Source organism: Somniosus microcephalus, unplaced genomic scaffold (assembly GCF_052327205.1).
Source record: "Somniosus microcephalus isolate GS21.2 unplaced genomic scaffold, FLI_Smic_1.0 unresolved_chr1, whole genome shotgun sequence".
Lineage (NCBI taxonomy): Eukaryota > Metazoa > Chordata > Chondrichthyes > Squaliformes > Somniosidae > Somniosus > Somniosus microcephalus.
The window spans coordinates 25,490,867-25,562,955 of NW_028225179.1; the positions used below are offsets into that span (position 1 = coordinate 25,490,867).

Genomic DNA, 72,089 nt, shown 5'->3' on the forward strand with positions numbered 1-72,089 from the left:
ATCGCGCTCACTGCCCCATCTTCATTCAAGATGCTGAAGAATTGCAGTGGCCTCTTTTAATTTTAAAAAGATAGGTGTAATGCATGGGGCAAAGGCCAGGAGCACCAGGGCGATTCTGACGAAATTGCATTTGAAAGCTTATTTTCGGCAAGATTCAGTTAAATGCTCAGAAAGTATACCAGTTTCAAACATAATAACGACGAGGATGGGATCCGAACCCTCGCGTAAAGATCGGCAAAGAATTAACAGTCCATCGCCTTAGCCTGTCGGCCACCTCGTCTCCACCATACACTGCTCTCAGCCATTCCATTTCCTGCTTTTTGCATCTAAGCAGAAATACACTGAAAGAAAGTCCACAGTGATGGCGGGAAACTCGAATGTCAGAGCGGGGCTATAAAAGGGCCCAGAGCCCAGGTAAGTCCTCACAGCATCGGCGGGAAACTCGAGCGGCAGAGCGGGGCTGTAAAAGGGCCCAGAACCCAGGTAAGGCCTCACAGCATCGGCGGGAAACTCGAGCGGCAGAGCGGGGCTGTAAAAGGGCCCAGAACCCAGGTAAGGCCTCCGTGTCGGCGGGAAACCCGAGCGGCAGAGCGTCGCTATAAAAGGCCCCAGAGCCCAGGTAAGGCCTCAGAGCATCGGCGGGAAACTCGAGCGGCAGAGCGGGGCTATAAAAGGCCCCAGAGCCCAGGTAAGGCCTCACAGCATTGGCGGTAATCTCGAGCGGCAGAGCGGGGCTATAAAAGGCCCCAGAGCCCAGGTAAGGCCTCACAGCGTCGGCAGGAAACTCGAGCGGCAGAGCGGGGCTATAAAAAATAGGCCCCAGAGCCCAGGTAAGGCCTCAGTGCGAGAATCGGCGAGAATCGCGGGCTGAGCGGCTGTATAAAGGCCCCAGAGCCCAGGTAAGGCCTCAGTGCGAGAATCGGCGAGAATCGCGGGCTGAGCGGCTGTATAAAGGCCCCAGAGCCCAGGTAAGGCCTCAGTGTGAGAATCGGCGGGAATCACGGGCTGAGCGGCTGTATAAAGGTCCCAGAGCCCAGGTAAGGCCTCAGTGTGAGAATCGGCGGGAATCGCGGGCTGAGCGGCTGTATAAAAGTCCCAGAGCCCAGGTAAGGCCTCAGTGCGAGAATCGGCGGGAATCGCGGGCTGAGCGGCTGTATAAAGGTCCCAGAGCCCAGGTAAGGCCTCAGTGCGAGAATCGGCGGGAATCGCGGGCTGAGCGGCTGTATAAAGGTCCCAGAGCCCAGGTAAGGCCTCAGTGCGAGAATCGGCGAGAATCGCGGGCTGAGCGGCTGTATAAAGGTCCCAGAGCCCAGGTAAGGCCTCAGTGTGAGAATTGGCGGGAATCACGGGCTGAGCGGCTGTATAAAGGTCCCAGAGCCCAGGTAAGGCTCTCCAATCTCCAGTCTTGGAACTCGGAGGGAAGGAGAGAGGTAAAAAGTAATCCAAGTGTGACGTCACCAGAAAGCGGGTAAGTGATTGGTTGGTAAGTATTTCTCTCTTTTTAAGCTTAAATCTCTTTGGTTTATAATTTCTAAGGTGTGGTATTCACCATCTAGAATCGGGGCAAAGGGTATTTAAGAATAATATTAATAAATTTAATTAATTACTTAGAATGGGAGATCAGGTGATGTGTTGCTGCTGCAATATGTGGGAGCTGGTGGACACCATTGATGCTCACGGTGATCACATTTGCAGTAAGTGTTGACTGCTCGAGGAATTCCGGCTCCGTGTTGAAGAGCTGGAGTCCGAGCTTCAAACACTGAGACACATCAGGGAGGGGGAGAGTTACCTGGAACATGTGTATCACGAGGTATTCACACCAAATAGATTAAATAATTCAGATGTAGTCCGTGGCCAGGGTCAGGATGGTGTGACTAGAAGTGAGGCAGGTCCGGGGATCCAGGAGGTAGTGTTGGAGGAGCCGCAGCCCTTGCTCTTGTCCAACAGGTTCGAGGCACTTACTCCCTGTGAGGATGGGAACAGGGACTGCGGGGAAGATGAGCAACCTGGCCACAGCACCGTGGAGCGGGGGGCCATTCAAGTGGGGGGAGTTAAAAGAAATGTTGTAGTGGTAGGGGATAGTATCGTTAGGGGGATAGATAGAGTTCTTTGCAGCCGAGAGCGCGAATCCCGAAGGCTGTGTTGCCTGCCCGGTGCCAGGGTTAAGGACATCTCCTCTGGACTAGAGAGAAACTTGGACTGGGAGGGGGAGGATCCAATTGTCGTGGTCCATGTTGGTACCAACGACATAGATAGGACAAGGAAGGAGGTTCTGCTGAGGGAGTTTGAGCAGCTAGGGGCCAAATTAAAAAGCAGAACCACAAGGGTAATAATCTCGGGATTATTACCTGAGCCACGAAATAATTTGGCTCAAAGGCTGGTGTGGGAGAAATGGGTTTTGCTTCCTGGGGCACTGGTACCAGTACTGGGGCAGGAGGGAGCTGTTCCGTGGGGACGGGCTTCATTTGGCCAGTGCTGGGACTAGAGTCCTGGCGGATCATATAACTAGGGCTGTAGAGAGGGCTTTAAACTAACTAGTTTGGGGGGAGGTTCCGAGAGAGCAAATAATAAAAATGACAACAGAGAAGGTCATAGACTTAGGTAGCAGTGGGGAAATTAATAACCAGAGCGTGTCAGGAAGGGGCAAAAGGTATGGAGTAAAAGGTAAAGTAATAAAAAGGGCAAAAGCAGGAACTAAGTGTCACAAAACATCTTTGAAAGTTCTCTATCTGAATGCACGTAGCATTCGTAACAAAATAGACGAGTTAATGGCACAAATAACTACATATGGGTATGATCTTGTGGCCATTACAGAAACATGGCTGCAGGGTGACAATGCCTGGGAATTAAACATACCAGGTTATTTAACGATCAGGAAGGACAGGCAGGAAGGAAGGGGAGGTGGGGTGGCTATGTTAATAAAGGAAGGAATCACTGTAATACAGAGAAATGATATTGGGTCAAAAGATCAGGATAATGAAACAGTTTGGGTGGAGGTAAGGGATAATAAGGGGAAACAAACACTCGTGGGCGTAGTCTATAGGACTCCGAACAGTGGCAACTCTGTTGGACGGAGTATCAATCAGGAAATAGTTGAGGCTTGTAATAAGGGAACATCTATAATTATGGGGGTTTCTAAATATCATATTAATTGGACAAATCAAATTGGGCAGGACTGCCTTGAGGATGAGTTAATTGAGTGTATTAGGGATGCGTTTCTTGAGCAGTATGTAACTGAACCGACCAGGGGGCAAGCAACCTTAGATCTGGTCCTGTGTAACGAGACAGGATTAATTAAAAATGTCCTAGTAAAGGATCCCCTTGGAATGAGTGACCATAACATGGTTGAATTCCATATTCAATTAGAGGGTGAGAAGGTTGGATCTCAAACAAGTGTGCTAAGCTTGAATAAAGGAGACTATGAAGGTATGAGAGCGGAATTGAGTAGAGTGGATTCGGAAAATAGATTAAAGGGTAAGACGATACATGATCAGTGGTGTACATTTAAGGAGTTATTTTACAACTTCCAAAAAATATATATTCCACTGAGAAGAAAAGGGTGTAAAAGAAAAGACAGCCATCCGTGGCTAAGTAAAGAAATTAAGGATAGTATTCGACAAAAAACAAGGGCATATAAGGTAGCCAAATCTAGTGGGAGGATAGAGGATTGGGAAAACTTTAAAAGACAGCAAAAAATAACAAAAAGATAGATTAAGAAAGGGAAGATAGATTATGAAAGTAAATTAGCACAAAATATAAAAATAGATAGTAAGAGTTTTTATAGTTGTATGAAAAGAAAAAGGGTGGCTAAAGTAAATGTTGGTCCCTTAGAGGATGAGACGGGGAAATTAATGGAGGGTAATATGGAGATGGCAAAAACACTGATTGAATATTTTATATCAGTCTTTACAGTAGAAGACACTATGAATATCCCAACACTGGACAAACAGGGTGATAAAGGGGGGGAGGAGCTAAACACTATCAAAATCACTAAGGAAGTGGTACTCGGTAAAATAATGGGACTCAAGGCGGATAAATCACCTGGACCTGATGGCTTACATCCTAGGGTCTTGAGGGAAGTGGCGGTAGTGATTGTGAATGCATTGGTAATAATTTTCCAAAACTCACTGGACTCGGCAATGGTCCCGGCAGACTGGAAAACTGCTAATGAAACACCCTTATTTAAAAAGGGCATGTAGACAGAAGGCTGGAAACTATAGACCGGTTAGCCTAACATCTGTGGTAGGTAAAATTTTGGAGTCAATTATTAAGGAGACAGTCACAGGACATTTGGATAATCATAATTTAATAGGACAAAGTCAGCATGGTTTAATGAAGGGGAGTCGTGTTTGACAAATTTGCTGGAGTTCTTTGAGGAAGTAACATATAGGGTGGATAAAGGGGAACCAGTGGACGTAGTGTGTTTAGACTTCCAAAAGGCAATTGACAAGGTGCCACACAAAAGATTATTGCTTAAGATAAAAAACCACGGGATTGGGGGTAATATTCTGGCATGGATAGAGGATGGGCTATCTAACAGAAGGCTGAGATTTGGGATAAATGGTTCATTCGCAGGCTGGCAATCAGTAACTAGTGGTGTTCCGCAGGGGTCAGTGCTGGGTCCCCAACTCTTTACAATCTATATTAACGATTTGGAGGAGGGGACCAAGTGTAACATATCAAAGTTTGCAGATGATACTAAGATGGGAGGGAAAGTAGTGAGTGAGGAGGGCATAAAAAACCTGCAAGGGGACATAGACAGGCTAAGCAAGTGGGCAGAGATTTGGCAGATGGAATACAATACTGGAAAGTGTGAGGTTATGCACTTTGGCAGGAAAAATCGTAGAGCGAGTTATTATCTTAATGTCAAGAAACTGGAAAGTACTGAAGCACAAAGGGATCTGGGGGTCCTGGTGCATGAAACTCAAAAGGTTAGTATGCAGGTGCAGCAAGTGATTAAGAAGGCCAATGGCTTTCATTGCTTGGGGGATAGAATATAAAAATAGAAAGGTATTGCTTCAGTTGTACAAGGTGTTGGTGAGACCGCACCTGGAATACTGCGTACAGTTCTGGTGTCCATACTTAAGAAAGGACATACTTGCTCTCGAGTCAGTACAAAGAAGGTTCACTCGGTTAATCCCGGGGATGAGGGGATGGACATATGAGGAGAGGTTGAGTAGATTGGGACTCTGCTCATTGGAGTTCAGAAGAATGAGAGGCGATCTTATTGAAACATATAAGATTGTGAAGGGTTGGACCGGGTGGATGCGGGGAGGATGTTCCCGATGATGGGTGAAACTAGAACTAGGGGACATAGTCTTAGAATAAGGGGCTGCTCTTTCAAAACTGAGATGAGGAGGAACTACTTCACTCAGAGGGTGGTAGGTCCATGGAATATGCTGCCCCAAAAAGCTGTAGAAGCTACATCATTACATAAATTTAAAACAGAAATAGACAGTTTCCTAGAAGTAAAGGGAATTAAGGATTACGGGGGGCGGGCAGGAATTTGGACATGAGTCTAGGTCCGGATCGGTCATGGCCCTGTGGGTAGCGGAACGGGTCCAGGGGCCGTGTAGCCTGATCCTGCTCCTATTTCGTGTGTCTAATTCTTTTAGATTCAGGAGATGGTTCTGTGATAGTGGATTGGCGGTTAGGATCAGATCAGCCATGATCTTATTGAATGGCGGAGCAGGCTCGAGGGGCTGATTGGCCTGCTCCTGCTCCCATTTCTTATGTCCTTATGTTCACCGCTTATCCTGCCCGTGCACACAGATCTACAGTTTTGAAAATGTACAATCAGCTTAATGTAAGCAAAAGGCCTTCCGCTGCATCAGTTGAGGGACTGTCAAAAATGGTCGGTTTTAAGCCAGATTCAGAACAGAAAAAGCGTCGCACAATTAATTATACGACCGCGGCAGAACTCGAACCTGCAATCTTCTGATAACTGAAAAACTCGCAACCAAAGTCAGACGCCTTATCCATTAGGCCACGCGGCCGCTGATGTTGATAAGCCTCTTTTTATGGGGAGAATTGTGAGCAGATTCAAGGAAACTGCTCGCAAAAAGAAGCGGATTGCGGAAAAGATAAACATTTTAACTGAATGAACAGGACTTCTTCGAGCTGGGTTTGCACCAGCGCAGGGAATCGCAATGCAACTTGAAGCAGAGCATCGGCGGCTCGTTTGTCTAGGGGCATGATTCTCGCTTTGGGAATTTCTGTGGTTTAAAATGGGAGAGGTCCCGGGTTCAAATCCTGGGACGAGCCCGGCTGCATTTATTTAAACTCAACATCTTGGTCATGAAAGCTGAATTCGCTCGACTTTAAAAAAAAACGGAATGATCCGGGACTGTGAGTTCTGCCATTTTAAACAGACACAGAGTGATCCGGTACTGTGAGCAACCCCGGTTTAAACAGACCCAGAGTGATTAACAACTGACCACGACCCATTCCATTAAAGACAGGCCTGATTTTAAATGCTTATGAAATCGATGGCAACATAAATCGGACTGCTCTATAACAGGCGGCCGATTACGATGTCCGCTTTTCTGTTGGACGACAAATTGAAGGTTTACTCCATTATAATTTTTCCCTTTATCTCCGTCATTTCTCTCCAGCCAAATGAACTGAGTGTAGGTGTCAGCCGTGGCTCAGCGGCAGCAAAGTCAAGCACCTCCGTCATTTCTCTCCAGCCAAATGAACTGAGTGTAGGTGTCAGCCGTGGCTCAGCGGCAGCAAAGTCAAGCACCACTCGAGAGACCTGAGCACATAATCCAGGCTGACACTCCAGTGCAGTACTGAGGTAGTGCTGCACTGTTGGTGCCTCCCTCTTTCTAGTAAGACGTTAAACCGGGCCATCCGATCTCATGAGAGTATGCCGAAAAGAACGAGGATTTCTCGCCCTTTATTTACCTCTCAACCAAAGACACTAAAACAGAAAATCTCGTCATTAAGGTTGATAAATATTTTTGTAATTACATTGGCCCAGTAATTCCTCTCTGAATGCGTGAGTACGGATGGGATACTCATGCGTGTGGCCGGAAGAATTGCCGGTTTTCAGCATGCACAGCGCATGCGGGGAAAAGTCACATTTCCTGTCCTCTGACCGAAGGGGTTCAGAGGCACAACGCGTGCGACTGCACAGGCAGCGCGTGCGCAGTGAACTTTGTCGATTTCATTCATGGATTCAGTGAGGGTCAGTCCTGACAACTTGGAAATAACAAAAGCAGAAGTAAAGCTATCGAGAAACTGCGGAGGAAGAAGTCTGTCATCGTGGAGCTTCTGAAAGTCATTTTATTTCTGTTTGGGAAAGGGAGGAAAGTTATTTTAAGAAAGGCTGAGGTAAGTTTAAATTTTTTTTTTTGTTTAAAACGGTTTTTCAGTATTGTAGGTAGAAGGAGCAATTGTGGCTGTGGGCAAGGCCTCATTGAATTTATTTTTATAAAATGTGAAATTTACTATTTTAAAAATAATAAAATGCTTACAAAATGAAATTGTCATCAGTAATATTTAGTAATATGTATGTACGATTGTATGTATGTCTGTATATATTCCATTAAGGATGTGCATTTATGTATGTATTCTTTTCAGTACGTGGATGAATGTATTTATGTAATGATGAATTTCTGCAATTGTAATTTATTAGAAAAGGATCTAGGCCTGTGATATTCATCAGGCGGGAAGGATGTGTTTGCAAGCTGTTAAAGCATGCTTCCTGGTATAGGCCGAGTTGATGTTATAGGCACTAAGTTTATTAAAATAACTAACAACTATTTCCATTTACTCCAAACAGGTACGTCTGTGTAGTGAGGAGTCCTGTGAGCGAGAAACATGCCCTCTTATAGAAATGTTGCCGCGATGTTCTATGTGTATTTGCTTCAAAGAAATCGCAAGGCCAGGGAGCAACATAGAAGATTGAGGAACCATAACCGTCTCCTGATCAGAAGAAACAACTACCCACCCCACAGAGTTTACAGGGAGAGGCGATCATTTGATATGCTGTCCGAGGAGTTGTGTATCAGGAGGCTGCACTTCAGTAAAGAGGCAATTGGCCGACTATGTGACATGTTGAAGGCGGACTTGTAGCCAAGCTCGAAAACACGCACTGCCTTGTCAGTGAACATGAAGGTAACCACAGCATTGAACTTCTTTGCAAGTGGATCATTTCAAGCAGGCACCGGTGACATATGCAACATCTCCAAGAATGCTGCGAAGGTCTGCATTCACCAGGTCACAGAAGCCATTTGCCGTAGGCTTTCAGATTTCATTCATTATGACTTGTCCACTCGACATCAGAAGGAGATGGCCTTAGCTTTTTATCGCATTGCTGGATTCCCCAAAGTGTTTGGGGCTGTCGATGGAACCCACATTGCTTTGAAGGCACCCAAGGATGCACCTGTGACATTCATTAACAGGAAGGGGTATCATTCATTGAATGTTATGATATTATGTGATGCACACCTCCAGATCCTAAACGTCACTCCTTCGTCCTCCGTAACTCTAAATTGTATGATTCTCTCAGCAAATTGCCTACAGGTTCCGCATGGATATTGGGCGACAAGGACTACCTGCTAAAATCATGGCTGATGACGCCCTACCGCAATACCATTAATCAGTCTCAGGAGAGATACAACCATGCACACGTGACTACACGTCAAGTGGTGGAGAGGACAATAGGAGTTCTGAAATCACGCTTCCGGTACCTGGATAGGTTAGGGGGGACCTTGCAGTACTCTCACCAGAAAGTGGCACGGGTTGTGCTGGCCTGTCCTTGCCCTGCAGGAAGGACTGACCCTTAACAATGACGCCTGTTGAAGTGGAGGATGAAGGCGATGGCAATGTGCATGTTGCCAGGCCTCATGGGGAGGAGCCAAGTGCCGCCGAATCTAAGGCTGTTCGTGAACTGCTGGCAGCTAAAAGTTTCATGCGGTAGTTACGCCCTGTACCTACCCCTCCCCCCGCAAGGCAAAGACAGAAGCAGAAACATATTAAAGTGAAAGAGTGACCTTTTATTGCATCATCAAAAACTTTTCATCTTCAATTTCGATGTATACAGTGAATAACTTGTAAATTTTAAGTAAAGCTTCTGTAGTTTTAAAAAAATTCTAAAAATGAACAATGCGGAAGAAATATTGTAAACAGTTCGTTTTTACTTGTCTTTCTTTTGTTGTGCAAGTAAAACATTCAGGATGTTAAGGACCTCTTTTATGCACTTTAATAATATTAAAGTTAACAGTTTTGAAATCACTTTATAAGCAGGTTTAAGTAATTTTTGTCTGATTTACAGTGAAATGGCAAAATTTAAGATGGGTACTACCTCATGTAACGTTTTCAAACATGTGCATAATGCTAACTGTTGGCAAAGAAAGTGTAAACATTTTACAGTAATTTTTACTTTCTTACTGCAATACAAACATTCAAGGTAAGAACTAGCTAGTTTCTACTTGTGTAACTGTTGTAAAAAAATTTGAAATAAAAGAAATGTTTAAATTGTTTTAAGATTGACTATTGGGTGTACTGCTTAAACGAAAAGGTAACATATCCTTTCATGCTGAAATAAACATTTAAATTTAAATATGAAAGAAAACATTAAACATTTCAATAAAATGAGAAATATAACAATTTAACGAATTGGCCACTGGCCTCTGTGGCTGAGGGTTGAAGGAGGCGGAGTGGGCAGAAGGTGACACGCTAACGTTTCCTGCGCCTTTTCAATGCCCTCTGCGGCCGCTGACTCCACGCACTGCTCATCCCGTGTTTGAGAGGTACTCTGTCCAGCTGTGGGAATGAAGCAGAAAACATTTGCAAAGGTAAAGCAAGATGTGCCACATCACCGATATTCAACACACACCTATCCTTCTTCAACATATAGCTGGGCAGGGCAACTCACTATGAGGGTCAGCAATGTTTGTTTCAGATCCTTCAGCAGGGCGATTGCTAGCAAATCCACACATCTGTTCGACCCGTTCCTCATGCTCGGTCAAAACCCTCAGCAACACCACTGCCTGTGCGTGTGCGTTCTCTGGCATTGTGAGAACTCTTACTCTGATATTAAAGAAGAGGAAATAGAATCAGACAGCTGCATTTCTGATATGGTCAGCAGAGGCTTTGAAGACTGGGTTGGGTGTTTCTTAAAATCTCTGATTGAAGTTTTACAGCTCAAAGCACTGGAATCAAAATAAGAGAACAGAAGGTAACCCTGAGCTGCCCCCAAAGCCACAAAGTTTTATTGTCAGCTCAGGTGACTTTACCATGAATTAGCTTTAGAAAATTTAATGCAGAAGCCTTTTGCAATCCATTAAAATAAACTCTTAGCAATTTAACGGTACACTTTCATTAAAACTGTACAAACCCTGACACATCGCAACAAGTCACTGAATTTCTTGCGACATTGTTCCGCTGTACGTGGAATGGTGGAGCTCGCGCTGACAGCTTGTGCAACTTCCGACCACGCTGCCATCTGACCTTTTCGCGGTGCCCTCGACTCCTCATTCCCCATGATGCGCAGGCGCCTCGCCTCCACCTCGCTGAGGAGACTTCTGAGGTCATCCTCAGTGAAGTTCTGAGTTCTTTTAATCACGTTAAATGTGGTCATTCCAGCCATCTCAATTTGCTAATTAACTGAACAGAATTAAAAGATTGATTTCAAGGCTTTAAAAACTGCTCAAACAGCTTCAATTCACTTTAAAACATTCTGAGAGTCATCAAAATCATTCAAAACTTTTTAAAAGTTTATAAAAGTTACCAAAACATTGATAAAAATACACAGAACCTACCTGCACTTCTCTTCTGTGAGAAAGAGTGCTCTCCAGCTGCTTTCACAGATTATGGGCGTGTCCTATTAAAATGAGACCTCAAGGGGCGTGTCTCACTTGCACAGCGCACCGCAGGCTTCGCGCTGGCTGCGCTCCTGGGCGGCGTGACGTCATACGCTGCCCGGGATTCTTCTCTTTCAAAAAGGAATTCCAGGCGTCCCTGGAGGTGAACGGCAGGCACGTCGGGTAAGTGCAGATCGGGGGCTTGCACGCGCGACAAGCCCCCGATCGTAATTTCTGCCGCATTACCTCCTAAAGGAGAAATTTATGTTTCTGCTCCCTAATCATTTGCCTCTGTTCCTGCTACTCTTTCATTCGGTGACAATCTCAGCAGCAGAAAGGAGGAGTTCGACAATCTCCGAATCGCGATCACTGCTCCACCTTCATTCAAGAAGTTGAAGAATTGCAGTGGTCTCTTTTAATTTTAACAAGATATCAGTAATGCATGGGGCACAGACCAGGACGATGCTGACGAAATTGCATTTGAAAGCTTATTTTAGGCAAGATTCAGTTAAATGCTCGGAAAGTGTACCAGCATCAAACGTAATAACGTCGAGGATGGGATCCAAACCCTCGCGTACAGATCAGCAATGGATTAACAGTCCATCGCCTTAACCTCTCGGCCACCTCGTCTCCACCATACACTGCTCTCAGCCATTGCATTTCCTGCTTTTTGCATCTAAGCAGAAATACCCTGAAAGAAAGTCCACTTCACCGCTTATCCTGCCCGTGCACACAGATCTACAATGTTGAAAATGTACAATCAGCTTAATGTAAGCAAAAGGCCTTCCGCTGCTTCAGTTGAGGGACTGTCAAAAATGGTCGGTTTGAAGCTAGATTCAAAACATAAAAAGTGTCGCCCAGGATTCGAACCTGCAATCTTCTGATAACTGAAAAACTCACAAGGGAAATCAGGTGCTTTATCTATTCGGCTATGCAGCCGCTGATATTGGTGAGCCTCTTTATATGGGGAGAATTGTGAGCAGATTCAAGGAAACTGTTTGCAAAAAGAAGCGGATTGAGCAGAAGATAAACATTTTAACTGAAAGAACAGGACTTCTGCGAGCTGGGTTTGCACCAGCGCAGGGAATCACAATGCAACTTGAAGCAGAATATCGGCGGCTCGTTGGTCTACGGGTATGATTCTCGCTTAGGGTAATTCTGCGGCTTAAAATGCGAGATGTCCCGGGTTGAAATCCCGGACGAGCCCCGCCGCATTTAGTTAAACTCAACACCTCGGTCATGAAAGCTGAAATCGCTCTACTTCAAAAAAAACGGAATGATCCGGGACTGTGAGCTCTGCCATTTTAAACAGACACAGAATGATCCGGGACTGTTAGCACTCCCGGTTTAAACAGAACCAAAGTGATTAACAACTGACCACGACCCATTCCATAATAGGCAGGCCTGATTTTCAATGCTTATGAAACCGATGGCAACATAAATCGGACTGTTTCTATAACAGCCGGCCGATTACAATGCCCGCTTTTCTGTTGGACGACAAATTGAAGGTTTACTCCATTGTAATTTTTCCCTTTATATCCGTCATTTCTCTCCAGCCAAATGAACTGAGTGTAGGTGTCAGCCGTGGCTCAGCGGCAGCAAAATCAAGCACCACTCCAGAGACTTGAGCACATAATCCAGGCTGACACTCCAGTGCGGTACTGAGGTAGTGCTGCACTGTTGGTGCCTCCGTCTTCCTAGTAAGACGTTAAACTGGGTCCTCCGATCCCTTGAGAGTTTGCCGGAAGTAACGAGGATTTCTCGCCCATTATTTATCTCTCAACCAAAGACACTAAAACAGAAAATCTCTTCATTAGGGTTGATAAATAGTTTTGAAATTACATTGCCTCCTAAAGGAGAAATTTATGTTTCTGCTCCCTAATCATTTGCCTCTGGTCCCGCTAGTCTTTCATTCGGTGACAATCTCAGCAGAAGAAAGGAGGAGTTCTCCAATCTCTGAATCGCGATCACTGCTCCAACTGCATTCAAGAATTTGAAGAATTGCAGTGGTCTCTTTTAATTTTAACAAGATATGAGTAATGCATTGGGCACAGACCAGGAGCACCAGGGCGATTCTGACGAAATTGCATTTGAAAGCTTATTTTAGTCAAGATTCAGTTAAATGCTCGGAAAGTACACCAGTTTCAAACGTAATAACGACGAGCATGGGATCCGAATACTCACGTACAGATCGAGCAATGGGTAAACAGTCCATCTCCTAAGCCTATCGGCCACCTCGTCTCCACCATATCCTGCTCTCAGCCATTCCATTTCCTGCTTTTTGCATTTAAGCAGAAAAATCCTGAAAGAAAGCCCACTTCACCGCTTATCCTGCCCGTGCACACAGATCTACAATGTTGAAAATGTACAATCAGCTTAATGTAAGGAAAAGGCCTTCCACTGCTTCAGTTGAGGGACTGTCAAAAATGGTCGGTTTGAAGCCAAATTCGGAACAGAAAAAGTGTCGCCCAGTTAATTAAACGACCGCAGCAGGATTCGAACCTGCAATCTTCTGATAACTGAAAAAACTCGCAACCGAAGTTAAACGCCTTATCCGTTAGGCCACGCAGCCGCTGATGCTGCTAAGCCTCTTCTTATGGGGAGAATTGTGAGCAGATTCAAGGAAACTGCTCGCAAAAAGAAGCGGATTGAGGAACAGTTAAACATTTTAACTGAATGAAGAGGACTTCTGCGAGCTGGGTTTGCACCAGCGCAGGGAATCGCAATGCAACTTAAAGCAGAACATGGGTGGATCGTTGGTCGAGGGGTATGATTCTCGCTTAGGGAATTTCCGTGGCTTAAAATGCGAGAGATCCCGGGTTCAAATCCCGGACTAAGCCCCGCCGCATTTAGTTAAACTCAACACCTCGGTCATGAAAGCTGAAACCGTTCTACTTTAAAAAATACGGAATTAATCGGGACTGTGAGCTCTGCCATTTTAAGCAGAAACAGAATGATCCGGGAATGTGAGCACTCCCGGTTTAAATAGACCCAGAGTGATTAACAACTGACCACGACCCATTCCATTATAGAGAGGCCTGATTTTCAATGCTTATGAAATCGATGGCAACATAAATCGGACTGTTTCTATAACAGGCGGCCGATTACGATGCCCGCTTTTCTGTTGGGTGACAAATTGAAAGTTTACTCCATTGTAATTTTTCCCTTTATCTCCGTCATTTCTCTCCAGCCAAATGAACTGAGTCTAGGTGTCAGCCGTGGCTCAGCGGCAGCAAAGTCAAGCACCACTCCAGAGACTTGAGCAGATAATCCAGGCAGACACTCCAGTGCAGTAATGAGGTAGTGCTGCACTGTTGGTGCCTCCGTCTTTCTAGTAAGACGTTAAACCGGGTCCTCCGATCCCATGAGAGTATGCCGAAAAGAACGAGGATGTCTCGCCCCTTATTTATATCTCAACCAAAGACACTAAAACAGAAAATCTCGTCATTAAGGTTGATAAATATTTTTGAAATTACATTGCCTCCTAAAGGAGAAATTTATGTTTCTGCTCCCTAATCATTTGCCTCTGGTCCCGCTACTCTTTCATTCGGTGACAATCTCAGCAGAAGAAAGGAGGAGTTCGACAATCTCCGAATCGCGATCACTGCTCCAACTTCATTCAAGAAGTTGAAGAATTGCAGTGGTCTCTTTTAATTTTAACAAGATATGAGTAATGCATGGGGCACAGACCAGGAGCACCAGAGCGACTCTGACGAAATTGCATTTGAAAGCTTATTTTAGGCAAGATTCAGTTAAATGCTCGGAAATTGTACCAGTATCAAACGTAATAATGACGAGAATGGGAGCTGAACCCTCGCGTACAGATCGGCAATAGATTAACAGTCTATCGCCTTAACCTTTCGGCCACCTCGAGTCAACCATATACCGCTCTCAGCCATTCCATTTCCTGCTTTTTGCATCTAAGCAGAAATACCCTGAAAGAAAGTCCACTTCACCGCTTATCCTGCCCGTGCACCCAGATCTACAATGTTGAAAACGTACAATCAGCTTAATGTAAGCAAAAGGCCTTCCACTGCTTCAGCTGAGGGACTGTCAAAAATTGTCGGTTTGAAGCCAGATTCGGAACAGAAGAAGTGTCGCCCAGTTAATTAAACGACCGCAGCAGGACTCAAACCTGCAATCTTCTGATAACTGAAAAACTCGCTAACCGAATTCAGACGCCTTACCCATTAGGCCACGCAGCCGCAGATGCTGCTGAGCTTCTTTTTATGGGGAGAATTGTGAGCAGATTCAAGGAAACTGCTCGCAAAAAGAAGCGGATTGAGGAAAAGTTAAACATTTTAACTGAATGAACAGGACTTCTGCGAGCTGGGTTTGCACCAGCGCAGGGAATCGCAATGCAACTTAAACCATAACATCGGCGGCTCGTTGGTCTAGGGGTATGATTCTCGCTTAGGGAATTTTCATGGCTTAAATTGCGAGAAGACCCGGGTTCAAATCCCGGAGGAGCCCCGCCACATTTAGTTGAATTCAACACCTCGGTCATGAAAACTGAAATCGTTCTCCTTTAAAAAAAACGGAATGATCCGGGACTGTGAGCTCTGCCATTTCAAACAGAAACAGAATGATCCGGGACTGTGAGCGCTCTCTTTTTAAACAGACCCAGAGTGATTAACAACTGACCACGACCCATTCCATTATAGACAGGCCTGATTTTCAATGCTTATGAAATCGATGGCAACATATATCGGACTGTTTCTATAACAGGCGGCCGATTACGATGCCCGCTTTTCTGTTGGGTGACAAATTGAAAGTTTACTCCATTGTAATTTTCCCTTTATCTCCGTCATTTCTCTCCAGCCAAATGAACTGAGTCTAGGTGTCAGCCGTGGCTCAGCGGCAGCAAAGTCAAGCACCACTCCAGAGACTTGAGCACATAATCCAGGCTGACACTCCAGTGCAGTAATGACGTAGTGCTGCACTGTTGGTGCCTCCGTCTTTCTAGTAAGACGTTAAACCGGGCCCTCGGATCCCATGAGAGTATGCCGAAAAGAACGAGGATGTCTCGCCCATTATTTATATCTCAACCAAAGACACTAAAGCAGAAAATCTCGTCATTAAGTTTGATAAATATTTTTGAAATTACATTGCCTCCTAAAGGAGAAATTTATGTTTCTCCTCCCTAATCATTTGGCTCTGGTCCCGCTACTCTTTAATTCGGTGACAATCTCAGCAGAAGAAAGGAGGAGTTCGACAATCTCCGAATCGCGATCACTGCTCCAACTTCATTCAAGGAGTTGAAGAATTGCAGTGGTCTCTTTTAATTTTAACAAGATATGAGTAATGCATGGGGCACAGACCAGGAGCACCAGAGCGCCTCTGACGAAATTGCATTTGAAAGCTTATTTTAGACAAGATTCAGTTAAATGCTCGGAAAGTGTACCAGTATCAAACGTAATAACGACGAGGATGGGAGCTGAACCCTCGCGTACAGATCGGCAATAGATTAACTGTCTATCGCCTTAACCTTTCGGCCACCTCGACTCAACCATATACTGCTCTCAGCCATTTCATTTCCTGCTTTTTGCATCCAAGCAGAAATACCCTGAAAGAAAGTCCACTTCACCGCTTATCCTGCCCGTGCACCCAGATCAACAATGTTGAAAATGTACAATCAGCTTAATGTAAGCAAAAGGCCTTCCACTGCTTCAGTTGAGGGACTGTCAAAAATGGTCGGTTTGAAGCCAGAATCGGAACAGAAAAATTGTCGCCCAGTTAATTAAACGACTGCGGCAGGACACGAACCTGCAATCTTCTGATGACTGAATAACTCATAACCGAAGTCAGACGCCTTATCCATTAGGCCACGCAGCCGCTGATACTGTTGGTTGTGTTTTTATGGGGAGAATTGTGAGCAGATTCAAGGAAACTGCTCGCAAAAAGAAGCGGATTGAGGAAAAGTTAAACATTTTAACTGAATGAACAGGACTTCTGCGAGCTGGGTTTGCACCAGCGCAGGGAATCACAATGCAACTTGAAGCAGAGCATCGGCGGCTCGTTGGTCTAGGGGTATGACTCTCGCTTAGGGAATTTCCGTGGCTTAAAATGCGAGACGTCCCGGGTTCAAATCCCGGACGAGCCCCGCCACATTTAGTTGAATTCAACACCTCGGTCATGAAAACTGAAATCGTTCTCCTTTACAAAAAACGGAATGATCCGGGACTGTGAGCTCTGCCATTTCAAACAGAAACAGAATGATCCGGGACTGTGAGCACTCTCTTTTTAAACAGACCCAGAGTGATTAACAACTGACCACGACCCATTCCATTATAGACAGGCCTGATTTTCAATGCTTATGAAATCGATGGCAACATATATCGGACTGTTTCTATAACAGGCGGCCGATTACGATGCCCGCTTTTCTGTTGGGTGACAAATTGAAAGTTTACTCCATTGTAATTTCCCTTTATCTCCGTCATTTCTCTCCAGCCAAATGAACTGAGTCTAGGTGTCAGCCGTGGCTCAGCGGCAGCAAAGTCAAGCACCACTCCAGAGACTTGAGCAGATAATCCAGGCTGACACTCCAGTGCAGGAATGACGTAGTGCTGCACTGTTGGTGCCTCCGTCTTTCTCGTAAGACGTTAAACCGGGCCCTCGGATCCCATGAGAGTATGCCGAAAAGAACGAGGATGTCTCGCCCATTATTTATATCTCAACCAAAGACACTAAAGCAGAAAATCTCGTCATTAAGGTTGATAAATATTTTTGAAATTACATTGCCTCCTAAAGGAGAAATTTATGTTTCTGCTCCCTAATCATTTGGCTCTGGTCCCGCTACTCTTTAATTCGGTGACAATCTCAGCAGAAGAAAGGAGGAGTTCGACAATCCCCGAATCGCGATCACTGCTCCAACTTCATTCAAGAAGTTGAAGAATTGCAGTGGTCTCTTTTAATTTTAACAAGATATGAGTAATGCATGGGGCACAGACCAGGAGCACCAGAGCGCCTCTGACGAAATTGCATTTGAAAGCTTATTTTAGACAAGATTCAGTTAAATGCTCGGAAAGTGTACCAGTATCAAACGTAATAACGACGAGGATGGGAGCTGAACCCTCGCGTACAGATCGGCAATAGATTAACTGTCTATCGCCTTAACCTTTCGGCCACCTCGACTCAACCATATACTGCTCTCAGCCATTTCATTTCCTGCTTTTTGCATCTAAGCAGAAATACCCTGAAAGAAAGTCCACTTCACCGCTTATCCTGCCCGTGCACCCAGATCAACAATGTTGAAAATGTACAATCAGCTTAATGTAAGCAAAAGGCCTTCCACTGCTTCAGCTGAGGGACTGTCAAAAATGGTCGGTTTGAAGCCAGATTCGGAACAGAAAAAGCGTCGCCCAGTTAATTAAATGACTGCGGCAGGACTCGAACCTGCAATCTTTTGATGACTGAGTAACGCATAACCGAAGTCAGACGCCTTATCCATTAGGCCACGCAGCCGCTGATACTGCTGGTTGTCTTTTGATGGGGAGAATTGTGAGCAGATTCAAGGAAACTGCTCGCAAAAAGAAGCGGATTGAGGAAAATTTAAACATTTTAACTGAATGAACAGGACTTCTGCGAGCTGAGTTTGCACCAGCGCAGGGAATCACAATGCAACTTGAAGCAGAGCATCGGTGGTTCGTTGGTCTAGGGGTATGATTCTCGCTTAGGAAATTTCCGTGGCTTAAAATGCGAGACGTCCCGGGTTCAAATCCCGGACTGAGCCCCGCCGCATTTAGTTAAACTCAGCACCTCGGTCATGAAAGCTGAAACCGTTCTACTTTAAAAAATACGGAATTAATCGGGACTGTGAGCTCTGCCATTTTAAACAGAAACAGAATGATCCGGGAATGTGAGCACTCCCGGTTTAAATAGACCCAGAGTGATTAACAACTGACCACGACCCATTCCATTATAGACAGGCCTGATTTTCAATGCTTATGAAATCGATGGCAACATAAATCGGACTGTTTCTATAACAGGCGGCCGATTACGATGCCCGCTTTTCTGTTGGGTGACAAATTGAAAGTTTACTCCATTGTAATTTTTCCCTTTATCTCCGTCATTTCTCTCCAGCCAAATGAACTGAGTCTAGGTGTCAGCCGTGGCTCAGCGGCAGCAAAGTCAAGCACCACTCCAGAGACTTGAGCAGATAATCCAGGCAGACACCCCAGTGCAGTCATGAGGTAGTGCTGCACTGTTGGTGCCTCCGTCTTTCTAGTAAGACGTTAAACCGGGTCCTCCGATCCCATGAGAGTATGCCGAAAAGAACGAGGATGTCTCGCCCCTTATTTATATCTCAACCAAAGACACTAAAACAGAAAATCTCGTCATTAAGGTTGATAAATATTTTTGAAATTACATTGCCTCCTAAAGGAGAAATTTATGTTTCTGCTCCCTAATCATTTGGCTCTGGTCCCGCTACACTTTAAGTCGGTGACAATCTCAGCAGAAGAAAGGAGGAGTTCGACAATCTCCGAATCGCGATCACTGCTCCAACTTCATTCAAGAAGTTGAAGAATTGCAGTGGTCTCTTTTAATTTTAACAAGATATGAGTAATGCATGGGGCACAGACCAGGAGCACCAGAGCGCCTCTGACGAAATTGCATTTGAAAGCTTATTTTAGACAAGATTCAGTTAAATGCTCGGAAAGTGTACCAGTATCAAACGTAATAACGACGAGGATGGGAGCTGAACCCTCGCGTACAGATCGGCAATAGATTAACTGTCTATCGCCTTAACCTTTCGGCCACCTCGACTCAACCATATACTGCTCTCAGCCATTTCATTTCCTGCTTTTTGCATCCAAGCAGAAATACCCTGAAAGAAAGTCCACTTCACCGCTTATCCTGCCCGTGCACCCAGATCAACAATGTTGAAAATGTACAATCAGCTTAATGTAAGCAAAAGGCCTTCCACTGCTTCAGTTGAGGGACTGTCAAAAATGGTCGGTTTGAAGCCAGATTCGGAACAGAAAAAGTGTCGCCCAGTTAATTAAACAACTGCGGCAGGACTCGAACCTGCAATCTTATGATGACTGAATAACTCATAACCGAAGTCAGACGCCTTACCCATTAGGCCACGCAGCCGCTGATACTGCTGGTTGTCTTTTTATGGGGAGAATTGTGAGCAGATTCAAGGAAACTGCTCGCAAAAAGAAGCGGATTGAGGAAAAGTTAAACATTTTAACCGAATGAACAGGACTTCTGCGAGCTGGGTTTGCACCAGCGCAGGGAATCACAATGCAACTTGAAGCAGAGCATCGGTGGTTCGTTGGTCTAGGGGTATGACTCTCGCTTAGGGAATTTCCGTGGCTTAAAATGCGAGACGTCCCGGGTTCAAATCCCGGACTGAGCCCCGCCGCATTTAGTTAAACTCAACACCTCGGTCATGAAAGCTGAAACCGTTCTACTTTAAAAAATGCGGAATTAATCGGGACTGTGAGCTCTGCCATTTTAAACAGAAACAGAATGATCCGGGAATGTTAGCACTCCCGGTTTAAATAGATCCAGAGTGATTAACAACTGACCACGACCCATTCCATTATAGACAGGCCTGATTTTCAATGCTTATGAAATCGATGGCGACATAAATCGGACTGTTTCTATAACAGGCGGCCGATTACGATGCCCGCTTTTCTGTTGTGTGACAAATTGAAAGTTTACTCCATTGTAATTTTTCCCTTTATCTCCGTCATTTCTCTCCAGCCAAATGAACTGAGTCTAGGTGTCAGCCGTGGCTCAGCGGCAGCAAAGTCAAGCACCACTCCAGAGACTTGAGCAGATAATCCAGGCAGACACCCCAGTGCAGTAATGAGGTAGTGCTGCACTGTTGGTGCCTCCGTCTCTCTAGTAAGACGTTAAACCGGGTCCTCCGATCCCATGAGAGTATGCCGAAAAGAACGAGGATGTCTCGCCCCTTATTTATATCTCAACCAAAGACACTAAAGCAGAAAATCTCGTCATTAAGGTTGATAAATATTTTTGAAATTACATTGCCTCCTAAAGGAGAAATGTATGTTTCTGCTCCCTAATCATTTGCCTCTGGTCCCGCTACTCTTTCATTCGGTGACAATGTCAGCAGAAGAAAGGAGGAGTTCGACAATCTCCGAATCGCGATCACTGCTCCAACTTCATTCAAGAAGTTGAAGAATTGCAGTGGTCTCTTTTAATTTTAACAAGATATGAGTAATGCATGGGGCACAGACCAGGAGCACCAGAGCGACTCTGACGAAATTGCATTTGAAAGCTTATTTTAGGCAAGATTCAGTTAAATGCTCGGAAATTGTACCAGTATCAAACGTAATAATGACGAGAATGGGAGCTGAACCCTCGCGTACAGATCGGCAATAGATTAACAGTCTATCGCCTTAACCTTTCGGCCACCTCGACTCAACCATATACCGCTCTCAGCCATTCCATTTCCTGCTTTTTGCATCTAAGCAGAAATACACTGAAAGAAAGCCCACTTCACCGCTTATCCTGCCCGTGCACCCAGATCTACAATGTTGAAAATGTACAATCAGCTTAATGTAAGCAAAAGGCCTTCCACTGCTTCAGCTGAGGGACTGTCAAAAATTGTCGGTTTGAAGCCAGATTCGGAACAGAAAAAGTGTCGCCCAGTTAATTAAACGACCGCAGCAGGACTCAAACCTGCAATCTTCTGATAACTGAAAAACTCGCTAACCGAATTCAGACGCCTTACCCATTAGGCCACGCAGCCGCAGATGCTGCTGAGCTTCTTTTTATGGGGAGAATTGTGAGCAGATTCAAGGAAACTGCTCGCAAAAAGAAGCGGATTGAGGAAAAGTTAAACATTTTAACTGAATGAACAGGACTTCTGCGAGCTGGGTTTGCACCAGCGCAGGGAATCGCAATGCAACTTAAACCATAACATCGGCGGCTCGTTGGTCTAGGGGTATGATTCTCGCTTAGGGAATTTCCATGGCTTAAATTGCGAGAGGTCCCGGGTTCAAATCCCGGACGAGCCCCGCCACATTTAGTTGAATTCAACACCTCGGTCATGAAAACTGAAATCGTTCTCCTTTAAAAAAAACGGAATGATCTGGGACTGTGAGCTCTGCCATTTCAAACAGAAACAGAATGATCCGGGACTGTGAGCACTCTCTTTTTAAACAGACCCAGAGTGATTAACAACTGACCACGACCCATTCCATTACAAACAGGCCTGATTTCCAATGCTTATGAAATCGATGGCAACATATATCGGACTGTTTCTATAACAGGCGGCCGATTACGATGCCCGCTTTTCTGTTGGGTGACAAATTGAAAGTTTACTCCATTGTAATTTTCCCTTTATCTCCGTCATTTCTCTCCAGCCAAATGAACTGAGTCTAGGTGTCAGCCGTGGCTCAGCGGCAGCAAAGTCAAGCACCACTCCAGAGACTTGAGCAGATAATCCAGGCAGACACTCCAGTGCAGTAATGACGTAGTGCTGCACTGTTGGTGCCTCCGTCTTTCTAGTAAGACCTTAAACCGGGCCCTCGGATCCCATGAGAGTATGCCGAAAAGAACGAGGATGTCTCGCCCATTAGTTATATCTCAACCAAAGACACTAAAGCAGAAAATCTCGTCATTAAGGTTGATAAATATTTCTGAAATTACATTGCCTCCTAAAGGAGAAATTTATGTTTCTGCTCCCTAATCATTTGGCTCTGGTCCCGCTACTCTTTAATTCGGTGACAATCTCAGCAGAAGAAAGGAGGAGTTCGACAATCTCCGAATCGCGATCACTGCTCCAACTTCATTCAAGAAGTTGAAGAATTGCAGTGGTCTCTCTTAATTTTAACAAGATATGAGTAATGCATGGGGCACAGACCAGGAGCACCAGAGCGCCTCTGACGAAATTGCATTTGAGAGCTTATTTTAGACAAGATTCAGTTAAATGCTCGGAAAGTGTACCAGTATCAAACGTAATAACGACGAGGATGGGAGCTGCACCCTCGCGTACAGATCGGCAATAGATTAACTGTCTATCGCCTTAACCTTTCGGCCACCTCGACTCAACCATATACTGCTCTCAGCCATTTCATTTCCTGCTTTTTGCATCTAAGCAGAAATACCCTGAAAGAAAGTCCACTTCACCGCTTATCCTGCCCGTGCACCCAGATCAACAATGTTGAAAATGTACAATCAGCTTAATGTAAGCAAAAGTCCTTCCACTGCTTCAGTTGAGGGAATGTCAAAAATGTTCGGTTTGAAGCCAGATTCGGAACAGAAAAAGTGTCGCCCAGTTAATTAAACGACTGCGGCAGGACTCGAACCTGCAATCTTCTGATGACTGAATAACTCATAACCGAAGTCAGACGCCTTATCCATTAGGCCACGCAGCCGCTGATACTGCTGCTTGTCTTTTTATGGGGAGAATTGTGAGCAGATTCAAGGAAACTGCTCGCAAAAAGAAGCGGATTGAGGAAAAGTTAAACATTTTAACCGAATGAACAGGACTTCTGCGAGCTGGATTTGCACCAGCGCAGGGAATCACAATGCAACTTGAAGCAGAGCATCGGTGGTTCGTTGGTCTAGGGGTATGACTCTCGCTTAGGGAATTTCCGTGGCTTAAAATGCGAGATGTCCCGGGTTCAAATCCCGGACTGAGCCCCGCCGCATTTAGTTAAACTCAACACCTCGGTCATGAAAGCTGAAACCGTTCTACTTTAAAAAATACGGAATTAATCGGGACTGTGAGCTCTGCCATTTTAAACAGAAACAGAATGATCCGGGAATGTGAGCACTCCCGGTTTAAATAGACCCAGAGTGGTTAACAACTGACCACGACCCATTCCATTATAGACAGGCCTGATTTTCAATGCTTATGAAATCGATGGCAACATATATCGGACTGTTTCTATAACAGGCGGCCGATTACGATGCCCGCTTTTCTATTGGGTGACAAATTGAAAGTTTACTCCATTGTAATTTTTCCCTTTATCTCCGTCATTTCTCTCCAGCCAAATGAACTGAGTCTAGGTGTCAGCCGTGGCTCAGCGGCAGCAAAGTCAAGCACCACTCCAGAGACTTGAGCAGATAATCCAGGCAGACACCCCAGTGCAGTAATGAGGTAGTGCTGCACTGTTGGTGCCTCCGTCTTTCTAGTAAGACGTTAAACCGGGTCCTCCGATCCCATGAGAGTATGCCGAAAAGAACGAGGATGTCTCGCCCCTTATTTATATCTCAACCAAAGACACTAAAACAGAAAATCTCGTCATTAAGGTTGATAAATATTTTTGAAATTACATTGCCTCCTAAAGGAGAAATTTATGTTTCTGCTCCCTAATCATTTGCCTCTGGTCCCGCTACTCTTTCATTCGGTGACAATGTCAGCAGAAGAAAGGAGGAGTTCGACAATCTCCGAATCGCGATCACTGCTCCAACTTCATTCAAGAAGTTGAAGAATTGCAGTGGTCTCTTTTAATTTTAACAAGATATGAGTAATGCATGGGGCACAGACCAGGAGCACCAGGGCGATTCTGACGAAATTGCATTTGAAAGCTTATTTTAGGCAAGATTCAGTTAAATGCTCGGAAATTGTACCAGTATCAAACGTAATAATGACGAGAATGGGAGCTGAACCCTCGCGTACAGATCGGCAATAGATTAACAGCCTTAACCTTTCGGCCACCTCGACTCAACCATATACTGCTCTCAGCCATTCCATTTCCTGCTTTTTGCATCTAAGCAGAAATACCCTGAAAGAAAGTCCACTTCACCGCTTATCCTGCCCGTGCACCCAGATCTACAATGTTGAAAATGTACAATCAGCTTAATGTAAGCAAAAGGCCTTTCACTGCTTCAGTTGAGGGACTGTCAAAAATTGTCGGTTTGAAGCCAGATTCGGAACAGAAGAAGTGTCGCCCAGTTAATTAAACGACCGCAGCAGGACTCGAACCTGTAATCTTCTGATAACTGAAAAACTCGCTAACCGAATTCAGACGCCTTACCCATTAGGCCACGCAGCCGCAGATGCTGCTGAGCTTCTTTTTATGGGGAGAATTGTGAGCAGATTCAAGGAAACTGCTCGCAAAAAGAAGCGGATTGAGGAAAAGTTAAACATTTTAACTGAATGAACAGGACTTCTGCGAGCTGGGTTTGCACCAGCGCAGGGAATCGCAATGCAACTTAAACCATAACATCGGCGGCTCGTTGGTCTAGGGGTATGATTCTCGCTTAGGGAATTTCCATGGCTTAAATTGCGAGAGGTCCCGGGTTCAAATCCCGGACGAACCCCGCCACATTTAGTTGAATTCAACACCTCGGTCATGAAAATTGAAATCGTTCTCCTTTAAAAAAAACGGAATGATCCGGGACTGTGAGCTCTGCCATTTCAAACAGAAACAGAATGATCCGGGACTGTGAGCACTCTCTTTTTAAACAGACCCAGAGTGATTAACAACTGACCACGACCCATTCCATTATAGACAGTCCTGATTTTCAATGCTTATGAAATCGATGGCAACATAAATCGGACTGTTTCTATAACAGGCGGCCGATTACGATGCCCGCTTTTCTGTTGGGTGACAAATTGAAAGTTTACTCCATTGTAATTTTCCCTTTATCTCCGTCATTTCTCTCCAGCCAAATGAACTGAGTCTAGGTGTCAGCCGTGGCTCAGCGGCAGCAAAGTCAAGCACCACTCCAGAGACTTGAGCAGATAATCCAGGCTGACACTCCAGTGCAGTAATGAGGTAGTGCTGCACTGTTGGTGCCTCCGTCTTTCTAGTAAGACGTTAAACCGGGCCCTCGGATCCCATGAGAGTATGCCGAAAAGAACGAGGATGTCTCGCCCATTATTTATATCTCAACCAAAGACACTAAAGCAGAAAATCTCGTCATTAAGGTTGATAAATATTTTTGAAATTACATTGCCTCCTAAAGGAGAAATTTATGTTTCTGCTCCCTAATCATTTGGCTCTGGTCCCGCTACTCTTTAATTCGGTGACAATCTCAGCAGAAGAAAGGAGGAGTTCGACAATCTCCGAATCGCGATCACTGCTCCAACTTCATTCAAGAAGTTGAAGAATTGCAGTGGTCTCTTTTAATTTTAACAAGATATGAGTAATGCATGGGGCACAGACCAGGAGCACCAGAGCGCCTCTGACGAAATTGCATTTGAAAGCTTATTTTAGACAAGATTCAGTTAAATGCTCGGAAAGTGTACCAGTATCAAACGTAATAACGACGAGGATGGGAGCTGCACCCTCGCGTACAGATCGGCAATAGATTAACTGTCTATCGCCTTAACCTTTCGGCCACCTCGACTCAACCATATACTGCTCTCAGCCATTTCATTTCCTGCTTTTTGCATCCAAGCAGAAATACCCTGAAAGAAAGTCCACTTCACCGCTTATCCTGCCCGTGCACCCAGATCAACAATGTTGAAAATGTACAATCAGCTTAATGTAAGCAAAAGGCCTTCCACTGCTTCAGTTGAGGGACTGTCAAAAATGGTCGGTTTGAAGCCAGATTCGGAACAGAAAAAGTGTCGCCCAGTTAATTAAACGACTGCGGCAGGACTCGAACCTGCAATCTTCTGATGACTGAATAACTCATAACCGAAGTCAGACGCCTTATCCATTAGGCCACGCAGCCGCTGATACTGCTGGTTGTCTTTTTATGGGGAGAATTGTGAGCAGATTCAAGGAAACTGCTCGCAAAAAGAAGCGGATTGAGGAAAAGTTAAACATTTTAACCGAATGAACAGGACTTCTGCGAGCTGGGTTTGCACCAGCGCAGGGAATCACAATGCAACTTGAAGCAGAGCATCGGTGGTTCGTTGGTCTAGGGGTATGACTCTCGCTTAGGGAATTTCCGTGGCTTAAAATGCGAGACGTCCCGGGTTCAAATCCCGGACTGAGCCCCGCCGCATTTAGTTAAACTCAACACCTCGGTCATGAAAGCTGAAACCGTTCTACTTTAAAAAATACGGAATTAATCGGGACTGTGAGCTCTGCCATTTTAAACAGAAACAGAATGATCCGGGAATGTGAGCACTCCCGGTTTAAATAGACCCAGAGTGGTTAACAACTGACCACGACCCATTCCATTATAGACAGGCCTGATTTTCAATGCTTATGAAATCGATGGCAACATATATCGGACTGTTTCTATAACAGGCGGCCGATTACGATGCCCGCTTTTCTGTTGGGTGACAAATTGAAAGTTTACTCCATTGTAATTTTTCCCTTTATCTCCGTCATTTCTCTCCAGCCAAATGAACTGAGTCTAGGTGTCAGCCGTGGCTCAGCGGCAGCAAAGTCAAGCACCACTCCAGAGACTTGAGCAGATAATCCAGGCAGACACCCCAGTGCAGTAATGAGGTAGTGCTGCACTGTTGGTGCCTCCGTCTTTCTAGTAAGACGTTAAACCGGGTCCTCCGATCCCATGAGAGTATGCCGAAAAGAACGAGGATGTCTCGCCCCTTATTTATATCTCAACCAAAGACACTAAAACAGAAAATCTCGTCATTAAGGTTGATAAATATTTTTGAAATTACATTGCCTCCTAAAGGAGAAATTTATGTTTCTGCTCCCTAATCATTTGCCTCTGGTCCCGCTACTCTTTCATTCGGTGACAATGTCAGCAGAAGAAAGGAGGAGTTCGACAATCTCCGAATCGCGATCACTGCTCCAACTTCATTCAAGAAGTTGAAGAATTGCAGTGGTCTCTTTTAATTTTAACAAGATATGAGTAATGCATGGGGCACAGACCAGGGGCACCAGAGCGCCTCTGACGAAATTGCATTTGAAAGCTTATTTTAGACAAGATTCAGTTAAATGCTCGGAAAGTGTACCAGTATCAAACGTAATAACGACGAGGATGGGAGCTGAACCCTCGCGTACAGATCGGCAATAGATTAACTGTCTACCGCCTTAACCTTTCGGCCACCTCGACTCAACCATATACTGCTCTCAGCCATTTCATTTCCTGCTTTTTGCATCTAAGCAGAAATACCCTGAAAGAAAGTCCACTTCACCGCTTATCCTGCCCGTGCACCCAGATCAACAATGTTGAAAATGTACAATCAGCTTAATGTAAGCAAAAGGCCTTCCACTGCTTCAGTTGAGGGATTGTCAAAAATGGTCGGTTTGAAGCCAGATTCGGAACAGAAAAAGTGTCGCCCAGTTAATTAAACGACTGCGGCAGGACTCGAACCTGCAATCTTCTGATGACTGAATAACTCATAACCGAAGTCAGACGCCTTATCCATTAGGCCACGCAGCCGCTGATACTGCTGGTTGTCTTTTTATGGGGAGAATTGTGAGCAGATTCAAGGAAACTGCTCGCAAAAAGAAGCGGATTGAGGAAAAGTTAAACATTTTAACTGAATGAACAGGACTTCTGCGAGCTGGGTTTGCACCAGCGCAGGGAATCACAATGCAACTTGAAGCAGAGCATCGGTGGTTCGTTGGTCTAGGGGTATGACTCTCGCTTAGGGATATTTCTGTGGCTTAAAATGCGAGACGTCCCGGGTTCAAATCCCGGACTGAGCCCCGCCGCATTTAGTTAAACTCAACACCTCGGTCATGAAAGCTGAAACCGTTCTACTTTAAAAAATACGGAATTAATCGGGACTGTGAGCTCTGCCATTTTAAACAGAAACAGAATGATCCGGGAATGTGAGCACTCCCGGTTTAAATAGACCCAGAGTGATTAACAACTGACCACGACCCATTCCATTATAGACAGGCCTGATTTTCAATGCTTAAGAAATCGATGGCAACATAAATCGGACTGTTTCTATAACAGGCGGCCGATTACGATGCCCGCATTTCTGTTGGGTGACAAATTGAAAGTTTACTCCATTGTAATTTTTCCCTTTATCTCCGTCATTTCTCTCCAGCCAAATGAACTGAGTCTAGGTGTCAGCCGTGGCTCAGCGGCAGCAAAGTCAAGCACCACTCCAGAGACTTGAGCACATAATCCAGGCAGACACTCCAGTGCAGTAATGAGGTAGTGCTGCACTGTTGGTGCCTTCATCTTTCGAGTAAGATGTGAAACCGGGCCCTGCGATCCCATGAGAGTATGCCGAAAAGAACGAGGATGTCTCGCCCATTATTTATGTCTCAACAAAAGACACTAAAACGGAAAATCTCGTCATTAAGGTTGATAAATATTTTTGAAATTACATTGCCTCCTAAAGGAGAAATTTATGTTTCTGCTCCCTAATCATTTTGGTCTGGTCCCGCTACTCTTTCATTCGGTGACAATCTCAGCAGAAGAAAGGAGGAGTTCGACAATCACCGAATCGCGATCACTGCTCCAACTTCATTCAAGAAGTTGAAGAATTGCTGTGGTCTCTTTTAATTTTAACAAGATATGAGTAATGCATGGGGCACAGACCAGGAGCACCAGAGCGATTCTGACGAAATTGCATTTGAAAGCTTATTTTAGGCAGGATTCAGTTAAATGCTCGGAAATTGTACCAGTATCAAACGTAATAATGACGAGGATGGGAGCTGAACCCTCGCGTACAGATCGGCAATAGATGAAAAGTCTATCGCCTTAACCTTTCGGCCACCTCGACTCAACCATATCCTGCTCTCAGCCATTCCATTTCCTGCTTTTTGCATCTAAGCAGAAATACCCTGAAAGAAAGTCCACTTCACCGCTTATCCTGCCCGTGCACCCAGATCAACAATGTTGAAAATGTACAATCAGCTTAATGTAAGCAAAAGGCCTTCCACTGCTTCAGTTGAGGGACTGTCAAAAATGGTCGGTTTGAAGCCAGATTCGGAACAGAAAAAGTGTTGCCCAGTTAATTAAACGACTGCGGCAGGACTCGAATCTGCAATCTTCTGATAACTGAATAACTCATAACCGAAGTCAGACGCCTTACCCATTAGGCCACGCAGCCGCTGATACTGCTGAGTTTCTTTTTATGGGGAGAATTGTGAGCAGATTGAAGGAAACTGCTCGCAAAAAGAAGCGGATTGAGGAAAAGTTAAACATTTTAACTGAATGAACAGGACTTCTGCGAGCTGGGGTTGCACCAGCGCAGGGAATCGCAATGCAAATCGAAACAAAACATCGGCGGCTCGTTGGTTTAGGGGTATGATTCTCGCTAAGGGAATTTCCGTGGCTTAAAGTGCGAGAGGTCTCGCGTTCAAAGCCCTGACGAACCCTGCCGCATTTAGTTAAACTCAACACCTCGGTCATGAAAGCTGAAATCGCTCCACTTTAAAAAAAACGGAATGACACGGGACTGTGAGCTCTGCCATTTTAAACAGTCACAGAATGATCCGGGACTGTGAGCACTCCCGTTTTAAACAGACCCAGATTGATGAACAACTGACCACGACCCATTCCATTTTAGACAGGCCTGATTTTCAATGCTTATGAAATCGATGGCAACATAAATCGGACTGTTTCTATAACAGGCGGCCAATTACGATGACCGCTTTTCTGTTGGATGACAAATTGAAGGTTTACTCCATTATAATTTTTCCCTTTATCTCCGTCATTTCTCGCCAGTCAAATGAAATGAGTGTAGGTGTCAGCCGTGGCTCAGCGGCAGCAAAGTCAAGCACCACTCCAGAGACTTGAGCAGATAATCCAGGCAGACACCCCAGTGCAGTAATGAGGTAGTGCTGCACTGTTGGTGCCTCCGTCTTTCTAGTAAGACGTTAAACCGGGCCCTCCGATCCCATGAGAGTATGCCGAAAAGAACGAGGATGTCTCGCCCATTATTTATATCGCAACCAAAGACACCAAAACAGAAAATCTCGTCATTAAGGTTGATAAATATTTTTGAAATTACATTGTCCCCTAAAGGAGAAATTTGTGTTTCTGCTCCCTTATCATTTGCCTCTGTTCCCGCTACTCTTTCATTCGGTGACAATCTCAGCAGAAGAAAGGAGGAGTTTGACAATCTCCGAATCGCGATCACTGCTCCACCTTCATTCAAGAAGTTGAAGAATTCAGTGGTCTCTTTTAATTTTAACAGCATATGAGTAATGCAAGCGGCACAGACCAGGAGCATCAGAGCGGTTCTGACGATGTTGCATTTGAAAGCTTATTTTAAGCAAGATTCAGTTAAATGCTCGGAAAGTGTACCAGTATCAGACGTAATAACGATGAGGATGGGATCCGAACCCTCGTGTACAGAGCACAACTAAATTAACAGTCCATCGCCTTAATTTCTCGGCCACCTCCTCTCAACCATTCACTGCTCTCAGTCATTCCATTTCCTGCTTTTTGCATCTGGGCAGAAATACCCTGAAAGAAAGTCCACTTCACTGCTTATCCTGCCCGTGCACACAGATCTACAATGTTGAAAATGTACAATCAGCTTAATGTAAGCAAAAGTCCTTCCGCTGCTTCAGTTGAGGGACTGTTAGAAATTGTCGGTTTGAAGAGAGATTCAGAACAGAAAAAGTGTCGCCTAGTTAATTAAACGACCGCGACAGAACTCGAACCTGCAATTTTCTGATAACTGTAAAACTCGCAACCGAAGTCAGAAACTTTATCCATTAGGCCACGCGGCCGCTGATGATACTGAACCACTTTTTATGGGGAGAATTGTGAGCAGATTGAAGGAAACTGCTCGCAAAAAGACGTGATTAACAACTGACCACTCATAACTCTTGTGCCAAATCCTATTGCATTTAATACAGACTTTTTTTAAAATTATTCATTGATGGGATGTGGGCGTCGCTGGCTGGTTGGCCTGCATTTAGTGCCTATCCCCAATTGCCCTTGAGAAGATGGTGATGAGCCGCCTTCTTGAACCGGTGCAGTCCATATGGTGTAGGTACTCCCACAATGCTGTTCGGAAGGGAGTTCCAGGATTTTGGCCCAGCGGCAGTGAAGGAACGGCGATACAGGTCCAAGTACGGATGGTGTGTGGCTTGGTGGGGAACTTGTAGGTGGTGATATTCCGATGCGTCTGCTGCCCTTGTCCTTCTAAGTGGTAGAGGTCACAGGTTTGGAAGGTGCTGTTGAAGGAGCTTTGGCGAGTTGCTGCAGCGCATCTTGCAGACGGTACACACTGCAGCCAAAGTGCGCCAGTGGTGGAGGGAGTGAATGTTGAAGGTGGTGGATGGAGTGCCAATCAAGCGGGCTGCCTTATCTTGAATGGTGTCGAGCTTCTTGAGTGTTGTTGGAGCTGCACTCATCCAGGCAAGTGGAGAGTATTCCATCACACTCCTGACTTGTGCCTTGTAGATGGTGGAAAGGCTTTGGGGAGTCAGGAGGTGAGACACTCGCCGCAGAATTCCCAGCCTCTGGCCTGCTCTTGTAGCCACAGTATTTATATGGCTGGTCCAGTTCAGTTTCTGATCAATGGTAACCCCCAGAATGTTGATAGTGGGGGATTCAGCGATGGTAATGCAATTGAATGTCAAGGGGTGATGGTTAGAGTCTCGCTTGTTGGAGATGGTCATTGCGTGGCAGTTGTGTGGTGCGAATGTTACTTGCCACTTGTCAGCCCAAGTCTGAATGTTGTCCAGGTCTTGCTGCATATGGACATGGACTGCGTCATTATCCAACGAGTCTCGAATGTTGCTGAACAGTGTGCAATCATCAGCGAACATCACCACTTCTGACCTTATGATGGAGGGAAGGTCATTGATGAAACAGCTGAAGATGATTGGGCCTAGGACACTGCCCTGAGGAACTCCTGCAGTGATGTCATGTGATTGAGATGAATGTCCCCCAACAACCACAGCCAACTTCCTTTATGCTAGGTATGATTCCAACCAATGGAGAGTTTTCCCCTTGATTCCCATTGACTTCAGTTTTGCTAGGGCTCCTTGATGCCATACTCGATCAAATGCTGCCTTGATGTCAAGGGCAGTGACTCTCACGTCACCTCTTGAGTTCAGCTCTTTTGTCCATGTTTGGACCAAGGCTGTAATGAGGTCAGGAGCTGAGTGGCCCTGGAGGAGCCCAAACTGGGTGTCAGTTAGTAGGTTATTGCTGAGTAAGAGCCGCTTGATGGCACTGTCAAGGACACCTTCCATCACTTTGCTGATGATTGAGAGTAGACTGATGGGACGGTAATTGGCTGGGTCGGATATGTACTGCTTTTTGTAGACAGCACATACTTGGGCAATTTTCCACATTGCCGGGTAGATACCAGTGTTGTAGCTGTACTGGAACAGCTTGGCTAGGGGCGCAGCTTGTTCTGGAGCACAAGTCTTTAGTACTATTGCCGTAATGTTGTCAGGGCCCATAGCCTTTGCAGTATCCAGTGTCTTCAGCCGTTTCTTGACATCACGTGGAGTGAATTGAATGGGCTGAAGACTGGCATCTGTGATGCTGGGGACCTCAGTAGGAGGCCGAGATGAATCATCCACTCGGCACTTCTGGCTGAAGATAGTTGCAAATGCTTCAGCCTTGTCTTTGCACTCACGTGCTGGGCTCCACCATCATTGAGGATGGGGTATGTTTGGAGCCTCCTCCTCCTGTTAACTGTTTAATTGTCCACCACCACTCACGACTGGATGTGGCAGTACTGCAGAGCTATGATTTGATCCGATGGTTGTGAGATCGCTTAGCTCTGCCATCTCCTTTACTGCAGCTATCTGTTCCTCCAAGGCAGCCACTTTAACTTTCTGCTGGTTGTCTACCTCGGTCGCCCATCTGATCAGTTCATCAAAGGTCTGCATGGTGACCAAACCAGTTTTCAGTATGGCCTGATGGGCACCACACAGCCCTTCCTTGTACATTTAAAAACATGCCAAATTGTCTTGTTGTGGTGCTATTATACCTGAGTGGGCTACAAAACTAGTCCACTTCCGTTCTCCATAGTCATGGGCGGACTCCCCTTTCCCCTGACTAATTCCCATGACTTGTCCCTAGTTTACTGGTACAAATCCTAAAACGTGCGTAACTGCGGTCCTAAATGCTATATAATCCATATCTCGTTGCTGCTTTGTAGGGGCTACATTTTGATACCATGTTCCGTCCCTATATTGTTGAGGTAATTGACCCCACATATCTTCACTCATTTTTGCCCTCACTACTCCATCAGCATCCCGGTTTTTGAAGTTCTGACCTATTCTCATTTCTCTTAGTTTCTGTCAGAATATGGCATTACTCTGTCGGGGCTTTAGTTCCGGCAGTATTTGAAGCAACTTTAATTTATCTCCTGGGGAGAAAGGTACGTAAGTGTTTTTTATCTGAACTGGTACTGCTGGGATGGTAATGGTACCTGTGGATGCCCCTACCGGTATAGGCACCGCCGGGGTGCCCGGAATAAATTCCACCTTAATCGGTGCCGCTTTTATGTCATCATATGGGGGCGGGATATCCCCATCATTATAGTCGAGGTCATGTTCAGCCCCTTTTTCGCTTAGCACCTCCCAGTCTATCCTGTCCTTGAATACTCTTTTCACCTCTGATGGCGCTACAGGATCTGTTGCCATTACTGGTACTTCGGTACAATTTTCGCGCCCATTTTTGGTCCAAATTCGAGCATGGCTACTCAACTCATAATATGCGCGAGCCACTAAATTGATGGCCTTTTCTTCATTTAATTTTGTTTCTTTAGCTTACCATTCTCTTTGTTTGGCTGGTGGGTCATTCGGTTGCCAATGGTTATTAACAATTTTGTCAATTAATCTTTTATTTTTGTCCGCTAAATAGCGTGTCAGAGACCCCACTGGTCCCCACTCGAGTTTTTCACTTTCCATGGTTAATTGTTGTCAGCAGTACGTCCCGTACTTTACTCTCGCAGAGTGAGACAGTACTTGAAACTACAGTTGTCAGAGGTACCATCTTTGCTTTACTCTCGCAGAGTGAGATGTTACTTGCAAACGCAGTTCTCAGAGGTACCTCCCTTATTTACTCTCACAGAGTGAGTCCATCCTGGCAACAATTTTGTTCGGGTAATTTGTTGTCAGGTGTATTCTGAGTACTACTTGCAACTGCAGTTGTCAGAGGTATGCTTTAACTTTCTGCATTGCTTGCAACTCGAGTTGTCAGAGTTATGCTTTCGGCTTTTTCTCCAAAGTTAACGCACTACTTGCAACACATACCACGCCTACACTTCCGCGCATTTCACCTGCACCCCAAGACCGCTTGACATATCGATTCAAATATTTTATTTCTTTGATTCAAAAGGGGGCGGTGAACATGAGACGGTGTTGCCTTGCCCTAACTGTATGTGGCTTTTTAAAGTACTCACGTTTTTGGCTCAGCTTCACTCGCCCATGCTTCCCGTCCATGAGGATCCTGTTCATGATGCCAATAGATGTGGAGCATTTTAAACAAACACTTGACACAAGGTTTTCGGATCGATAATCAAGTCTTCTTTATTACACTGGTGGGGAGACAATCTGCTCTGTCTTAGCCAGACTTCACCAAATTGGTACAGCAAACACTACATTTTTATACATTAAAACACATATGTCCTGCTCGCTCAGAATTCATTCCTGCCACCTGATTGGACCTTGGCCGTATGCATTTTCACTGATTGTTTGCCTATGCTGCATAACATTAAAGTACCACTTTTATTATCGTAAACCTTTATGTCCGTTATCCCCCACGCTGTTGTTGCACCTATGATCTTTGCTTATGCCAGATAGGGTCTCATCAACATTGTACTTCTGACTCATTGTCCTCCTTTCCTGCCTCTCTAGGCCTCTTTACTTCCAACTCATTGTTTTACTTTCCTGCCAGAACAGAACTTACATACTCTAGGCCTCTTATGGTTTCCACATCTGACTATTTGCAATTGTCTGTAAGTGATACAGTATGCAGTTCTAACACTACCGCTTAGGTTATCTCAACTGCCAGTTCAGCAATTTAGAAAAAGCTTACTACTGCAATGACTTGTTAGATTATTTTCTTTATTACACCATTCAGTGAAACTGCCAGCGATGTCACTTTAACTTTTTCCCCACTGCAGAAGGAACCATTTATTTAATATCAACATTTATAAACGGGCCATGCTGGGACATCCTGGCAGTATCTGTGGGGAGAGGAAGGCAGAGTTAAGGTTTCAGCTCGATGACCATCTGTTCCTACAAATAAACATCACGCATATGTTAGTAGTTTTTAAACAGTAAAAAAGAGAACTTGCACTGCTATAGCACCTTTCACGACCGTCGGACGTCCCAGTTGCTCACCAATGCTCAGTTTGAGTCCCGACAGGACCACTAGGTTCCAGACCACATTACAGCCTTGATTCTAACATGGACAAAGGAGCTGAATTCTAAAGGCGAGGTGAGAGTGATTGCTCTTAGCAGCAAAACAGCATTAGACCAAGTGTTGCATCAAGGAGCCCGAGTAAAATTGAAGTCAATGGAACTTGTGGGTGGACACAGGGGAAAGTCGACTGTTGGAGACATACCTAGCATAAAGGAAGATGCTTGTGGATGTTGGAGGCGTATCATGTCAACACCGGGACATCACTGCAGGAGTTAATCTTCACCTGCTTCATCAATGACCTTCCTTCTATCATAAGGTCAGACCTGGGGATGTTCAGCGATGATTGCACAATGTTCAGTTCCATTCTCGTCTTATCAGATAATGAAGCAATCCTGGCCTGCATGCAGCAAGACTTGCACAACATTCAGGCTTGGGCTAATATGTTGTAAGTAACTAGCGCGCTACACAAGTGCCAAATCTTCTTCCACCGCACCTCCCAAAACCGCGACCTGTACCTCCTAGAAGGACAAGAGCAGTTAGTGCATGGGAACACCTCCAGCTGCAAGTTCCCGTCCAAGGAATGCAACATCCTGACTTGGAAATATATCACCGTTCCTTCATTGTCGCTGGGTCAAAATCCGGGATCTCCATCCCTAAAAGCAACGTGGGTACCTTCACCTCACGGACTGCAGTGTTTCAAAAAGGCGCTCATCACCACCTTTTCAAGGGCAATTAGGGATGTGCAATAAATTCTGATGTTGCCAGCGACACCCACATCCCATCAATGGTGATTTTTTTAAAATTGCTTTACAGAAAATGAAGTACCTTTTGAAGCGTAGTCACTGCTTATAATATAGGAAAACACGGCAGCCGATTTCTGCACAGCAAGATCCCACTGTGATGTTGGCTGTCGGACACAGCTATGCCCAGGACACCTAGGAGAACTCAGTACCTCTTAGACTCAAAGAACCTTAGAAATTTACAGCACAGAAGGAGGGTGATAGGCTCTGGCTGAAAGACCGACCCAGCCTAATCCCACTTTCCAGCTATTGGTCCGTAGCCTTGCAGTTTACGGCACATCAAGTGAATATCCAAGTACTTTTCAAATATGACGTGGGTTCCTGCTCTACCACCATTTCAGGTAGAGAGTTACAGACCCCCACCACCCTTTGGCTGAAAAAAGTTCTCCCCAACTTCCCTCTAATTCTTCTACCAATTACTTTAAATCTATTCCTCCTTGTTATTAACCTCTCTGCTAACTGAAACGGATGCTTCCTATCCATTCTAGCTCGGCCCCTCATTATTTTATACACCTGAATTAAGTCTCACCTCCGCCTCCTCTGTTCCAAAGAAAGCAACTCCAGCCTATCCAATCTTTCCTCAGAGCCAAAATTCTCCAGTCCTGGCAAGACCCAGAGGACAACAGTCGAAATGTAATTGGCAAAATAACCAGAGGGGAGATGAGGAGTTTTTCTTTTTTACATTACGAGTTATTATAATCTGTAATGCTCTGCCTGAAATGGTGGTGGATGCAGCTTCAATAGTAAGTTTCAAAAGGGAATTGGATAAATACTTGAATTGGAAAATTGTGCAGGGGTATGGCGAAAGAGCTGGGAATAATTAGATTGCTCTTTCAAGAGCACGACGGGGCAAATGGCCTCATTCTGTGATGTATGATTCTCTGATTCTCTGAAAGGTTTTATTAAAGGATTCATCTAAATGAGGCGATTATTTGCCGGCTCCACTATCTCATTTTATTGCTGTATACAAGTATCTGTTCTGTTTTCCCTCAACCTCAACTCAAGCTCTGAGTACTGCGCGGTGGTCAAGTGGTAAGGCGTCCGTCTCATAAACCAAATATCACCCCCAACTGTGCCTGGGAGGGTTTTATCATATTTAATTTGACATTTTTAAGGTTTCTCCTTTTTTTATCTCTATCAAAACCATTCTTAATTTTGAACATATCTATCAACAATCTTCTTGACATTCACTGCTCTAAGGAGAAAAATCCCAACTTCTCCAGTCTGTTCGCATAAATGAGGTCCCCCATCCCTGGTACCATTCCAGTAAATCTATTCTAGACTCTCTACAAGGCCTTGAGTTCTTTCCTAAAGTGTGGTGCCTAGAATTGAACGCAATACTCCAGCTGAGGCTTCACCAGTGCTTTATACATGTTTAGCATAATTTCCTTGCTTTTATGCTCTATTCATCTATTAATAAAAGAAAGGAACCCTAATCATTTCTAACATCCTTCTCACCTTGTCCTCCCACCTTCAAAGGTTTGTGTGCACACACCCAATGTCTCCCTGTTCCTGCACCTTCTTTATAATTGTACCATTTAGAGCTGGTTAATAAATTGCAGGGGAGAGCATTGTGAGCAATTTAGGGGCCAGTGATCTCCAGAGGGAGCCGATAAAAGGAAATAATCGGCCCCATTAAATTAGTACCATTTAGTTTACATTGCCTCTCCTCATTCTTCCGACCAAAATATATCCCTTTGCACTTCCCTACGTTAACTTTCATCTGCCATGTGTCTGCCCATTTCACCAGTCTCTTTCTGTTCATACTCCCTCTTTGTAGCTCTTACTATCTGCTCTTACTATCTGTGCTTTGTATCTTTCCCATTCGCCAGGATCTGTGCTATGTTTAGCTTTTTTGTACGCTTTTTATTTTATTTTACCGCTGTCTGTCTCTTACCTCTTTAGTCGTCCATGCCTGTTTTTTTGTCCAATAGAGTTCTTGCCCCTCAGCGGTATAAACTGATTCTGTACCATGTTAAATTTATTTTGAACACCTCCCACTGATCTTCTGTCATTTTACCTATTAACAGATTTGCCCAGTTTAATGTGGACAGTCTCTGCCTCATCCCGTTGAAGTCGGCCCCACCCAAATCTAGAATCTTAGTAGTTGTTTCGCGTTTCTTCCTTTCAAACACTACGTTGAACTCGATCATGTTATGATCACTATTAAATAAATGTTCATGCACCTTTAGTCTGTTGAATAAATTTGACTCATTACTCATTACTAAATCAAATATGGCCTGCCCGCCTGATTTTTCGAAGGCATATTGTTGTAGAAAACTATTCCGGATGCACTCAATAAATTAATTAACTATCTGACAGGTGCTAGTCTGCTTATCGCTATCTATAGGAAAATTTAAATCCTCCATTAAAACCACTCTGCTTTTCCTACACGCTTGTCTAATTTCTGCATTTATAAAATCTAACATTTCACAGCTGCGACCAGAGGGCCTCTACCCAACTTCCACTACAGTCTTCAATCTTTTCCTAGCTCTTAATTCTACCCATAAAGTCTCCATAGCCTGCTTATCTCTCATTATATCCTCTCTTACCATTGTAGTGATTTCATGCTTAATCACGAAGACTACGACTCCCCCTGTACCATTTCCCTATCTTTCCTGTTGACTTCCAGCAGAACTTCCACCACTCTGTATTACCGCCAACTTGATATGAAGGCTACAATTCCATGAACCTTTCATTTTATGTTGTACCTGTCCAGTAGTTTGAAGTAATTACTCTACGTGGAGTTTTAATATTTTCTGCTCCTCCAGAGTTGCTAACTCCTCACCTTTTTGAATATACTCTGATTTGTATTACTCAGGTCTAAAGTGGATGATCTCACAGTTCTCCACGTTGAACTCCATCGGCCACAGTTTTGCCCACTCACTTAATCTATCAATGTTCCTTTGGAACTTTCTGCTCCCACCTACACTACTTACTGTGCCACCTAACTTAATGCCATCAGCAAACTTGGTTATAGGATGGACCTCATCGAAATGTGAAAGAGGGCTGGGAATGGGAATAGATCTGCGGGCTGAGCAGACAGGACATTGGAATTCAGAATGTATAAAGTGCAGTCTCCAATGCTCCACTTATCTAAATCAGACTGAAAGTAATTTGTAATACATCATCGATCCATATTGGTCGCTGTAACCTGAGGTTGTAGCTCGGTGTTTCAGTTTGGAAAGGGTTGGGTCTCTGTGGCACAATCGGTTCACAAGGTCAGCTGTCAGCTCAAATAATTGATGGTTCCATTAACGATCGAGTAATTTTTATCTTATTGTCTCACAGTTTCAGTTTTCAACGAATGAACACAAATGTGATGCAAACATTGCCAGCTGGGCCCGGTTGATATTCCCAACATTTACCCTGCGGTCGGATAGCAAGCACATCAATAATATATAGAAGCCTGAGACTGGCTTCATGGAAATCTGAATTCATCTTAGCAGACTAGGCCCCGAAAGGACGGATGGGAGGCCGCACTGGTTGCAGGAGAGCTGGTTCGCTGTGACATGGATGTTTCCGCAGTGAGCCACACCAGGCTCTCTCCGTGTTTCTACAATGAATGTCACACCGTTTATTTTGGAAAAGCAAAATGATATTCACGTTCTCACTGGCTTCAGTTGATTTGTGAGAGATCATTATAAGATCCTGCAGGGCTGCCTCGGTTAATAATAACTGTTTTAAGCTGAATTTGAGACACGGCAGCAAATCTATCATTTTGTTGCTGTTTTCCAGAGCCCAGAATGAGTGAGGCCGCGGAAAGCAGCTCTCTTCAATAACCCACTGCTGGCAAATAGCAGCGAATGTGGCCTCAGACAGCGCATTACAGCCCATCTCTGGGGAACAAGGTCCCACTGAAGCAGAGTTGTGCAGAGCTTTACATCTCACGCCTATAGGTGACGCCATGGAGGTCGATAACATAGAATCATAGAATGATAGAATATTACAGCACAGTAGGGGGCATTCGGCCCATCGAGCCTTTGAAATAGTGAACCAATTAATCCCACTCCCCTGCGGGTTCCCCATAGCCCAGCATATTTTATACTTCCAAGTGTTTATCCAATTACCTTTTAAATGTTAGTATTGAATCTGCTTCCACTACCCCTTCAGGCAGTGCATTACAGATCATAAAAATTCACTGTATTAATGTTTCCTCCTGTCACTTCTGTTTCAGTTCCAAATACCGTAAATCTGTGAATTCAGGTAACCCACCCTCTGGTCACTGGAAACAGATTGTTCTTCTTAACTCTCCCCAAATCCTTCAAGTTTTTAATCACCTCCCTCAAATCTCCCCTTAAGCTTCTCTGCTCTAACGAGAACAACCCAGCTTCTCTAGTCTCTGCACGTAACTGAAGACTTTGAGCACTGCTACCATTCTAGTAAATCTCCACTGCACACTCTCTGAGGGCTTGACATCCTTCCTCACTGTGGAGCCCAGAATTGGTCACAATACTCCAGCTTGGGCCTAATTAGGGTTTTATGAAGTTTGAACATAAATTCCTTGCTTTTTTGCTCTATTCCCCGATTTATAAAGTCAAGGACCGTGAATGCCCTCCTTACAGCCTTCTCAGCTTGTTCTACCACCTCCAAATACTTGTGACCGTACACCCCCAGGTCGCTCTGTTCCTGCACCCACTTTAAACGTAGCATGTGGTTTATTTTCACTCTCCTGATACTTCCTACCAAAATTACTTCGTCAAATTTCATCTGCCATGACCATTTCGCCGGTCTGTCTTTGTCCTCCTGAAATCTGCCAATAACATTCTTGTGGTGGTTCCACCGGGTGTCCCTTACATATATTATACATAATTCACTTTAACATACTTAAGTATGTATATAACTTACCAGTTTGGGCCGTTACCCCTTTAACTTACCTGTTTGGGCCGTTGCCCCTTTAAGGACGCGACATAACGCGCTGACGTCACGCCACGCATCACGTGACGCACATAAACGCGTCGGCTGCCGCCCTAGTTCGGCCGTCCGCTCCCTCGACGGTCGCAACGGCCGGCCACAGTGCCGGGTGCCTCTCGCGCTCGTGACTTCTGCCGCAACGGCCAGCCTCAGTGCCGGGTAAACGCGCCGCTATATTGGCGGAGGTCACGTGATCGCCCCAAGCGCGGGCGAACGCGCTGGCGTCACAACGCGGTCACCTGACGCCCGAAGCGTGGGAAAACACAGCCGAGCGTGATGACGTCATCACGCAATACACAGGACTGCGGACTCTGTCCTCGTGGCATCCCCGCTGGGTTAAGACGTACCTACCGGCTCTCCTGCATCCAACTCCATTGTCTGCTGTATAACATCTGTTTCCTGCATTAAATAACTTATTGATTGTTCTCCTGAAGTCCAATTCGATTATTTAGTAGTCATTCGTCCAATACCTACCTAGGTGAACACGCTCTGCTACATTGGTGACCCCAACTACAAAGACTCGTTCCCCGCCGATGGTACAACAGCCCGTCAGCCTGCTGGTTGTGTTACCTACCACACTTTTCAGCGAGACGGAGAAGCGTGCTGCCCTCTCAGCAGTTTTTCCACTAAGTCAACATCAACAAAAAGCGTTGCCGCCCTCCAGGCAGTTTACCGCTACCGCAATTCACAACAACCCGGACCATTGACGCCCTTTCTCCAGTTTTCTCCTTAACATGTGCAAACATCTACTGATGCTGCAAACATCGAGGACGGGTCCAACGGGCATCCCGTGGCCGTGATCTGCCATGGTAAAGTTGCTGTTCTCACCGAGCACTGATCAACGCAGCAACTTTTCACCCTCCGTTGTGTTATCATCGTAGCACTATGGCACGCACCATTCTGTGCGTTCCAGCCTCCCGAAGGTTTCGCTCACCTGTCGGCGAGTTCACTGACCTTGCCTGTCAAGTCCTTCTGGATCGATCGTTTGGTGTTCCTGCAGAGTTTGTCAGAACAAGGACTTGTTTAAACATCAACGGAGACATTGCCCGCATCCGCCCAACCTGCCCATCACTCTGATAAGGCCTGCTGTTTCGCACGTCTCCACGGTCCTTCACCTGATGGATGCATTTTATTTGCCACGACGTGCGTAAGGATCCGCTTATGACCAGCACCTTCAAACCTGGCCTGCCAAGTCGAGACAGCACGCCCACTGAGACCACTAGCTCGTCAGACCATCTCATATTTGAACTTTCATTAAAGCGAATTCTGGGGTGGCGCATGTGGCGGTTCCACCGGGTGACCCTTACTATGTATATACATAATTCCCTTTAACTTACCTTTGTATGTACATAACTTACCTGTTTGGGCCGTTGCCCCTTTAACTTACCTGTTTGGGCAGTTGCCCCTTTAAGGACGCGTCCTAACGCGCTGACATCACGTCACGCATCACGTGACGCACGGGCGGCAGCCGCCGGCCCAGCTCGCCCTCCCGTGACGGCTGCCAGCACAGCTCGGCCTACCGCACCCCCGTCTTTGGCCGCATCGGGCAGCCACAGTGCGAACGTTGAAATTTGAGTCCCTATACCCAAGTCCAGGTCATTTATAAATAACAAGAAAAGCAATTATCCTAATACCCATCGCTGGGGGACCCACTGCAGCGAAGGCAGCGCAATACTGCCAGTGAAGCAACATACCACACGGCCCGCCGAAGCCTCCTCATACACAGAACATGCTGACATTGAAATCCGGGGAGTTTGTATCCCGATCACTCGGCCTTCCAGCAACAGTTCACGTTTTGTTTACCTCAGTGTGTAAGTGCCGGGACAATGGATTTGGCGGTAGGAAGTCAGGATGGCTGAGCGGTCTAAAACGCTTATTTCAAATCGCAGCCGTGTGTTCAAATCCCACTTCTGGCATTTTGTCCTTTACTTATACTGAACGATTTTATCTGGATCTGCTGGAGGTCATTTTTCGGCCCAGTTGACATATTCCTTCCAGAAAACGAAGCCCACTTCCATTCAAGGCAGGTTTGTTTTATTGGTTGTAAGTATGTATTGTGTTGAGTGTCAGCAGAACAGGGCCAGTGGAATCAGTCGAATGTACTTCAACCTTGCAGTTCCACGTCATAAATCATCAGATAGGACCCAAATCATTCCACAGCAATCACCAGTGGCTTTGGAAGAAGGTTAATGTAAACTACCATATTTACATCATGGCTTTAAAGACACACAATTAAAGTCATTTTTTAGCAATCAATTACCTGTGATCCTTGTAAATATATTTGCGTGTGTTCATGTTAGATACACATGCATTTGCGAGTTGCTAATGCGTTGATGATAAATGATTTTGCGTCTCTGTTAGTTACTAATATACTTAGATGTGTCTATTGTTATTTACTGTATTGGGTGGGCGATCTGTGTCAGTTATAAATGTATTCCTAAGCGCGGAAAATGTCCAGTCCAACTCCATTCTACCTTATCTTTGTTGTCCCTTAGGACACGGCAGATCATCTGTCACATTCGGATTCAACTTTGCTTTCATTAACCATGTTGATATTTAGAAAATGTGATGTTTAGAAGATAGCACCTCCTGTTCCACCAGCCTCGCTGCTACCACCTAAGACTTCCTCAATCTTTCTGATAAAACTTGAGTGTTCATTAACCACTGTGATATCTCCAGACCATTGGTTACTCTCACTGATAGCTCCTCAGTTTCCCTTACCCTCTTTGATACATTCCGAGCGCCCCTTACTCTCTCTCATAACTCCCGAGCGCTCATAACCTCGCTGATACCTCCTGAGTTCCCTTATCCTCTGCGATACCTTCTGAGAGTCCGTTACTCTCTCTGATATCCATTCCGTGCCCTCATACCCATGTGATACTATCTCAGAAACCCTTCAATTCTCTCAGAGCCTCTGAGATCCCATTGCCCTCGCAATCCCCACTGAGAAACTCTGAGACTCCCTGATACCAGGAGCAACGTGTATCTGGAATGTCGCGGCGCAGGACAATGTGGGCGGAACCGGCTGACTTTACAGCGGGTGTGGGAAAGTTAAGCGCGATCTTGTGTGTGGGAAGAGCAGAGGAACATTATGCCTGAAGCTGCGCCCTTGAGGCAAGTTTTGTGTTGTTGGGTAACCTGCAAAAGTGAAAGCACAAAATTAAAAAAAGAAAATGTTGGAAATATTCAGCAGCTCAGGCAGCATCTGAAGAGAAATTTTCGTTTTACCAGGACATCACTATCCACTTTGATTGATACAACACGTAACTCATATCTTACAATTTCAACACCTCCGTGCAAGGAGCAGTTGGGGCCGAAATGAGGACTTTGCTGATTTGAGCAAATAGAGTGAGGCAGCAAAACAAAACTTCCCACTGCGGATTGGGCAAGCAAAGGACTCAGATACAGGAGTCTTGGATGTGTTGAAAAAGATCAATCATAAATGCAATAATGGTAGAATTCGGAACAACGCGTGTAGAGCATAAACGATTAGCGACCCTCCGCCTTAACCTCGCAACCACCTGCCTCCATGAACACAATTGCAAAGCCCTTGACTCAATGCAAAATCAACAGGAGAGCCGGCTTTCAATTATCAATCAACAGTATCAGAACTGCGATAGTGTTGGCGTGGTAACATGGCCGAGCCGTCTAAAATGCTGGATTTAGGCTCCAGCATTTTCGGGAGCGTGGGTTCGAATCCCACCGCTGCCATAAAATTGTGTTGGTTTTGTTGTTGTCCGAAGAAATGCTGGCTGCAATGTTAAAACTAAAAAAAGGTAATGGAGGGAACGTTGATCAAGTCAAGCAGCAATTAGTGAGACAGGCACTTCATCAACAATCCCTTTATTAAGCAACATCATGCGTGGAAAAACTATTCTTTCTATTCCTTCCTGGAATGTGGGCCTTGCTGGCAATCCTTAATTGTCCTTGAGAAGGCGATGGTGAGCCGCCTTCTTGAACCGCTGCAGTCTGTGTGAAGAAGGTACTCCCACAATGCTGTTATAGAGGGAGTTCCAGGATTTTGACCCAGCAACGATGAAGGAACGATGATATATCTCCAACTCAAGCTGGAGTGTGACTTGGAGGGGAACTTGGAAGTGATGGTGTTCCCATGCGCCTGCTGCCCTTGTTCTTCTAGGTGGTAGAGTTCTTGGGTTTGGCAGGAGCTGTTGAAGAAGCCTTGGCGAGTTGCTGCAGTGCATCTTGTAGATGGTATACACTGCATCCAGGTACACCACTGGTGAAGGGAGTGAATGTTTAAGGTGGTGAATGGGATGCCAATCAAGCGGGCTGCTTTGTCCTGTATGGTGTCGAGCTCCTTGAGTGTTGTTGGAGCTGCACTCATCCAAACAATTGGAGAGTATCCCTTCACACACCTGACTTGTGCCTTGTAGATGGTGGAAATGATTTGGGAGTCAGGAGATGAGACAATCGCGGCAGAATACCCAGCATCTGACTTGCTCTTGTAGTCACTGTTTTCAGCGGCTCCCAGGCATGGCTCCAGCCGGGACTGGCAGCTCTCCACCGGTAGTGGCTGGATTAGAGAGCGGGAAGCCTGGCTGCTGCTGTTTCCACCTTTCGCAGTCCGAGAGCCCGGGTGGCGGTCCACACTGATCTACCTTCTCTGGATTCGGTGTCACTTGTAAACTGTGGACCTAGTGGTGGAACACCAGTGTATCTGCATTCACAGTAAAATGCTGTGTGCTTGAATCATGGCGGGATCACTGAGCTTTCACAGGGTGCGGTCCTGAGTTTATATCAGGGCAGTGTTTGAAGGATTGAATGTCCAGTTTTGGGGCAATAATTATTTTCAGAGTTAAGTGCGCTTTTTCTGTTACTTTTGATTACACTCTCAGGTTTTGTGTTAGAGAGTATTTTTTAAATTTTATATCTGAACAATGATTGTAGTATAACTCTCTCACCCACTTGATAGAGTGTTCTGATGAGGTAACAGAGAGGGTTGATGAGTGCAATACGATTGACGTGGTGTACATGGACTTCCAAAAGGTTTTCGACAATGCGCCACATAATAGGCTTGCCAGCAATGTTAAAGCCCATGGAATAAAATGGACAGTGGCAGCATGAATACGAAATTGGCTAAGCAGAGGAAACAGAGAGTTGTGGTGAACTGTTGCTTTTCAGTCTTGAGGAAGGTTTACAGTTTTGATCCCCAGTGTCGGTTCTAGGACCACTGCTTTTCTTGATATATATTAATGATTTGGGCCTGGGAGTTCAGTGCAGTTTCAAAAGTTGCAGCTGATGCAAAACTTGGAAGTGCAGTAAACAGTGAGGAGGATAGTGATAGAGTTCATGTGGTCATAGACAGTCTGGAGGAATGGGCGGACACGTGGCAGGTGAAATTTAACGGAGAAAAGTGTGAAGTGATACATATTGGTGGAAAGAATGAGGAGAGGAATCGTAAACTAAAGGGTACAATCCTAAAGGGGATGCATGAACAGAGAGACCTGGGGGTGTATGTGCACAAATCGTTGAAGGCGGCAGGGCAGGTTGAGAAAGCAGTTAAAAAATAAGCTGACGGGATCCTGGGCTTCATGAATAGAGCAATAGTTTACAAAAGAGTGGAAATTATGCTGATCCTGTATAAAACACTGGCTTGGCTCCAACTGGAGTATTGTGTCCAATTCTGGGCACCACAATTTAAGAAGGATGTGAAGGCCTTAGAGAGGGTGCAGAAAAATATGTACGAGAATGGTTCCTAGGATGAGGGGCTTCACTTACGTGGATAGACTGAAAAGCTCAGGTTGTTTTCCTTAGAGCAGAGAAGATTGAGAGGAGATCTGATAGAGGTTTACATAATCATGAGGGGTCTGGAAAGAGTAGAGATAAACTGTTCCCATTGGCAGAAGTGTCGAGAACCAGAGGACACAGATTTATGATTGGCGAAAAACCAAAGGCGACTGAAGCAAAACCATTTTTTATGCAGCAATGATAAGGATCTGGAATTCACTGCCTGAAAAGGTGGTGGAGGCAGATTCAATCATGGTTTTCAAAAGGGAGTTGAATAATTATCTGAAGGAAAAAAATGCAGGGCTATGGGAATGGGCGGGAGCGTGGGACTAGCTGAAGTGTTCTTGCCGAGAGCCGGCACGGCCTCTCCGGGCTGAATGGCCTTCCTCCGTGCTGTAACCATTCCATTCTATGATTCTATGAAAGGCGCTACATATATTCAAGTTGTTGTTGTTTTACATTTTGTTATAATATTCGTAACATGCGAAATCTAAACTTTACAAAATTAGATCCACACAAAATGTATGGTGCAATTACTTTGAAAGACATCGATTGCACCTTTGCACTGGGGCGGAGTAACACATCTTTCTGGTTATTTGTCTTTCTTCGGTTTGCTGATAAAGTTTTAACTCGCGGCCTGTTCCCGTTAATGGCCACAAGCAGCAACAGACAGACAGAACGTGTCTGACCGTCCCGAGATGTGGAAAAGGCATCAGTTTAGGACAAATGCATCAAATCCAATGTTCACCCGGCACCGAGTGAGAAAAAAAACAGACAAAATTGCAGAAGGAGATAGAAAAATCAAAGCTAAATACAGAAAATTAAAATATTTCCCATCTTTGATTTCTCTCTATTTCAACGAAACCCTTCAGTGGCGATTAATTAACTTCAGTTTACATCCTTCAGTTCGAGAATCAGACCAAAGAAAGACACAAAATAATAAAAACGGCCGAAACAAGGGACCTTAAGATCTTCAGTCGAACGCTCTCCCAACTGAGCTTTATGGCCCAATGTTAACGAAGCTTTGTGTCACTCTTTTGGAAGAAAATCTAACCCAGGTTGGAATTGTCTCTTCGTTCATTCCTCACTTTAGGAGAATGGGACACAACCAGATCTCAAAGATCAGGTTATGTTAATGATCTGCTGAAGCGTTTATAATCACAGAAAGCTGACACACCAGGGGAGACCTCACAGGGTTGGACACGGAGTGAAATACACTGAAGGGTTTTTTGTAAAGTTTACAGAACAGACTAACCCCGAGCTGCAGATGAAATTATATGAACTTCAATGTTTAGCAACGGGATACTAGGGAGAGATAAGTTTCCAGAATCAGGGAGAGACTTTCTGATACCGCTGTTAAATTTCATTTGTGTCAAACACTCCCTGAACTTTCTGCAGCAAATCAGAGCAGGGAATCGCCTGTGAAATCAGCTAAAAATTATAAAAGATGCTTCGCCCAACGTGGGGCTCGAATCCACGACCCTGAGATAAAAAGTGTCATACTCTACCGACTGAGCTAGCCGGGCTCACATAAACTAGCCCTCTCTGTCTGTTATTACAGCGCGGCAGCTGGTGGCTCCGTCCCAGGGGCTCGTCTTGTTCTACAAACCATGAACCAGCTTTCTCTCAATTCCCAGGTTTATCAGTAAACTGACCCACACAAGCCCGGGAGAGCGATGGATTCCTCTCACTGATCGATAATAAAACTCAGATCCTCTGTTCTTTTCACCTTCCAAACATTCACATCCTTTTTGTTCAGTATTTATTTGACTCTTCTTTTTATTGTTCGTGCTTTTCCTTGCAAACATTTCATTGTAATTATTTATGAGAGGGAAGAAATAAACAGAAAAGATTTACGCATTGGTTCCAGGGCTGAAGGATTTAAGTTATGTGGAGAGACTGGGGACGCTGGGGTTGTTTAGAGCAGAGATGGAGAAGAGGAGATTTGAGAGAGGTTTTCATAATCATGACCGGTTTTGTTAACGTAAATAATGAGAAACTGTCTCCAGTGGCAGAAGGGTCGGTAACCAGAGCAAACAGATTGAAGCTGATCGATAATAGATCCAGAGGCGACATAAGGGACCATTGTTTCATACAGGGAGTTGTTGTGATCTGGAATGCAATGCCTGAAAGAATGGTGGAAGCAGATTCAGTAATAAATTTCAAAGGGAATTGGATGAATACTGGAAGAGAAAACTATACATTGCAATAGAAAAGCTCAAGTGATTGGAACTAATTGGATAACTCTACCAAAGAGGCAGCACAGGCGCGATGGGCCAAATGGCCTCCTTCCGTGTTTTCTCCTTCTGTGAACATAAACTTAGCACAACTCTCTCTGACTCAAAGTGGGATGGAACCCTGAGAACTATAAACACCGCACTTTAAACAACTAGACTAACCTGCCATTCGTTCGCTTGTCTCCACACCGGCTGATCCTCACTTGTTCTTTGTTTCCAGCCTGTTCTGGTCTTCTTATCTTCACTCGTTCGGCCTTATCGACCTTGGGCGAGTCACTGCTCTTTTCACTCCCCCCGTCTACCAGCCCTTTCCCCCTTTCAAACCTCTTGGCTGAACAGCACCTCGCATCTAATCCTCCGCTCCCCTAATGTAAGAGGAAAAGTTTACACTTTCCCGCAAGCCCTGCCGGTGCATCCAGATCCGCACTGCTAAAAATGTGTAGTCAGTTTCTGTCAGCAAAAGTAATTCAGGTATTTCTGTTACATGAGATCAGTGATTTCTAGAAATGGTCGGGTGTGAAACAGTTGGACGTTGGAACCCAGTGTGCAAACCGACCGTGAGAAGACTCGAAACTGCAATTTTCCGAAACATTATGTAACACACCGAACTTAAACACCTCACCCATTATGGGACACGGTCGCTGACAAAGCGACGCTGATTTCTTATTGTTCTTGAAATGTCACTGACATAACTGTTTGGAGGAATTGCTTCAGCTCCACGTGATCGGCTCGGCTCATCCTTGGGCCGAGTGGCGACTGGTGCAAACAAATTCTGCAACTGAATCATGAATGTTCTTCAAGGAAGGGAAACTGCCCCCTACACTTCCTGTTATACAAGTGGCCCCAGTCCCATCCCACTTTCATGATGTTTAATCCCCTCTGAGCTGGACTGACAAACCATTTTCAAGAAGGAGTCTCATCATCGGCTCGGCAGATAATTCGATCTACTGGATGTCCAGCTCTGCCGGACTACATGTTCTTTCAGCCTTTCTTTATCTTTTCCTGCCCTGTTGCGGGTTAGATTAGCACTGGCGATCGATGTAAATGCAGCCCGGCAGCTCCAGCTCTTATTTATTCGAGCATTGAATGAAGCTTTAAACAGTAATGCAGCGAGCTGGAAAACCCGAGTAGATTTCAAGCCCAACGCATTAATCCTTCCGGCCATCGCAGCTACAAGCGGCTGGTGCTGCGCGGCCGGAGAGCATCGCTGCGTGTATCGCTGTGTTATAATTGTACTTTCGTTTATTTATGATTTATTTACAAGTAACATAATTACAAACATATACAGAAAAAATACATTTATAACGAGTACAGATGTGCCGCAGTGCAATTTTAAATAAAACTGTTGCATTAAAACACATAAACACTAACACAAATAAACAAATATATTTCTATACAACAGAAAATCACACAACTACATTTGTTACTAACACAGAGACAGCAAAGATATTTACAACTATCACAGATAAAAGAACATTTTACTCACTCCGGTTCCTCGGCAAAAGCTCCTGTGCCTGTTTTTTCTGTGCTTGTGCTCGGTGTGTGGGGAGGTTTGGCCGGGCCGCTGTATATCGTTTCCCAGAGATGGGCTGTAATGCGCTGTCTGAGGCCACATTCACTGCTCTATTTGATGTACAATAATGAACTGGACTTGGATCTACAGGGCATCATTTCTAAGATTCTATGATTCTTTCGATCCAGCTCTCGTTATAGACATTGCATGATTTTCATTGCTTATGAAATCGATTGCAACATAAATTGGGCGGTTTCTATAATGGGCAGTCGATAACAATTTCCGGTTTATTCTTGGGTGCCAAGTTGAACATTTACTCCACTGTCATCTTTCTCTTTATCTTCGTCATTTCACTCCAGCCGAATGAACTGAGTTTAGGTGTCAGCCGTGTTCCAGCGGCAACAAACTCAAGCCCCACTCCAGAGACTTGAGTTCATAATCCAGGCTGTCACTCCAGTGCAGTACTGAGGGAGTGCTGCACCGTCAGCGGTGCCGACTTTCTGATGAGATATTAACCGGAGGCCTCAGTTCCCATGGCAATATTTCAAAATGACCAGAGTATTCTTCCTAATGTAGTGCCCATTATTTATCACTCAACTAACGACACTAAACAGATTATCTGGTCATTAAGATTGGCCAAATTGTTTGAAGTTAAATTTCTTCCCAAAATATTGGCCCAGAAATTCGGCTCGGGGGCTTCCCATGGGTGCAAACCCCCGACCTGCATTTACCTAGCGCACTGGCCGTTGAGGCCTGGGCCTGCATGCATTTCCGGTCTGTGGCCCACTCCAGCTCCCGGCGCGCTGTGCTTGCGTGATCCAGCGGCGTAGTTAGTGCGATGTGTTGGCTGGATTCATGTGAGCACTGGGCAACCAATCGAAGGAGGGAAAAGCCCATGCATGAGTTTGACAGAAAGAACTGTCAAACTCATGAAAACTCCGGCCGCCCAAAACAGTACCTAACCTTAAAATAAATTTGAAAAAAATCACGCTATTTAAATCAACTATGGTGTGGAGATACCGGAGTTGGACTGGGGTGGACAAATGTAAGAAGTCACACAACACCAGGTTATAGTCCAACAGCTTTATTTGAAATCGCAAGCTTTCAGAGTGCTGCTCCTTCGTCAGGTGAAGTGGAGAAATGCATAAAGACACTGATTATATAGTCAGAGAATCATGTCAGATGTTTACAGGTAATCTTACCAACTGCCATTTATCACATCTCGGCAGAGAGATAATTACAGCAATCAAAGGTGTGAATGGTGTCCAAACAGGTCAGTCAGGAAAACATTACATCAAAGAACAATGAGGTGGGGTCACAAGGGGTCAAATATTGCAGATGCTGGGGTCTGTATGAAAAACAAAAAAACAGGCTAAAAACATTTTTTTTGTCAACTATAAATAACATTAAATAACTATTTTAAACAATAATTTATATTTTTGAAAAAAATAATTTTATAATAAATCAGGGCTAAAAATAAACTTACCTTACTGTAAAGTATTTAAAAATAATAAACCTGTGGAAAAAAAATTCTAATTTTAATTAATGGACCACTTACCTTTTAAAATGAAGTCCTTATGTCTGGTTTTTAAATGTGTAAAATGTAGAGGCCATCACGCACGGGCAAACTGTAAAAAAAAGCAGAAGTTCAATGCGCACGCGCAGACTCCTGCGCACATGCGTTCGACCTCTGAACCCTTTGGTTCAGAGGATCGGAAATGCCGGTTTCCCGCGCATGTGTAGTGCATGCAAGAAACCAGCACTTCCATCGGGACAACGCGTGGGTACTCCGTCCGTACTCACGTGTTGGGACCCGAATTTCTGGGCCAATATCTACAGGCCGGTCAATTTAACATCAGTGGTGCGTAAACTTTTATAAACAATAAACAAGGAAAAAATTAACGGATATTTGGAGAAGTTTAAGCTAATTAAGGAAAGCCAACACAGATGTGTAAAATTCCGAACGTGCTTGACTAATCTAATTGAATTTTTGATGAAGTAACAGAGAGGATCGATGAAGTGAATGCAGTGGATGCTGGCTACATGGATTTTCAGAAGGCGTTTGACAAAGTACCACATAAAAGGCTGGTTAACATAATAGAGGCTCATGGAACAGGTGAGTCAGTGGCAGCTTGGATAAGGAATTGGCTTAAGGACTGAAAACAGTGAGTTGTGGTAAATGGCTGTATTTCAGATTGGAGGATGGTAGACAGTGTTTTTCCCCAAGGGTCAGTGCTGTGCCCACTGCCTTTTTCATATATATCTAAATGACCTGTATATTGGAATACAGAGTAGATTTTCTGAATTTGCCGATGACACCAACCAAACCTGGGGGTATGGCAAACATTGATAATGATGCCAACCGACTACAACAGGACATAAAAAGGCTAGCAGAATGGACAGAAAAGTTGCAAATGGGATTTAAAACAGAGAAGTGTGAGTTGATGCATTTTTGGCAGAAGGAACAGGGAGCGACAATATACACTTAAAGGCACAATTTTATATAGTGTGCAGGGACAGAGGGACATGGGAGTTAATGTGCATAGGTCCCTGGAGGTGGCAGGGCACATTGAGAGAGTGGTTAGCAAAGCATTTGTGAACTTGGGCTTCATAAATAGAGGTATTGAGTACAAAAGTAGAGAAGTAATGCTGAGTCTTTATAGAGCACTGATTTGACCACAACTGGAGTATTGCGTCAAATCTGGTCACCAAACTTTAGGAAGGATGTGAAGGCCCTTGAGCGGGTGCAGAGGAGATTTACCAGAATGGTTCTGGGGATGGGGGTTCTTAGCTACAAGGACAGCATGGAGAAGCTGGATTTGTTTTCATCAGAGTAAAGGAGGTTAAGGAGTGATTTCATAGAAGTGTACAAGATTATGACAGGTTTCGATGGCGAGACGGGGAACGGCTTTCCCCACTAGTTGATGGTACAAGGACTAGGTTATTTAAGATTTTGGGCAAGAGATACAGGGGGGATGTGAAGAAAAAAAATTACACTCTGTGCGGTGATGGCCTGGAATTCGCTGCCGAATTCACTCAATGTATTCAAAGGGAGACTGTATAGGCACTTAAGGGAAATAACCTTGCAGGAATACGGCAATAGTGGGAGAGAATGGTACTGGTTTGATTGTCCTACAGAGAGCCAGCATTGGCTCGATGGGCCGAATTGCCTCCGTCTGTGTCATAATGACTCTATGAATAAACCAGGTGAGCGCGCACTCACGGATCATCAACTGTATAAGTCTTTTTAACAGGAGTGCGATTTTAGCTGTGATGACCGAGTTGTTAATGTTGGCGGTGTCCGGGATTTTTATGTAGCGAAATTCCCTGAGCGAGAATCATACCCCTAGACCAACGAGCCGCCGATTTTGTGCTCGAAGTGGCATTAGGTTTCCCTGAATCTGCTCACAATTCACCCCATAACAAGAGCATCGAAGTAACAGCGGCTGCGTGGCCTAATGGATAAGGTGTCTGATATTGGTACACTTTGCTCAGTTATCAGATGATTGCAGGCTTGAGTCCTGCTGCGGTCAATTAAGTAACAGGGCGAAAGTTTTTCTTCCCTGTCCTGAATCTGGCTTCCAACCGACCATTTCTGACATTTCCTCACCTGAGGATAACGGAAGGCCTTTTGCTTACATGAGCTGATTATACATTTTCAACATTGTACATCTGTGTGCACGGGCAGGACAAGCGGTGAAGTGGACTTTCTTTCAGAGTATTTTTGCTTTGATGCAAATAGCAGTGAATAGAAACATAGAAGACAGGACGAGAAGTAGACCATTCGGCCCCTGGAGCCTGTTCCGCCACTTAATGAGACCTTGGCTGATCATCCAAATTCAGTACCCTGTCCTTGCTTACTCGCCATATCCCTTGGAATGGTTGAGCGCAGTGTAATCCATTGTGCTCTGCACACGTGGGTTCGTAATCCCATCCTCGTCGTTATTCCTTCACACATTTGATGCTGATAAACATTCCGAGCATTTCACTGAATTTTGCATAAAATAGGCTTTGTAATCGCAAACTTGTCAAAATCACACTGGTGATTCAGGCCTGTGCCCCTGCACTCTTCATATCTTGTTAAAATGAAAACAGACCACTGGAGTTCTTGAATGAAGGTAGAGCAGGAATCAAAGATTGAGAACCGCCCCTACCTGCCATCCTTCCTCTGCGATTGGCACCAAATGAAAGACAAGCGGGAACATAGACTAGGGAGCAGAAACATAACTTTTTCGTTTAGGAGGAAATGTAATTTCAAAAATATTTATCAAACTTAATGAGGAGATTTTCTGTTTTAGTGTCTTTAGTTGAGAGATAAATAATGGGCAGTACAATGGGGAGAAATCCTTGTTCTTTTCGGCATACTCTCATGGGATCTGAGGCCTCGGTTGAACGTCATACCTGAAAGATGGCATCACCGACGGTGCAGCACTACCTCAGTACTGCAATGGAGTGTCAGCCTGGATTATGTGCTCAAGTCTCTGGAGTGGGGCTTGAGTTTGCTACCGCTGAGCCACGTCTGGCACCTGAACTCAGTTCATTTGGCTGGAGTGAAATGACGGAGGTAAAGGGAAAAATGATAATGGAGTAAAACTTCAACTTGGCGCCCTAGAAAAATCGCGCATCGTAATCGGCCGCCCTTTATAAAAACCAGTTATGTTTCCATCGATTTCATAAGCAATGATAATCAGGCCTGTCTATAATGGGCGGGGTCGTGGTCAGTCAAGGATCACTCTGTGTCTGGTTAAACCGGGTGTGCTCACAGTCCGGGATCATTCAGTGTGTTCATCTTTTTTAAAGGAAGGCGATGCCAGCTGTGATGCCCGAGTTGTTGAGTTTAACTAAATGTGGCGGGGCTCATCCGGGATTTGAACCCGGGACCGCTCGCATGTTAAGCAGTGAAATATCTCTTGCGAGAATCAGATCCCAAGGACAACGAGCCGCTGACTTTAGTATGACGTTGCATTAGGTTTCTCTGCACTGGTGCGAACACAGTTCGCAAAGGACCTGCTCATTAATTTGAAATATGTTTATCTTTTCCTAAATCCACTTCTTTATATGAGCAGTTTACTGAATCTGCTCAAAATTCTCCCAATAACAAGAAGGTCGGCGACAACCTAATTGTGGATATGTTGTTTGGGCGATTGTCTGTATGTAACTTCCGTCCTTGTAACTCTTAACATCATGTTCAGGTAAATCGCTGTTTGTGTTCAACATGATGTTGGAAACATGTACAGATAACTCGTGAGTTTACTCATCTTCTCGCTTGTGCCAAAGACTTAGTCACTGCTTTGAAATCGAATCTATTTGCTGCACATTATTCTTTGCCTGATAGTTGCTTGTTTAACAGTTAAAACTGGCCCCACCTTCCCTCCTGTCAATACGTCACACTGAAGGAATCCTTTAAAACTCCTATTATTTATTGTAACACGGTTGGCCTGAGTAACCTAAGAGCCCACGTGGAACAGCTAACAAGCATATAGTTTGCGGAAACACCAATTGTACCTTCTGCTCCGGTCGAAATATCACACCGCAAAAGCATTGGCTGCTTTAGGTGAGGCTCGAACTCACAACCTCGGCACGTCTCGGAGCCTGTACTAGTTATATAAGTAGCGCGCGCTAACCAATTGCGCTATTAGAACCATGCTTGAATAGTCCTACTTATCCGTGCTCATTTACTTGCACATTTCAGGTTGTCTAATCGTGCAGGGGTGCAATGTTGTTTAATTGAGGCGCATTGGCTGGGTTTATATGAAAGAGTGAAGCAGGAGTTACTCTCATGTATTAGCGAGCTGGTGAATTTACCAAAGGCTGCACCAGATCCTGGTGTCATAAGCACTGAACATTTTGATCCAACTCCTAAAATACAGCCTGCAAAATGAGAACCGATGAAAATTCATCACTTCCAAAACGCAAAAAACGTTTTAAAATTTGGCCCATGATTCGTTAACCATGTGAGTTACCGGTTGATTAATGACGATTACAACAAAGGTTTCACACAGTCTAATGAGTTTTACGTAATAGAGTAAACAGTTTTCTTAAAGTTAACTCCTTGACGTGGATTTGGATCCGTATCGCATGGTAAGGTTATTTGTAGATGACAATTGCTGTTCTGAGCTGTTTCTCCAATTATTTAAAGAGCAGTGGCTTCTGAAGTGTAGCGGTTATCACTTCCATCTAAAGTACAACAGGTCCCTGGTTCAATCATCTCTTGCAGGTAGAGATTAATAAAAACTCTACAGAGATATCGACAGTGTGAGAGATCATTACAGGATCCGGCAGCGTTGACTCGGTTAATAGCAACAGTTTGGAGCCGCATTTCAGATGCGGCAACAAACCCATGAGTTGGTTTGCTGTTCCCCAGCTCCCGGAGTGCGTGAGGCCGAGAATGGAGCAACGTTCAGGCCACCTTTCCGGCCCCGCTCTCTCCAAGCACCCTCTGCCAGCGGAAAGCAGCAATTGCAGCCTCAGAGAGCACAAATTGCCCATCGCTGCAAAACAAAATGTCACTGAAACAGGGGAGCGCAGAGATTTGCATCTATATCGTAGTTAAGGATGGTCGAGGTTGATATCGATCGACTCATTGTTGTTGGAACCGCTGAAATTGAATCTTTCTCTGGCAGATGTTGCAGGTTTACGTATGAAATGTGCCCTAGAGGTGCAATGGACAAATTTGGAGATGCCGTCTAGTGGGGCAATTTAAAGGATCAGCACAGTTAATGCTGAGAACTAATTAAAAAGTAGCTCAAGCTGATGAAGCTTGCACTGGTGAAAATCCTGGATGGAGATTTAGAGGAAGCGACAATGGGAAGGGCTGTACTGCGATTCTAACACTTCTCCAAGCACATTCCGGGCAAGTCATCGACAGTAAACAGAGGGTTTGGAACGGGAATGGAACTGCGGGCACACGTGTCAGTCAAAATGGAATGGACAGTACATGACAAATCCATTTGATTTTACGCTTGATAACCAGTTGATTGGGCCTGTATTCTAGACAGCGTGACTCTTTAGTCTAGGTGTAAGAATCTCGCTTTGGGGATGGTAGATTGCGATTTGCGAAAGGTCCCACACGAGCCCGTTTTAAACGTCGACTTCTAATATTGGACTTGCACTCAAAACTTGTTTTAATCCGCCTAAGAAATGATCGTTCAGGACCCAAATCATTCTCCATCAATCTCCAGCGGCTTTGGAGGAAGGTCAATGCAGCTGCCATGTAAATATAATGGCTTTAAAGACAAACAATTAAGGTATCTTTTCAGCAAACAATCACGAGTGATGGTTATAAATATATTTGTGTGTGTCCATATTAGATACAAGTGTATTTGTGAGTTGCTATTGTGTTAGATGTAAATGCTTTTGCACCACTGTTCGTTACAAATATATTTTGATGTATCTGTATTATTTATTACTGTATTGGGTGGGGGAATCTGTGTCAGTTTAAATGTATTTCTGAGCTCTGTAAATGTCCAGTGCGCCCCCATTCTACCTTCTCATTGACCCCACGTGGGACACGGCAGAGCAGCTGTTACATTCGGGTTCAACTTTTGCTTTTATTGATACTTAGAAAATGTGAGCTGTAGAAAGTAATAACTCTGAATCCATCAGCCTCTCTGATAACTCCTGAGCGTCCCTTACTCTATCTGATAGGCCCTGAGCATCCCTTACCCGGTCCAGAACCGCTTGAACATCCCTTACCCTGTCTGGTACATCCGGAGTGTCTATTACACTGTCTGGTACATCCGGAGCATCCCTTACACTATCTGATACATCCGGAGCTTCCCTTACACTGTCTGGTACATCGGGAGCGTACATTACCCAGTCTGGTACATCCGTAGCGTCTCTTACCCTACCCGATACATCCGGACCGTCCCTTACCCTGTCTGATCCAGCGGGTGCCGCCCTTACACTGTCGGATACATCCGGAGCGTCCGTTACACTGTCGGATACATCCGGAGCGTCCCTTACCCTGCTTGGTACATCTATAGCGTGCCATACCCTGTCTGGTATATCCAGAGCGTGCCTTACCCTGTCTGGTACAACAGAAGCGTCCCTTACCCTTTCTGGTAATTCCGGAGCATCCCTTAAACTGCCTGGTATATCCGGAGTGTCCCTTACACTTTCTGTTACATCCGGAGAATCCCTTACTCTCCTTGATAACTCCTGAGCGTCCATTTTACTTTATGATAGCCAATTTGCCAAAATTGCATATTTCACCCTTCATCCGCAGCTATGTAGTGCTTCCTGTCGCTCACGCTCCTCAACTGCTTACGGAAAAGCGCCAACTACCAGTTGAACAAACCCAATTCTTCAGTTAGCCTCCCCAGTGCACTTCATTTCGCGAGGAATTTTCTTGTGCAATCGGGCTGCTTTGGTTCCAAAGGCCGGCCCTGCTTTCTCAGAGCTTGTCTGTCGAGGGGTCCCGCAGGTCTAAATCTATCGACTGGTTTCAATGCACCAATTCAGATTTGGGCGAATGGGACATGTGCCCCAGGATCAGCGGTGGGAGCAGAGCACACTTAGCAGTTTAAGTGGCTGAAAGTGAATGTTAGATTAAGGTAATACCGCAGGAAAGTTACAATGATATTGAAGGAGGAAAGTAATGGAGGGCTATTGATTGTGGGAGGAAGAAAAATTTCTGCCATGACTAGGATTCGGACCGAGGTGGCTCCGGCCACAATGCAGAATACTAACCACTATATGATCGCGGTGCCACAGATCAACTACTGTAGCTCTGCTCTGACCACAACAAAGTAACGCACGGCACTGCTTAGAAAAGATGGATTTTTTGGTGAAGAGGCCAAAATCAGCACCACCAGAAAGCAGGAAGCGGTGAAATTCAAACTAGGCACCGCAGTGACTGGAGCCTTCAACCAGAATGGGAACTAGTGCAGCCGCAGTTACATTTAAAATAATTTTAGCCTTTGCACATGAGAAGAAAGTCACGCCTGGAGATTCATTAAAGAAACGGCCCTGCTGGGTGTCGAACCTAGGATCTCCTGTTTACTAAACAAACGCTTTGACCAGCTAAGCCACGGGGCCGAATCTCGACCCAATTCCTCGCCTCCACGCACTGATATCTATCAGCTACTGGCCAGTGTCTTCTGGACTCTCAGGCCGTTTTCTATGTCTCCAACTCTCTTGTCTATTCCACCATGTGTCACGTTGCTGTCTGTAAAAAAATAAAATGGCGGCGCGCATGGGCGCAGCGGCTTTGTCTCTCCCGAGACTGAGCGTTTTTACCCTCTTTCTGAGTCTCTTCTGGACTCTGCTAATACGGGAATTGAGAGCAGACCTACTGTACAGCCGGCAGACGCTCCTCAATATCTGGGCCGACTGCGTGTGGCTCACACTTGGCGCCGTCGATCTGCCTCCCGACATCGCCCGATCCCCGGGACCAGCGTGGCGTCCTTCCCCAGCTGGAAGTCGGCGCAGACCGCGCAGAGACCGCAAGCAGAAGCGGGGCAAGAGGGCCGGAATCCAAAATAGGCTGAAGAGGGCCCCACACAAACCCTCCCTCCCAAGTATTTTCCTGGCCAATGTCAGGTCACTGGTAAATAAAATGGATGAGATCAAACTTGATCACTCCTCACAGAAAAGGACAAAGGAATGCTGTGCCATGATCTTCACAGAGACCTGGTTGAACAACGGCATCCCTGACACCACCATCCAGCTAGAAGGACGCACGGTCTTCTGCGCCGACAGAACTGCAGACTCCGGGAAGAGCAAGGGAGGCGGTTTGTGCATTTACTCTAACAATGCCTGGTGCACTAACACAGACATAATCGATAGATCCTGTTCAGCTGCTTTGGAATTCCTCATGGTAAGGTGCAGACCCTTCTACCTGCCTCGGGAATTCACGGCTGTTATCATCACTGCGGTTTACATCCCACCACACGCTAATGCCAAACTAGCACTGACGGACCTCTACAGGGCCATCAGCGAACAACAAACTGCGCACCCAGACGGAGCTTTTATCATCGCGGGGGACTTCAATCACAAAAACCTAAAATCTGTACTCCCGAAATTCCACCAGAATGTTTCCTGCCCCACAAGAGGGGAGAACACACTGGATCAAGTCTACACGAGCATTGTAGATGCTTATAAGGCCATTCCCTGCCCCCACCTTGGGAAGTCTGACCACCTCTCCCTGTTTCTAGCCCGGGCATACAAACCGCTCATCAAAAGAGTGAAAACATCAGTGAGATCAGTGAAAGTATGGCCAGAGGGGGCAGTCTCGCAGCTTCTGGATAGCTTCGAATGCACTGATTGGAGCATGTTTGCCCATAATGACATCGAGGAATACGCATCCACAGTGCTATTCTACATTAACAGTTGCATCGAGGTCGTCACGACCCATAAAAATATCAGGACATACCCCAACCAGAAACCCTGGATGAACGGGGAGGTCCGCTCGCTGTTGAAAGCATGCAACGCAGCATTTAAATCTGGCGATGCGGCGGCTTACAGTGCAGCTAGGACGAACCTAAAAAAAGGGTATCAGGACTGCCAAAAGGAAACAGACACTGTGGATAGAGGATCATTTCCACAACAACTCGGACCCCCGGCGCATGTGGCAAGGCATCCAGTCCATCACTGACTACAAGAGTAAAAACACCAGCGATGCCTCCCTTCTGGAGGAGCTTAACAACTTCTATGCTCGTTTTGACAAGGACAACAGGGAGCCGGCAACCAAAGCCTTGCCACCCCCGGAAGACCAGGTGCTCATTCTGTCGACCTCCGACGTAAGGGGTGTTCTACGCGGAGTGAACACACGTAAGGCTGCTGGACCTGATAGCATCCCTGGATGGGTACTCAAGGAATGTGTTGATCAGCTGGCTGATGTCTTCACCTCCATCTTCAATCTGTCATTGGCCCAGGCAGTAGTCCCTACATGCTTCAAGACTGCTACCATTATTCCTGTGCCAAAGCAAACGGCTGTGACGTGTCTGAACAAGTAGCAACCTGTCGCACTCACACCCATCATAATGAAGTGTTTCGAGAGACTGGTCCTGGCTCACATCAAAGCCAGTGTTCCCACCTCTCTTGACCAACACCAGTTTGCCTATCGTGCAAACAGATCATCGGAGGATGCAATCACAACTGCTCTACACTCTGCACTGAATCACTTCGACGGTAAAGAGACCTACATCAGAATGCTGTTCATAGACTACAGCTCAGCATTCAACACTATCGTCCCCAACAAGCTGGCCACCAAACTCCACACTCTTGGCCTGAACACTTCCCTCTGGACCCTGGACTTCCTAACAAACAGATCCCAGTCTTTCAAATTAGGTAACCACACCTCCCCCCTACTGACCCTGAACACGGGCGCCCCACAAGGATGTGTGCTGAGCCCCCTCCTCCATTCCCTCTTCACCCACGACTGTGTGGCTGTTCATGGTTCCAACACCATCATCAAGTTTGCGGATGATACCACGGTAGTAGGCCAGATCACCAACAACGATGAGTCAGCCTACAGGGAGCAGGTCCAGCATCTCGTGAAGTGGTGCGCCGATAATAACCTGGCCCTTAACATCAAGAAAACCAAAGAAATAATTGTGGACTTCAGGAAGTCTAAAGGCGGAAGTCACACCCCCATCCACATCAATGGGGCTGTGGTGGAAAGGGTGGACAGCTTTAAGTTCCTCGGAGTCCACATCACGGAAGACCTCTCCTTGTCCCTCAATCCCTCCTCTCTGGTGAAGAAGGCCCAGCAGCGCCTATATTTCTTAAGGAGGCTGAAGGGATGTAACCTGTCACCCCTGATCCTCTCTAACTTTTACCGCTGCACAATAGAGAGCATCCTGATGAACTGTATCACAGTATGATATGGCAGCTGTAGCTCCCATGACCGGAAAGCCCTGCAGCGGGTAGTCAAAACTGCCCAACGCATTACCGGCACCCGGCTACCGACCATAGAGCACATATATACCAGAAACGCTGTTTACGGAGGTCACGGACCATCATCAAAGACCGTACCCACCCCAGCCACAGTCTGTTCGCCCCCCTGCCATCTGGGAGATACTACAGATGCATTCACACCCGAACGACCAGATTTAGGAACAGCTTCTCCCAGGCCTGTCATCCTACTGAACTCCACAAATAAACTCTAAAGCCTGCACATCTGCCAATGCACTTTATTATGTTTATGTTAATGTATTACAAACCAAATGAATGGTGAATGTTTAAATGTCTTAATCTAAATGTACACTCTCGGGAGCCGCAAGCCTACATATCGTTGTACTGCACTTGTGCACTAACAATGACAATAAAGTTTATTATTATTATTATTATTATTATTATTATCTCCCGCTTAATTTATCTCATTGTCAATCTGTGAGGTGATTCTGAATGATTACCCTATGTTTGTGTCTTATATGAAATAAATCAGGGGATCAGACAGTTCTTCTTCTGACACTGGTGATCTAAAGAGCCAAAATTTATAACAATATATTGTTTATTGTGATGCAGCAATTACAATCTTCCATCTTGAAAAATTCAGGTTCAATTCTGTGCAAAAGAAACTGTGACCCCAAGTTGTTTCCAATTGGCCGCCTTTTAATTAGATGTCACAAACGCCACCATTGCACCTCAAGGAGATTCATAACTAATAAACAGAGAAGTCAAGCAGTGAAAGGGTATTTGTAGAAAGGGGTATGAGAAAGGGGTATGGAATGCACTGGCCCAGCAGTGCAGCAGATTTAAAATAAGGTTTAAAAACCAGAAGCGTGTGGGAGGAAGGGGAGAGGGCGGCAAGACAGACAAAGGTAAGATCGCCTTGGAAACCAACGGCCCCGAATCTGCTTTAAATCCCCCCACTGTATTGAAACACATTTAACGTCAGATTCACACATTGATGAATTTGAGCAATATATGAGATTTAAGACTGTCTCTGATCTAAAATATCTGCTTTATGTATATGAATTTATCATTGCCGAGATTAAACGCGCTGCACAGGGTTAGTGGCTCTTTGCTCTAGGGGTGTGAATCTCGTTTTGGGAATTCACATCAATTAAAATGCAAGAGGTACCGCGTTCAAGTCCCAAATGTGCCCGAACATTTTAATAGATCCACTTTCCTCGGCCTGGAGACATTCCACAAGTCTTCAAATAATAACTGCCAGATAATCAGACCGTGTTCAGTACATCACAAGAAAACGGCAATTTTCTTCTTGAAAGCAGGAATTCAGTCCCAGAAGTGCCGAAACTTTGAGGTAAATATGTAAATCCGTTTGTTTCCAGAAGCCTGCTCCACATTTTCCACATTGTCAATCTGAGTGCACGGGCAGGACATGTGGTAAAAGGACTTCATTAAAGATTGTTTCTACCGTTTGGAAACAGAAATACTGAAATAAAAGGGATTTTTGGATGACTCCTTTTGGATAATAATGTTAGATCGAAGTTGGTGAGAGGTTCGAGCCTCAGGACTGTTAATGCAGTTGGAAGATACGTGGCCTGAAAATGTTACAGTCCCCATGTTAGACAATGTTTTCTCTCCCTATTTGGTAAAATGTTCTCACTTTCTCAACCTAATATTTCTCCCAGCTCTAATGGAAAGAAGGTCGAATCCAGAGTTCTATCCTCCTTCCTCCCTTCCTTTCCACCTTGCTTCATTCCCATCCTCCTTGTTCGTGGTTTCCTGTCTCATTTGACAATGAGCCTGACCTTGATGTTCACTCTGTGATCGACATCTTATCATTTCCAGTCCTAACCTAGTCTTTTTGCAGATTTATTACAATCTATTTGATGGAAACTCTCCAACATATAATAAAACCGCCCAATAATGCCTGTGAGTTAAAACAGGCTTTTGCATGGTGAGGGAAATATCAGAGGAACAGAATAACTCCTGCAGCAATAGAAATCGAGTCAGTGCCCAGCTCTGCTGTTCGGGGCAATCCTCGTCTCCTCGTGTTTCATTTTCACATCGATGGTAAAAGCTGAGAGTGAACTCCAATCTACACGGGCTTTACACTGGTTAAAAGACAGAAATCAAAGAGCAGGGATAAGCGGGTTATTCAGGATGGCAGGCTGTGACAAGTGGGGCACCGCGAGGAACGGGGCTTGGGCCTCAGCTATTCACAATCTATATCAATGATTTGGATGAGGGGACTAAATGTAACATTTCGAAATTTGCTGATGATATAATGCTGGGTGTCAGTGTCAGTTGTGAAACGGATGTGAAGAAGCTTCAAGGGGATCTCGACAGGCTCAGTGAGTGGGCGAGAACATGGCAGATGGAATATAATGTGGATACATGTGAAGTTATCCACTTTGGTAGAAAAAACAGAAAGGCAGAGTATCTCCTAAATGGTGAAAAAATGGGGAATGTGGATGCTCAAAAGGACATGGGTTTCCTTGTATATGAGTGACTGAAAGTGAATTTGCAAGTGCAGAAAGCCATTAGGAAGGCAAATGGTATGCTCGCCTGCATTAGATGTGGATTTGAGTACAGGAGTAAAGAAGTCTCATTTCAATTCTATAGGGCCTTGGTGAGGCCACACCTGGAGTACCATGTACAATTTTGGTCGCCTTTCCTAAGAAATTATATACTTGCCACAGAGGGAGTGCAACAAAGGTTCACGGGATTGATTCCTTGGTATGGCGGGACTGTTGTATGAGAAGAGACTGAGTAAAGTAGGCCTGTATTCTCTTGAAATCAGAAGAATGAGAGGGGGTCTCATTGAAGCATACAAAATTATCACACGGCTTGATAGGGTGGATGCTGGGAGGATGTTTCCCAAGGCTGGAGATTCTAGAACCAGGGGCCACAGTCTCAGGTTAAAGGGTATGCCATTCAGGACTGAGATGAGAAGACATTTCTTCACACGGAGGGTGGTGAATATTTGGAATTCTCTAGCCCAGAGGGCTGTGGAGGCTCAGTCATTGGGTATGTTCAAAACAGAAGTCGATAGATTTCTGACTAGTAAGGGCATCAAGGGATATGGCGATAGGGCCAGTGAATGGAGTTGAGGCAGAAGATCAGCCATGATCTCATTGAATGGCAGTGCAGGCTCGAAGGGCCGAATGGCCTACCCCTGCTCCAATTTCTTATGTTCTTATGTTCTTACACCGCTTGAAAGATTAACGGAAAAAGCAAATGATGAGGGAGCTGGCAGAAATAGTTAAATTTATCCTGTGGACATGAATTTATTTTCAAACTTTTATCGATTTAGACCAGTGCAGTTTTATGATTCGCAACAGGTCTGTATATTTTATTTCTGTCAAACTTTATTCCTGCTCCCGCTCTTCATAAAGAACAAGGGGTCCCACACCACGGGCATTCAAAAAAAATTCAATTATGGCCAACCTCTTGTAATCGCTGCTTTCACCCATTAGCACACTTTCCATTTATCCTCTATTTGTTTCATTCGCACAATTCAACAGAACTGTTAAGATTAAGACGGAAGACTTCCGATCTACCTGCACCATAACAGCGGGCCAATACTTCATATTTAAACCCTCATTGGCAGCTAGGTAGCGCTGCCTGTCATTCACGCACTGCCACAGTTTTGGGGAAAGCGCCAAACAGCATCAAAACAAAACCCAGTTCTTCAGTTAGCAAGATATCACAAGATTCCCCAAGGAAATTTCGTGAACAATCCGGCCGCTGTCCTTCTAAAGTCCTGTCCTGCTTTTGCAGCGCTTATCTGTCAAGCGGTCACACAGATCTAAATGTATCGACTGGTTGTACACTAGTGCGAACGGGACATGTGCCCTCATGAAACGCGCTGGTAGCAGAGAGAAATTAACAATGTAAGCTCATGAAAGTGAATATTAGATTAAGTTAATAACGCAGGCAAGTGACAATGAACTGAAAGGAGGCAAGTAAAGAATGGCTACGGATTCTGGAAGAAGAAAAAGCTGGGAGAAGATTCGGGTTTGAATTATGGAGCATCAAGCTCAGGCATGTGAGAGCGCGGGTTTTAAAGGAGTAAATAGGTTTTCACCGCCAACAATACATCAGTTTTCCTGCTGTAATGATTGATTTTTCAGTCTGTTCCATTAGCAGGTGCTGCAGAGGACAGAAGATATAAAGCGAGCTGTGACATGATTTAAGTTTGAACCGAGGTTACTGCGTCCACAATGCAGGGCACTAACCATGATACGATCACAGCGCCACACGTCAGCTTCGCATATTTTTTCTGACCACAGCATAGTTACGCAAGGCACGGATATTATTGCTGTTAAATATGAATAAAACGCGACGCATGTTTGCAGCTGTTGATGTTTCTGTCATAAGAACATAGAAACAGCAGGAGGCCATTCAGGCCCTGGAGCCTGCTACACAATTGGTAGATCTGAATGTGAACTCCATCTATCTGCGATGATTCCACAAACCTTCACATCCTCGCCGAACACAAATCTATCGACCTCATTTTGAATTTGTCAATTGACCCCCAGCCTGAACAGCTGTTTCGGGAAGAGCGTTCCAGATTTACACTGCCATCTGTGTGAAGAAGCGCTTCCTTACATCAACCCTGAACGGGGTAGCTCCAATTTTATGGTTATGCCCCATTGTGCTAGACCCTCCCAACAGAGGAAATAGATTCTCTCTCTCTTACACCTATTTGTTTACAGCTCTGACCGAAGTTCACAACCCAGAACATTAACTGTCCCTCTGATTTGGATTTTGAGCTCATGCCTCTTTCTCTGATGATTCTTTGCAGATCACTGGAGCAGGCGGGGTATGGCCGCTGATAGGGAATGCTGCGTCTCATATCCCGCGGGAGCTTGAATGCCTCTATGTGTCACACAGTTAGAATTGATGACGTGTATCTCAATAATGCCACCCTATAATGGAAGAGCCTGCATATAGGGGTATTTGAAAGCTGCCTTTTTAGTACAACAGTTAATGAAATGTTTTAAAGTTAGAACAATTACTTATGCAAATTATCTTTGTATTGGCCGGGAAGCAAACCCGGAGTTTCCGGCGTGGCAGGCACGAATTCTACCCCTGAACCACCAATGCTCACTATACCAAGCGTTTCAGTTCTCCAGTCACATTCCTGTTTCTATTAATGAAAGAATAAAAGACAAATCAAATACTGCATTTCTCCAGGTGTGGTCTCACAAAGACCCTGTACATTTATAGCAAAGTTTCAGGGAGGGAGCAAAGGCTGAGGCTCATCTGTGTCACGTGGGAGCTGAACACAATATTCCTGCAGTTTATTTGCATTATCGTGCAGAATATTCCATGCTGTTCTTAACATGTTATATTCCTCTAAATATCGGAAAGTTTAGTTTATTGTAATGATCGCTGCGGCTCTTTTCCATTTTATGAATTTGCAGCAAATTAAATATCACCAAACCAACGAAATGGTCATTGCCGAGATTTAACACTCAGTGCAGGGTCAGATATTTGTGAATTCAGCATGGAGACTCCGCTTATGTAGCTGCGCTGGTCGGTTGGTTAAAGGCGTTCGAAGTTAAATTTCATGGTTCTGACTGGGGAAGTTCAAAGCTTGTTGTATTTTAATGTGAATAAATCCAATTTGTTGGAAAAATTTAAAGCCTTGGCTGGTCTTAGCTCTGATGACCCTAAAGAGTGATGAGAGTTAATACAAATACCCTACAGAGTCTCAAGTCCAAAGTCACATTTTCCTCCCAAGCTTGCTGCATTTAGCTCATGGCACGGCTCAAATTACTGATATATACTTGGAATGGAACAGATTGGTAGGACTGTGTGGTAGAGCAGGGAGGTGGGAATAATTGGACAGCTCTTTCAGATGTCTGGCACAGGCAGGATGGGGCCAATGACTTTCATCACCGCATGAAGAATTCTGTGATTGTATTACTCCAAGCGTTGAAAGGCTTCCTGTTAGCGGCTCGTTGATCCAGGGATGAGATTCTTAGATACAACAGAATTTTCATTGTTTGAGACAGAGTAGTCCCACGTTTAAATCCCAGACAAGTCCTGAATCTTTAGTCAAACATCACCAATTTCCTCAGCTTGGAGACATTGCAGAAGTCCTTCAAATTAATAATTGTATGAAAATCAGTGCAGAGCCTAAATCCAGTATATCGCAAGAAACTCGCGAGTTTATTTTTAACAGCGGGAATTCAGTCCCAGATGTGCAGAAACTGTGATGTAAAGATGAAAATCTGTTTATTTCCAGAAGCATGATCCACATTTTCCAAATTGTCAATCTGGGAGAACAGGCAGAAGAGGCGGTAAAGGCAACTATATTAAAGATTGTTTCTAGTGCCTGGAAACTAAAATATTGAAATAAAAGAGATTTTTCGTCGACCATCTTTGGATAATAAAGGTAGATGGAGGTTGGTTAAAGGTTAAGGTGATGGACTGTTCATCCAGTTGGAAGATACTTTGCCTGAAAATCTTACAGTCCCCAAGTAAGACAATCTCTAATTTTACGGTTCTGGCCCATTGTGCTGGACCCTCCCACCAGAGGAAATAGTTTCTCTCTCTCTCTTACACTTAATTGATTGCAGATCTGACCGAAGTCCACACCCCAGGACATTAACTGTTCCTCTGATGCTGAAAGGATCCCAAATCGCTTTTCACAGCTTTCTCAACTTGTCCTGCCACCTTCAAAGATTTGTGTGCGCTCACCCCATGTGTCCATGTTCCTGCACTCTCTTTCAAATTGTACGATTTAGAGCTGGTTAATAAATGGCAGGGGAGAGCATTCTGAGCGGTTTGGGGCCAGTGATCTCCAGACGGAGCCGATAAAAGGAAATAATCGGCCCCATTAAAGTTCTACCATTTAGATTACATTGCCTCTCCTCATTCTTCCGACCAAAATATATCACTTTGCACTTCTCTGCGTTAACTTTCATCTGCCTCTGTCTGCCCATTTCAGCAGGCTGCTTCTGTTCATACTCCCCTTTGTAGCTCTTACTATCACCTTTGTGACCCTTTGCTGTTCATTGTAACTTTCCCATTCACCAGGATCTCTGCAATGCTTTGTATTTGTGTTTGTTTCTTATCTTATTTTAGTGCGGCCTCTTACCGCTATAGCCGTCCATGCGTGTTTGTTGGCCAGTAGAGTTCTTGCCCCTCAGATGTGTAAAGTGATTTTGTTTCATATTAAATTATTTTAGAAGACCTCCCACTGATCTTCTGTCGTTTTACCAATGGACAGATTTGCCCAGTTTACTGTGGACAGGGTCTGTCTTGTTTAAGTCGGTCTCACCGAAATCTAGAATCTCTGTAGCTGTTTCGCATTTCTCCCTTTCAAACATTGCATTGAATATGATCATGTTCTGATCACTATTAAATACATTTGACGCACGCTAAATTTGATCAATAAAGCTGTCTCGTTACTCATTACTAAATCTAATATGGCATGCCCCCTTCTTGGTTTTAGGGCATTGTTGTAGGAAACTATCCCGGACACAATCAATAGTTCACTACCTTTCTGATAAGTGCGTGTCTGCTTATCCAAATCTATTTGATAGTTAATATCTGCCATTAATACCAACCTGCCTTTACGATGTGCTTGTCTAATCACTGCATTTATACAATCTAGCACTTCAGACCTGCGACCAGGGAGCCTATACACAAATCTCACTTTCTTAATCACTCAGTCTTAAATCCTTTCCTATTTCTTATATCTACTCATAAATTCTCCACTGTCTGTTTACCTCGCGTTATATCCTCTCTTAACATTGAACTGATTTCATCCTGGCTCACTAAGGCTGCTCCTCCCCCTGCCCGATTTCCCTAGCTTTCCTGTAGCCCTCCAGCAACACTTCCACCCCTTTAAATTCTCGCCATTTTGCGATAAAGGCTAATAATCCATGAACCTTATATTTTTTTGTACGTGTCCGGTAGTTGTAAGTAATTACTGTACGTGGACTTCTAAATCTCTCTGCTCCTCCACAGTTCCTAGCTTCTCACCATTTTGTAATTACGCTAATCCACCTTTCTTATTTCGAAAGTGGATGATCTCTCAGTTCCCCACGTTGAACTCCGTTAGCCACAGTTTTGCCAATTCACTTAATCTACGAATGCTCCTTTGCAAATTCCTGCTCCCACCTATACTACTTACCGTGCCGCCTAACTTAGTGTCATCAGCAAACTTGGATATACGATGGAAGTCATCGAACTGTGAAAGAGGGCTGGGAACGGGAATGGAACTGCGGGCTGATGTGACAGGGCGTTGTTATTCGGAATGTACAAAATACAGTCTCCAATGCTCCGCTTATCTGCATCAGACCGAAAGTAATTCCTAATACATGTTCGATCCGTATTGGTCGCTGTAACTTGATGCTGTAGCTCGGTGAATTAGTGGTTCAGTATGGAAAGGGTTGTGCCTCTGTGGCACAATCAGTTAACATGGTCGGCCATGAGCTCAAAAATAAATGGTTCCACGAACGATCGGGTAATCTTTACCTTATTGTCTCACAGTTTCTGGTTTCACCGTGTGTTTTGACTGAAAGGAAATGTGCTGCAAACATTGCCAGCTGGGCAGGGCTGACAGTCCCACCATTTACCCTGCGATTGGATAGCAGGCATATCAACAATATATAAAAGCCTGAGATTGGCTTCACGGAAATCAGAATTCGTCTTAACAGACAATGCCATGAAAGGCCGGATGGGAGGCTGCACTGGTTGCAGGAGAGCTGGTTCGCTATGACATGGATATTTCCACAGTGAGCCAGACCAGACTCTCTCTATGTTTCCACAATGAAAGTCACAGCGTTTATTTTGGAAAAGCAAAATGATACTTACATTCTGACTTGTTTCAGTTATTATTTGAGAGATCATTATAAGATCCTGCAGGGTGGCCTCGGTTAATAACAACTGTTCGAAGCTGCATTTCAGACATGCCAACAAATCCATCGTTTTTTTTCTTCCAGAACCCCGAATGAGTGAGGCCGCGAAAAGCAGCTCCCTTCAATCAACAGCTGCTCGCAATAATCAGCGAATGTGGCCTCAGACAGCGCATTACAGCCCATCTCTGGGGAACAAGATACCACTG

The 72,089-nt window shown here is 44.9% G+C and overlaps 7 non-coding genes across 7 annotated transcripts; 3 read left to right on the plus strand and 4 right to left on the minus strand.

Annotated features, from left to right (window-relative positions):
• Nucleotides 1-5,906: 5,906 nt before the first annotated feature.
• trnaq-uug (transfer RNA glutamine (anticodon UUG)) lies at nt 5,907-5,996 on the minus strand. The gene is given in 2 exon segments: nt 5,907-5,942; nt 5,960-5,996. It is a non-coding gene; the product is annotated as a tRNA-Gln (tRNA).
• Nucleotides 5,997-16,827: 10,831 nt separating this feature from the next.
• On the plus strand, nt 16,828-16,917 carry trnap-agg (transfer RNA proline (anticodon AGG)). The gene is given in 2 exon segments: nt 16,828-16,863; nt 16,882-16,917. It is a non-coding gene; the product is annotated as a tRNA-Pro (tRNA).
• A 4,804-nt stretch (nt 16,918-21,721) lies between these two features.
• trnap-agg (transfer RNA proline (anticodon AGG)) lies at nt 21,722-21,811 on the plus strand. The gene is given in 2 exon segments: nt 21,722-21,757; nt 21,776-21,811. It is a non-coding gene; the product is annotated as a tRNA-Pro (tRNA).
• A 1,272-nt stretch (nt 21,812-23,083) lies between these two features.
• trnar-ucg (transfer RNA arginine (anticodon UCG)) lies at nt 23,084-23,173 on the minus strand. Its single transcript is given in 2 exon segments — nt 23,084-23,119; nt 23,137-23,173. It is a non-coding gene; the product is annotated as a tRNA-Arg (tRNA).
• A 1,804-nt stretch (nt 23,174-24,977) lies between these two features.
• Nucleotides 24,978-25,067, plus strand: trnap-agg (transfer RNA proline (anticodon AGG)). Its single transcript is given in 2 exon segments — nt 24,978-25,013; nt 25,032-25,067. It is a non-coding gene; the product is annotated as a tRNA-Pro (tRNA).
• Nucleotides 25,068-26,339: 1,272 nt separating this feature from the next.
• On the minus strand, nt 26,340-26,429 carry trnar-ucg (transfer RNA arginine (anticodon UCG)). The gene is given in 2 exon segments: nt 26,340-26,375; nt 26,393-26,429. It is a non-coding gene; the product is annotated as a tRNA-Arg (tRNA).
• A 1,542-nt stretch (nt 26,430-27,971) lies between these two features.
• trnar-ucg (transfer RNA arginine (anticodon UCG)) lies at nt 27,972-28,061 on the minus strand. Its single transcript is given in 2 exon segments — nt 27,972-28,007; nt 28,025-28,061. It is a non-coding gene; the product is annotated as a tRNA-Arg (tRNA).
• Between the last annotated feature and the right edge of the window lie 44,028 nt (nt 28,062-72,089).